At 37.3% G+C, this 59,917-nt stretch overlaps 2 protein-coding genes across 6 annotated transcripts in view; both read right to left on the bottom strand.

Moving 5' to 3' along the window:
* Nucleotides 1-17,372, bottom strand: part of LOC306844731 (activin receptor type-2A-like) — a 19,472-nt gene extending 2,100 nt beyond the window's left edge. Inside the window, exons 1-11 of the mRNA XM_079377088.1 lie at nt 16,451-17,372; nt 7,132-7,339; nt 6,917-7,020; nt 5,918-6,072; nt 3,942-4,085; nt 2,871-3,014; nt 2,513-2,658; nt 1,911-2,025; nt 1,669-1,807; nt 1,454-1,584; nt 1-376 (exon numbers count right to left, since the gene is read on the bottom strand). The exon at nt 1-376 is cut by the window's left edge and continues 2,100 nt beyond it. Coding sequence (XP_079233214.1) covers nt 182-376; nt 1,454-1,584; nt 1,669-1,807; nt 1,911-2,025; nt 2,513-2,658; nt 2,871-3,014; nt 3,942-4,085; nt 5,918-6,072; nt 6,917-7,020; nt 7,132-7,339; nt 16,451-16,505 — 1,536 coding nt within the window. The 5' untranslated portion in view covers nt 16,506-17,372 and the 3' untranslated portion in view covers nt 1-181. The remainder of the gene's footprint in view (nt 377-1,453; nt 1,585-1,668; nt 1,808-1,910; nt 2,026-2,512; nt 2,659-2,870; nt 3,015-3,941; nt 4,086-5,917; nt 6,073-6,916; nt 7,021-7,131; nt 7,340-16,450) is intronic.
* An 18,018-nt stretch (nt 17,373-35,390) lies between these two features.
* Nucleotides 35,391-56,311, bottom strand: LOC306845444 (E3 ubiquitin-protein ligase TRIM39-like). Of its 5 annotated transcripts, none has more exons than XM_079378250.1 (8): nt 44,278-44,417; nt 43,582-43,665; nt 42,677-43,230; nt 42,457-42,552; nt 37,521-37,688; nt 37,288-37,426; nt 37,147-37,182; nt 35,391-36,133 (listed from the first exon to the last, which is right to left on the bottom strand). In XM_079378250.1, exons 2-8 carry the CDS (start codon nt 43,643-43,645, stop codon nt 35,586-35,588), a joined length of 1,605 nt encoding a protein of 534 aa, XP_079234376.1. In that variant the 5' UTR covers nt 43,646-43,665; nt 44,278-44,417; the 3' UTR covers nt 35,391-35,585. The 5 variants fall into 5 exon arrangements, with proteins under 5 accessions (XP_079234376.1, XP_079234379.1, XP_079234377.1 ...); XM_079378253.1 differs by having other exon boundaries at nt 35,392-36,133; nt 37,147-37,173; nt 44,278-44,584; XM_079378251.1 differs by lacking the exons at nt 43,582-43,665; nt 44,278-44,417 and adding exons at nt 55,287-55,370; nt 55,981-56,284 and having other exon boundaries at nt 35,499-36,133.
* Between the last annotated feature and the right edge of the window lie 3,606 nt (nt 56,312-59,917).

Genomic DNA, 59,917 nt, shown 5'->3' with positions numbered 1-59,917 from the left:
CAAAAGTCTTTCCTTTATGCATAAAAGAGGTTTTGGTGCAAACAGAGATGTCCGTGTGTGTTTGATCTCTTGAGTTCCTCTGTGTGTAAGTGCGAGTCGTTGAATTATTCCTGCGCTCGTTTTGCTCGAGTCATTCGTAGTCCGTTATTTTCTCGCACACGCTGCGGCTGAGAGAACGGCATCATAGGCTGGATTCTTTAGGGGGGAAGTCCAGGTTGGTAACCATGGTGACGACGGAGAGGATGTCGTCGGGGGCGATGAGGTTGGTGTTGCGCTGCATTGAGATGATGCGTTCCTCCACGCATCCCGCAGACAGACGCGCCTCGGCCTCGTGGTCCCAGCACTCCTCTATGGTCTCATAGAGCATCGCCAGACCCTACAGATATACAGATTTTAAAAAAACTAAAGAAGTTTCAAAGCTGATGTGGTGTGCATCTCTTTTTCTAAAGCTACATGAACAAAACCTGAACATCGTGCATCTTCAAGCATCTTGAGCTTCAACAAAAGTAGGAAAATCTGATCAACTGGACAAAGTTTGGACTTTTTTAAGTTTGCTTACAAATTAATCATCTAGAAATATGGAACCTGAAATTTGAAATGTACTCAAATATATTCAATATAACCTTGGCTTTATATTTCTCAAAATGCATGACTTATTCTAACAAGTACTACTTTTCTTAACGTGTTAGTGTTGTTACTGTTATTTAAAATAAAGCTGAAATAAAATAGAATTATTAGGTTAAAAACTTCTTAATTCAGGTTACATTTTCAGTTAAGACTTTTTATGCAAAAAAGTACTAAAACTCAGGCTAATAAAGCTAAATAGAAATAAAAGACTTTCTATTTATAAACAGAATTACTAAAACCTAAAAAATAAATCTAATTCAAAATATTAAATAGTAAATAAATAACACTATCAGTTTATATCTCACAATATAATATAATATAGTAGTCAACATTTGAAGTGGATCAAAAAAGTTCATCAAAGTTATTCTGAGAGAAGAACGCATTTTGATTTTAGTTTTTAGGACAACTTTGATGAACGGTTTTGATCCACTTCAGATGTTGACTACTGTATATAAATAATACTGAAATATCACTGATGTGTTACTTCTACATTTATTCCATTTACTGACAAAAACAACTGAAAAACTTTCGATTGTCATAGAAACCCTAAAGGAACCGATTAGAACCATATGACTATGGTCAGACAGGTCATATCTGTATTAATCTGTATTACCGGACACAGCATTGATCGGATTATAAAAAGTGTCTCTATATGAAAGTTACTTCAGATGTGTTCAGAAGATTAAGATTAAATAATCACAGATGAACATGAATTAAAGAGTGTACAGAGTCAATTGAGTTCACTTTAAAATGTTAAAATGCAAAATTTTTGTGAAAATGTAATGCAGTCAATGTCTGTGTGTGTGTGTGTGTGTGTGTGTAGTACCGTATGTTTTAGCCAGTGTTCTCTGAATATCGGCCGTAGTTTCTTATGCACAACGACGTCCTGCATGTCCTCCAGAGACGGATGAACCCCGGCCTCCTCCTCAAACGGCAGACAGAACTTATCCACAGGACCTGAGACACACACACACACGCGGCTCAGCACCGGTTGATCCCGTGATGGTGGACTCTGAGTGTAAGTGAATGAGTGTTTGTTACCGTCGGCGGCTGTGCAGCGAGTGGCCAGTTCCCACAGCACCAGACCCACGGCGTACATGTCGATCCTCAGAAACGCATCACGCTGGAAACTGATCGCTCCCTCCAGCACCTCCGGAGCCATGTAGCGCCGCGTTCCCACCTTTACACAACCAATAAAACCTCAGCAATTAATAATTATCACTTGAGCTCTGTCACAATTAAGCACTGGTCGGTGAAGTTTTCAGCTCATGCAAAAATCATACCTGTCCGTGTGTGTCGCCTGTAGATTTCCCTGCTTCAAACTTCAGTGCCAGGCCAAAGTCAGCAATACATGCGGTTAAATCACGCTTCAGTAACACATTCTTACTCTTGATATCTCTGAGAGAGAGAGAGAGAGACAGAGCGAGAGAGAGAGAGGGGTTAAATAAAGTAGGCTTCAAAGAAAGGATTGAGCTTTGTGAAAAAGTTTAGAGAAAAATAGTGTGAAAAAAAATATATATATATACACACACACCAAAAAGTATACTATAATGAGCAGAGAAAAAAAAAACTTTTATGATGATAATAATAATATTAATGTAACTTAATTGAATCTAAATGTTTTCCAAACCATATAAATTAGACCTTTATACAAGAAACTAAATAGATGGCTGTTGAGGGTCCCTAAAATGAGATAATAAAATAATAAATAATTACATAAATATGCATTTTAGATTAAAATAAATATGCAAAAATAAGTATATAAATAATACATTCAACATTCAAAAAATAATATAAATATTAAAAAACAATATATGTTATATGTACATATATATATATACACAAGGAAGTTTGGGGGTCTTTGCATCTAAAACACATTTGGTACCTGTGTGCAATGGCAGGCTTGTGTCCATCCTTCAGGTTGGGAATGTCCTCGTGTAAATACGCCAATCCCCGCACAAACGTCTGCGCTATCAGACACAGCTCATTCCACGACACAACATTCGCCTTCAGAAAGTCTGTCAGCGAGCCCTGAGTACAAACACACATGCAGATGATCTCAAACATGTGACACAGCGAGGTCATGTGACAATAATGTACCATAATGCTGTTTCAAACATTTACTGCTGCATATTACATATTTTGTAAATATTCAGGATATTACATTGACTGTAGTGAACAGTATGCAGTGTTCTGAATAAAGCCGATGACAAACACTTCTGTGTGTGTGTGTGTGTTTATACCTTCTCATGGTAAGCTGTGATGAGCCAGAGCTCGATATCGACTCCATTTCCTCGTTTTTCTGCTCCGATGAAGTGAAGGATATTTTCATGTTTCATTCCGCTCAAACTATAAATCTCATATTCACTCTGCCATGACTGTTTATTCTGGGAGAAATCACAAACAAATACATGCAAAATTAACAACATTCAAAGTCTTTGTAAATATTTACAACAAGATTTAAATTCAACAATCAATTGTGATGCACATCAGTCCTTTTTTTTTAAACATTAAATTTTGAAGTAGCTGTATTTTCTTGTAAAACATCCAATAATATTTGTTTTATTTACAATTCAGGCATTTTTAAGTGTCTAAATACATTTAGGCACATCAGTTGATTTCTGTATTCATGTGCCAAGGTGAAGGATAGGTGCTTTGTTATGATTATTGTTAATAATTATTTGTTGAACATCGGTGGGTTTTATCACTGCTGTTGCTGTTGTTTTATAAAAGCAACTAGATTTACATTTACACAGTGTTTGCAATGTTAATAGATGCAAAAGACAATCGCAATTCAGTATGTAAATATCACTTTATCGCTGCTGAATGCTGAACATTGCATCACTTTATCAATGTGATTTCTATAAACATTTAAACAGCAAAGTTTACACAAAGACTAAAACTACACTGTAATTATTTTTCAGTGTGTCAAAAGAGATGAAAACTGAAATTAAAACTACATTATGACTTTGTGATGCAAGAAACCATAACTTATATAAGAGGACCACTAGGGAATTAAAAAAAAAGTACAAAAGTGTAAAATATGATTAATTTGATTTGATTTGATTTTTTTTTTGTTACATTTTAAATTACAGTGTATTTTCAAGCTGAATTAATTGCAGAAGCTTAGCTTGGGTTAGAGGTTTATAACAAACACTAACAATTTTTGAAGAATATCAATGCAGAGATTCAGAGCACAATAATAAACCACTCCGTTTTGAGTTATATTATGACAGCATATGTATTGGTCTTTTATGCTAAGGCTGAAGAGGCAAAAATGCACAAACAGTAATGAGATGAAACGTGTCAGATACCTGCACAGGGAAGATTTTGACAGCCACGTGTTCGTTGAGCAGCTGAGCTTTCCAGACGCAGCCGAAGCGTCCGCGAGCCTTCAGCTCCAGCAGCTGCAGCGGCTTCTGACCCAACAACGGCGACGGAGGCGTCAGACCCGGGTCCTACAGACACAAACACAGCCACTGAACACATGATTCACTCACACACATCAACACAAACACACACACAGGGTCTGATGCAGGAGGACATGCAGAAAGAAATAAAGAGCCCATATGCAGACCACAGCGACCGCATCACAAACTCATGACGGGATGAGAACTACAGCATCAGCGGGGCATGATGGGAGAAGTGAGAGTGAATGAAGCTCTTACCTCTATCATGATATGAAAGGCGTGCTAACAAGAGAGGAACAGAGGGGTTTTACTGTTTCTAGCACACGAGCGGTGGGATGTGAGGAAGAACGAGCTCTGAACACTGATGTGTGTCTGTCAGAACATATGATGGACTCTCATATGCCACAATGAGACACTGACATGGACATGGTACGTTACAACCAATCAAATCTCAGCGCTGGTTAATATGGACCAATCACAATGCTTTGACTGACTACACAACATGAAGATTGTTAAAACAATTATTTTATAGAGATTTCTGGGATAGTATGAATCCTTCAGATGAACAGATTGACTCTTTCTGGTGAATAAATGTCTCAAGACAAAAAAAACAACTGAGATTTGAATATTGCTCGATCCCTCTGGAATAAGACAAAGTGGGTAGAAACAAGCTAGTGAAACATATTTCCTTATTTTGTAATTTTGCCTTGTTTTCCAGTGCAAACATCTAAACTTTCAAAACATGATCACCTGAGACAAGGTTAAAACTAAAACCATAAAAACATCTTTATTACTTAAACATTAAAATAAAAAAAAAATATATAAAAAAAACTAAACTTTTTTTTTTTTAACTGGTTGCCAAGGCAACATGTTTCATTTTCATTTAAAGTTGAAGCACTAAAATAACTAAAACGTAATAAACTAAAACTAAATAAAGACAGAAACTTTAACTTTTTAGTAAAATTAAAATTAAACAAAATAAAAATTGATTTCAGAATATTAAAAAAAGGTCAACTTAACACTGACTTGGGATGCAAAATGACAAGATATTAAGACTGGTTTTTAATATCTGCCAGTGGGGTCAGAAAAATAAACTGCGTTCTGACCCCACTGGCAGATATTTGTCTTAAACTGCACTGGAAAACAAGACAAAAAATACAGTGAGAAAAAAAACTTGGCAGTGAAACATTTGCCGCCCAGTGGTACATTAACTGATTGTTGTTATTATGAATAGCACATTATGAATAGTTGGGTAACACTTTATTTTAAGGTGTCATAATACACAGTACTTACCTAATTAAGTACTTAGTAGTAGCCGTTGAAACAAAAGGTACTTACCATGTAACTAAGTTATAGAGCAGCCAGTAAATACAGTTAGTAATTATGTAGATGTAAGAGGCAGCTACTGTTACACATATGTAACAAACCGAGTCTGTTACACAGATACTTGTACACTTAAGTACAATCTTTATACACTTTATTTTAAGTATCTTATATGCCTGTGTACTTACATTTATAATTACGTTGTATAAAGTCTGCAACACATATGTAGCAATCTTTTAGTTACATAAGTAGCTGTGTAACAGACTCAGGCAGCTACTGTTACACATACAGACCGTTACATCTACATCATTACAAACTGTAATTACAGGCTGTTCTATAACTTAGTTACATGGAAAGTACATTTTGTTTCATGTAAGTACAACGGCTACTACTAAGTTAATTAGGTAATTACTCTGTATTATGGACACCTTAAAATAAAGTGTTACTAAGAGTTGTTATAGCACAGATACATATTAATAACACTGTTATGTGAAAGATTCCCAAACGCTGCTGTTCTCCAAAAAACACCTCCAGATATATGAGATGAGGTACAGTACCTGTGACGGCACGAGCAGCGGCGGGTACGACAGCTTCAGATGACGGTACATCCAGAACGAGGTGACCAGAATGACTGCGACAGCCATGACGGGAATCAGAGAGTAGAGCAACGTGGGAAACAAGTCCGGCTTCGGGGGAACGGGGTTAGACGTGGCTGGAGAGAGTAATTAACAAAACATGCTCAAACATTTGGGTCAATAAGATTTTTTTTTTGAAAGACATTAATACTTTTCAATAAATCGATCAAAACTGACAGTAAAGATATTTATAATGTTACAAAAGATTTCTATTTCAAATCAAAGCTGTTCTTTTGAACTTTCTGTTCATCTGTGAATTCTGAAAAATAAAACGCATCATGGTTTTTACAAAAAAATATTCAGCAGCACAACTGTGTTCAACATTGATAATAATCAGAAATGTTTGTTGAGTAAATCAGTATATTATAATGATTTCTGAAGATCATGTGACACTGAAGACTGGAGTAATGATGCTGGAAATACAGCTGCAGATCACAGAAATAAATTACCTTTGAACAGATATTCACATAGAAAACAGCTATTTTAAATTGCAATAATATTTCACAATTTTACTTTTAATTTGATTTCAGATAAATTAAAATAAATGTGTGCCATCACAATTTTCATGCATCTTAAAGTGACAAGCAGTGATTATTTCAGAAATCAAATGATTTTAGGTTCAAATCTACATGAATATATAAGTGAAAGTGTATATTTTAGTTCCTGTATCTGATCATTTTTTAACGCTCTGGTAGTGTCACAATCATGAGACACGCTTCACTGTTGCTAGTCTTCCAGATCCAGATATCTTCACTCGGCATTACAGAGAACACTGTGTCCTGTTCTCCTGAACCGATGCTCTGTTCCTGCTGAGCAGCTGCTTTTTTTGTCCAGAGAAACGTGCTTATCTTATTTTATTTCCAGTCCCAGCAGTCTCACACTGTGTGTTTGTGTCTGAGAGCTCTGAAGTGTGTTACTCACTCTGAATCATCTCTGGACTGAAGTGAAACTTCTCGTTGCACATGTTTCCCTCGCAGCAGCAGAAGAAGACGTCGGGATTCTCCTTACGCTCCACACACTCGCTGCTGCACACACACACACACACACACACACACACACACACACACACACAGATAACGTGTCATCATCTGTTCACTACCAAACACACGAGGCATCCAAGCATGAATCTAGTGTACCTGTCGTAGCAGTTGATGTCATCCAGCCAGCAGCCCTGCTTGACCATCTCGATGGCTCCTGAGCGGTTCTTCCAGGTGGAGAAACAGTGCCGTCGCTTGTCTTTCTCTCCGTAGCATAATTCGATTCCGCTCTGGTTCGTCCCGTCCTTCTCCCAGCTCACATTATAAAACGCACACTCCTGCGTCTCCGAGCGGCCGAGAATCGCACCTGAAGCACACAGAAAGAGACTTCAGACACTGTCTAGTCATCTGTTTAATCAACATAACAGGGTGTTATCCTCATGGCATATCAAACCTTAACAAAACAGTACACTGTAAAAAAGTATCTTTCAAAGTTGTACATAAAACATTTTATTGGAGTACATTTTCAAGAAAATACTGTTTCAGTCTTTCCACTACAAAGCTTAATGTTTAATTCAGTGCAAGGTGACCATACGGGCCATATTTACGGGACGAGTCCTTGCCAAGGATTGCTATATTGCCTAAAATATCCAGGTTTTGGCTGTTTGCACTTTGCAGATCAAACTTTGGTGTCATACAATGTTTGGTGTGCAGTGACGCTTCAAGTCGATTGAACGAACAAACACGTGCATGTATTTGCAACGCTTTGAACTACTTTGGATGTTTTAGGCAATATAAAAATCCTGGCCAGGACGTGTCCCGTAAAAATGGCACAAATGGCCATCTTAATTAGTGTGTGTCTTGTCATTTCTGTGTAATTATTTGTCAAATTTACTAGAGATTTCTAAATTTAATTGAGCTTCTACTCCACTTTTTTTTTTTTTAAGAATGTATCAACTGCATTAAACCTTGAGTAACATTATTAGTGAAAGTTTAGGTATATATAAAAAAAAAAACACTAAAAAGTGAGATCATGATTAATTTTAGCATATTGATAGAGTTCAAACAGTGCAGAGCGGAGCATGTTGAATCTCACATTATGAGAGCATTCAGTAGTTGAATGTTGCTAAACTAACACACAATAATAAGCATATAAACACACAAGACACAAACAGCGGGTCAAATTTTTAAAATTAGTTTTTTGTTTGCATTTGTTACAATGCATTCTGGGATTGCATGCAATCGAGGTGTCTTAAAAGGCAGCATGATCATGCATGTCTTATATTTTGTTTTTTGAAGATCTTCATGCAATGACAGAAGTTTGTGAGGAACAGACTGAATTTTATGATGTTACTCACTGATAAGATATCTAAAAATTGGGTGAATTATTGCCTTTCAACACTGTGAAACATTATTACAATTTCAAATAACTGTTTTCTATGTGAATATACTGTAAAATGTAATTTATTCCTGTGATCAAAGCTGTATTTTCAGCATCATTACTCCAGTCTTCAGTGTCACATGATCTTCAGAAATCATTCTAATATACTGATTTACTGCTCAAGAAACATTTCTGATTATTATTATGTTGAAAACAGTTGTTCTGCTTCAGATTTGTGTCGAAACTGTGATACATTTTATTTTTCAGGATTCACAGTTGAATAGAAAGTTCAAAAGATCAGCATTTATTTGTAATAGAAATCTTTTAGTTGCCGTTACTGTCACTTTTGATCAATTTAATGCATCCTTGATGAATAAAAGTATTAAGTTATCAATCTTACTTACTAACAGTAGTATGTACAGGAATGCCTAAGTGTGTGTGTGTGTATGTGTATGTGTGTGTGTGTGTGTGTGTGTGTGTTTGTCAGGGAAGGGCTTGTATTTCATCCACAACAGCTCATTGAAGGGAAGGAATGCTAGAAAGGCGAGACGTGGAGCAAATCGGACATTTCTGCTGACAGATGTCTTTGACCTCTCTCAATAATTCAACACTCTGAACAGATTTCCATTCACTCCAGCCCACTGAACATTCACCGAATTCCACGCAAGCGTCGCTGAGACACAAACATGAAAAGCCTTCATTGGGCTGCAGGGCAGAGATGCATGATTATGAAATAATTATGAGCTTCCAGAGTAATAGTCAACTTACTTTAATAAATCACAGGATTAAAAGGCCGACAGGCACTGATCTCTCACACGATGTTATCAAGCTTGTTCAGTTTTTAACCAGTGGAAATATTTCTGCGCTGCATCACTTCTTTCCTAAACGTCACTTTCATTCTTCTGGAGTCACGTGTGAGTTTCTGAATGGTGTGTTTGTGCCTGAGGAACCTTCTGATGTCTGCCTTCTCATTAAGAGTCGTTTATCTTCTCTTAATCACCTCAATTAAGATAAAATCATCAGTCTGACATATTCCACTGAAGTCAATGCAACACTTTTATCAGTCCCTTTAATGTTTTCTTTTTGAAATCTGAACATGAACATTAAATCATCTGCATTACCGCACAAGCTGCCTCTGCATATTAAACTGGGAGTATCTGAAAAATACTAACACACACACACACACACACACTCACTCACACACACACACACTCACACACACACTATTACCAACAGAAGGCGATGACGATTAACCACTCACTCACCAACTAACAGCAGTAATTACACACTTGGTGTGGTCTACAATATATCATTAAAGTCAAGTGCAAATATAATCACACTAAGACAGACCTGCTGCAATAAAATACCCAGAAACTCCAGCGTTTCTGACCACAGAAATATCATCATGAGCTCAAACTATGTAAACACACTTTAACAATCAGTGCAACATCAAGATTTTCATCAGGTAGGCTGCAGTAGTTTCATGCAGTTTCTAAGTTTATATGTAAACCTTTAAGAATTAGACTTTAGATTAATTGTGTGTCAAAAACAGACAGTCCTTCAAAGAAATAAACTATGAGCTTTCTGACGGTTTGTTTCATTTAGCATCTTTTATTCTCTTTCTCTCTGCAGATTCAGATCAGTTTCATCAGATCAGATCAAAACATCAAAATCTATCAGCTATCATCAAACTCACAGAAGCCTCAAGACTACATCAGAATTGAGTTTGTGCAGTAAACTGATCTATAATTAATCACCGAATGATATCAATGAACATCAGTAAAAAGATCCTGAATCAAGACCCATTTAACATCATCTGTTTTTCTTGAAATAAAGTTCCTTTTTGATCACTTCCCGTATTTAATACAAATCTGAACTTCAGTTGACATGCATGTCATTTCCAGAACAGAATCACAGAATTTGATCAATTTCCTGAAAAAAGATCTTTTTTTAAAATAAAGAGAAGTCAATATATGTGTGTGTTGTAGGCAGCACTCACACACACACACACACACACACACTCTGGCAAGGCCTTTTTTTGCCACCTAATCTGCTCAAATTTACCCACAATGCTCTTGAGCTATAAGCTGCCAACAGCAATCAATCAAACACCGTCAGCAACAGAAACACGTAAAAGAAACTACAGAGGAGATACACTATATTTACATATATAATATACTGTTTTAATTAAAAATTAAAATAGTATTGGGAATATTTTATGTAAATGTTGCCCAAATTCAATAAATAAATATATATTAATGTAATGTAAAATTAAAGTATAAAAAATTACAATAATTTTTAAAAAGATACAAAATTTCTTCATATTTTTTCATTAAAAATGCAATTTTTTTTTACAAATTAAACTAAAATAATTATTTTTTTTTTTTTAAAGATACAAAATTTATTTTACATATTTTTTTTTTTGGTTTGCATTCTAGAAGTAGATATATTAGTATTAGTGCACTACATTCGTCCTTTGAATGTCATGTGTCTACATCAGAGTCTGTATGTGTGCCGATACCAGCGGCTCCTTTAGTTTGGAAGAAGGAGGGAGATCCGCTCTGAATGAAGCGCTCGTACTCTCAGTAATGAGCTAATGAAGCCGGACACAAGGCCTGCTGGGACAGACGTGTAAATCACAGGAGGAGGCACTCAACTTTACAAGAACTACTGCAGATAGCTCACAGAGAGCCAAATCCAATACACTAAATCAATACCTGAGCATACTGTACAATCAGCAGTAAAACCACACCGATTCACAACCCGGGGATAACTGAGGATACAAATGAGAGCAAAACAGTGGAGAGCAACACTTCATCATCTACAGAGAGCAGCACAGTCAAACAAACTAAAGTCATGCAGAACTGTATCGTAAGTGTGTTCTGCTGAGATAAACGTGTCATCTAAATGACTCAAATACCCCCTAAAATGTTACATATTGATACGCTTTCCAAACACAATTAAGCAAGAGTCCTGTTGGTCCACAGGTTCACATTAAATTGAGCTTTTTACTTTTTTATAAATACTTTTTCTAAGGGGTGTAGCAACCTTATGTTTTTTTAAACATTATTTTATTTGACATTTTATTTTTAGACATTATAAGTGGGAACAGGGCCATTTCTAGTTCCACAGTCAGAAACGACCCTGATTAGAGATGATAATTTTGGTCATAATCATATTTTAAGAGCTTTATTTTGCTTGAACTGAAACATCTAATATCTACATAACATGGGAAACACCTACATTTAATCTAATAAGCATGACTAATTAATATTTGTTTAAATAAGTCAGCATTAGCATTTCTATCACAAATACCCTACTCAACCCCACTCGGTGAACACTTAACATTTAGCAATGCTTTTATCCACAGCGACTTACAAATGAGGAACTTCCAAGAAATTTGTCACAATGCCAAGTTAAAAGCATAAACTAGATTAGCTCACAAAACAGGGAACTTTCCACGCAGTGCATATAAACTCTGTACTTTATTTAGTTTTGTTTATATGGGCAAAAGTAAGTGCACCCTTTTGAGGTTATTTCAAGATTTTGCGTTTGCATTTGTTTAACACATACATTACTTAAAAACAAAGAAAAAAAAACATTTACTGGAATAAAATATATATAAAAACTGTTTCAGCTAGTTGCTAGTACAACATTTCTCATTTTAACTTCATTTAACTTCAATTGGAATAAAAAAAGCACAAAACTATAGACACAAAGCAACAACAACAAAAAAAGACAAAACGCAAAGAAAAAAAATACTGAAACAAATTCAGAAAGAAACACTTTATTTTTTAATATTGTTTATTAAAAAATTAATATTAATACAAATAATATAATGGTATATCAATCATACTAAAATAAAAATAATACTTAAAGCTTTATGTTTCTTGATTTATGAGTAAAATAATATCCGTGATTAATTGAAGAAATCATTTTAAATGACAAATTATTATACCTGAAATATGAATTTTGAAATGACTGCCTGCTTGTTAGAGAAAGTTTGAGGAACTGAGACGCTTACACGGAGGTCATGTATAGAAAACTCGTTTACTTCAGAATAAAAGGAAAAAACAGAGACAGGAGGATGTGACAAGGCATAAACGTTCTCAGCACACTTAGTATGTACTTCTATTCAGAAAACTAAATTATTCTGTACAAAGGTTACAACACTGCTGTAGAAAACGAAAGCTGCTTACAAACAAGTAGAAGTTTACATCACAAATCAGACAACTGCTGTGCTTGTGAAGAAACTTCATTTTTAAAGCACACAATGGTTTCATATCTCACAACTGAGGCATTAATGCGAGTAGTTTATGTTGTAGAACAAAAAAGTGATGTTAATCATAGACCTCTTTTAGAAATAGAATTGTGCAACTCTAAAAACCCAGAGGAAATTCCTGTGGGAAGCCGTGCTGAATTCTTCTGGGTTTGCTGACAAATTTATGTCATGACTGAACAGCTCTATTTTAAGGGTCAGGATGGAAAAAGACCATTAAAAATGAATTTACGACTCTTTTCAGTAAAAGAAACCTTGACTGATAAGTGAACTTAGATTGTGACACTTTTAAGACTTCTGTCTGGTTTACTGCCCCCATATTTACATTCACAAACCAGCATGACTCTCTGATCAGCATCATCTTTTACTCTTTGCTCTGGGTTTCAGTCCACTTCTCAGTTTCTCTCTAACACACACACACACACACACACCCAGACAGACACACACACACACACACACACACACACACACAGACACACACACACACACACACACACACACACGCGCTTGTGAGCTTCTGAATCTCTCTCTCTCTCTCGGTCGGTCTTCTTCAGTTTCTCTGCAGATTCATCAAATGAAATGCTTTCAGAGTCTGTAAGTCCTCCGTCTGCCAGAGGAGTGTTCCCAGAGTTTGGCCTTCCTGCTCCGGATGCGCTGGAGCCAGAGCGGCTGGACGGAGAGCCACATCTGTCTCAAACACAACCACCAACGCCACCCACATGCTGGGAGATCGGCGGAGAGACGGCTGCCCATCTGGAGCTGCAGATAAGCCTCTACACTCACAGGAACAACTAACACTCAACCAGACAGAGGATAAAAGATACTGCGTGTTCCTCCTCATCAACAATCTGTTAAACATCATCACCGCTTGACTGCGAATTTCAAGCACATTTACTCTCAAAGCCTCATTAATGCAACGTGAAAACATTATAACTGCATTTCATTTATGCTGATTGTAATAAATCACTGCATTTTGTACAATATAACAGTAAACAAATAAATAAAAGCAAACATTGAGGAAAATGTGCTGAATTTTCATTAATTATATAAATATTTTTTTGTTGATCAACTATCCAAATCAAATAAATAAGGCAGAGAAAACATGTGATGGAATGATGTGCATAAGTATATATATATATATATATAGCGTAATGTGATTTAAAATGCCTTTAGTTTATGCTGACTGTAATAAAAAAATATATAATTTTACTGTACAGAAGTGAAATTTACATTCAAAAGTTAAACAAACAAGTTTCTTATATATATAAAAAAAAAAAGCGTTTTAAAATTCTAAGACTGAGCTTCATTTTTGTTTTTTACTTTGATCAGCGGTGACCTGCTCTTAGAGGTTTGCTGGTGAGGGATTTGCTCGCGGCTGTAACCTTGGCATAAGTCTGCGTGAGCCCTAGGCTTATACTAAAGAGGATGAGGGCTGCTGCAGACCTTTGGCCTACTTCAGGACTGGTTGAGAGAGAGAGAGAGCGAGAGAGAGAGAGAGAGGGCGAGAGAGAGAGAGAGAGAGAGAGAGAGAGCGAGAGAGCGAGAGAGAGAGAGAGAGAGAGAGAGAGAGAGAGCGAGAGAGAGCGAGAGAGAGCGAGAGAGAGCGAGAGAGAGCGAGAGAGAGCGAGCGAGAGAGAGCGAGAGAGAGCGAGAGAGAGAGGCTGGAGTTCAGTAAACACCTTCACCTGTCACTTCTGATAACTTCTGCTCGTCACAAGAGTTACCAAATTACTGTTTTCAGACAGGTTTCCCTTGTCAGGCTGCTTAAAACAAACGTAAAGTGCCAGAAAGGCAATCTACAAATGAATTAATTATAATGACTGTGATGTCATTTGTCCTAATGAGAGGCCATTTAGAAATGTATACCAGTAATATCTCTATCAGTTTCAGCTGAAAAACACATATCTGACCACTGATTGTATTGGGGGAAAAATTACACACGGAAAAGGGAATTTCTCAAGTTATATGCTACAGTAAAACACACATTGGTGAAACTCTCTAATGCAGCACGTCAGACAGACAAAGCATACTGGTCTTTAATGGCATTAGTGTTATTCTGGCGTCAGACTCTGTAACCTTGAGCCGTGAAGCGTTCTTTCCGGTATAGTGGCTAATCTGAGCAAGCATCTGACCAAATCCAGACCGATGAGACCACGTTACTGCCCGCATCTGTGACCCTACAACTCATCTGCACCAAACTGTGTTCTTCTCTTTGTCTAGACTCTTTATCCATCTATCTGTCTCTACAAACACAACAGCAAACACTAAAGCTCTCCAGAGGTGTTTCAGATGTGCTGATCACAAGAAAAGCTCCTCCCACTTTGTTAAAAAAGCCAATTACAATCAAGATTCCAACAATCCAGCCACAAAATCACTGTTATTTGGAGGAAGATGTTCAGAATAAATAAGCTTTCCAAGCTAATAACAGGACATGTTTACTGTACTTTTAAGCAAATTCATGAAAGAATATTTACAGAAGAGTGAAACACCACTTACAGGATTGATTTGAGCAGATCATTAGAAATGTCTGGCACCTAAAATAATTAATTATTATTACATGATTAAAGAAGCAATGTATGAAAACGCTGCACCTTTAAATGCACAAATCAACCCAAGGACAACTGTTCATTCATCAGATGTCAATGCCGGGCAGATTCTTCATGCATTATAGGACTAATGAATTTAAATTATTACAGCATGTTTACATGAGCATGCACAAGGCATACAGCACCGTTGGAGTGGAGGTCAGTAAAACTTATTCAGCAAGAAAGCATTAAATTCATCAAAAGCAATTCACAATGCTATAAAAGATTTATTTCAAATAAATGCTGTTCTTTCAAACTTTCTATTCATCTGTGAATCCTCAAAAATAAAATGCATTAAGGTTTCCACAAAAATATTTGTCAGCACAACTGTTTTCAACATTGATAATAATTAGGAATGTTTCTTGAGCAGCAAATCAGCATATTATGATTTCTGGAGAATCACGTGTCACTGAAGACTGGATAAAAAAATCAGCTTTGCATTACAAGGATAAATTATATTTTAATGTATACTCACATAGAAAACAGTTATATTAGATTGTAATAATATTTCACAATTTTGCTGTTTTTTACAGTATTTGTGGTCAAATAAATGCAGACTTTGAGTATAAAAAACCTGCAAAAACGATAAAAAAACCTTTTGAATAGAAGTAAATGTAGATGTGTAACCTATCATAGGGAATCTGTTTCAATAGCTAATAATACCACTTCTTTACAACACTCAAATCTTCCTACTGAATATATAAAAATCATTATTGAGTAACCAGAAACACTAAAAATCATATGGTCAGGTCTGGAAACTCTGTCTGTAGCATATACTGAGGCCTTTGTTCTGCACAATCATACTGGACCTCATTCATTATGAGCATTACACAAACATCAGTGGTTACACTTTATTTTAAGGTGTCCTTGTTACAGTGCAAGTATACAGTACTGAGTAATATTAATTAACTACATGCACTTAGTATATAGTTAGGTTTTGGATTAGAGTTACTTGCATGTAATGATGCATAATTAATTGCTATTATAATAGTAAGTACATGTAACCATCAGGACACCTTAAAATATAAGAGTTTCCACATCAGTTACAATCCTGTAACATGTAACGCACGTCAACACAGGGCTGTAACAAGCAGCTCCTTGTGTTACTGGCAAAAGCTTTAAATGAATCCGATACAGCCTGAGCTCCTCACAATCCATGACCGATGCTGGGGTCAACAGGCTGCAGTTTATGACATAAAATCACACTGATATAAAGCAGAAACCTCTACCCACCTGATGAACAGGAGACGAGGAATATGGCCAAGGCCAGTTTGGTGTCTGTCCTCATTTTCAGGGCAGATTCTTGTACTGCAATAAATCCCAGCAACACCCAATCTGATAATCCGCTCCCTCTAAAATTAATGTTTTAATATTGCCAAAAGCATTTATTTGTGAGCAAACAGGTCCGGATCAATGTGTAAGTCTGTAAGAGAGGTTTAGTGTTTGAGAGATTTCACAAATCCTCAGCCTGGAGGTCAGAGATGAAATATCAAACATTAATACAATCATACTGCATTAGAAAGAGCCAGCAGCCTGTCCTGAAACTCATGCACTAATATCGATACAGAAACAGCCATCAGTTTGAGTTCATGGCCATATGCATGAAGAACATTCCTATTGAGTTCAAAAACATCCCGATACGATCTTCTGCTTCTTTTTAAAAATGCTGTGATTAAATCTGATTTATATCATCAGAGGCATGATCTTCATCCCAGAACACACGAATATAAATCCAGCTCAGGGTTTAAATATACTCAGATCCGAAACAGCATCTAAAACAAATCAAATAAACGGTGTTTTATAGCGTCGTATTCCTCCGTGAAATCCTAAAGCGCCTCTGAAGCGTGTTTTTCGTCCGAATGAACCCAGATCAGATCAGATCAGATTAAATCAGATCCATTTCTGTGTTTAAATGCTGGAATAAACCCTCGGAGGCGTCCATATATTCTCTCATGTGTCCTGAACACAACATGGCGAACAGCATTGAGTGTTTTGGTCTTTTCCTCTCCTCCACTCCTCCTCCTTTCATCCACTCCTCCTTCTCTTCTCCAGGCAGCAGATATTTCCAGCTGGAGCGGGTTGAGGGTCAATATTCCTGTAGGGCGCTTCGTGGCCCAAAAACCGCTGTTGCCTTTATACAACATTCAAATCTTCTGACGCTTCTTGTTTTAATGCAAACATATACAAACTTAAAAGTGTAATCTTTTATATAAGTTCTTCGCAAGGATTTATTGGTGCAATGCATATTAAAATTTAAACTCCGCCTTAACTGTAAAATGATTTTTAAAAATAACCACCCAGTAATCACAAACGACTCTGATTGGTCCAACCGTATCCGCGCTGAGATAAGTAACAGCTATCGCGTGACAGCGCTGTCCGCGTCACAGTTTATACATAAATAATGATGATGAAAATCCATAACAGGCAGTGAATTTAAGATACACAGTGAAGAAATAAAACAAGACAAATATTATTTACACCCAGCTAGTCCCCGCTCATTTTAATAACAACTGTTTCGAGCCATTCTACTCGTTTGCTCTATTTCTAAGCTTCCACGCGAAACACCGAACACAGTTATTTGATTGACAGCTCGAATGGAAAGACAGGAGGTCTGCACCAGCACTACAAGCCCCGCCCTCAGCCCGATGACTGGACGTTATGGACGGCTCAGCTGACCAATGGAAGAACGCTTGGAAATAGCTCAAACCAATCAGAGCAAAGAGTGATCAGGTGACCCGGGACTTGTCAGGTGGTAAAACACACACACACACACACACACACACACACACACAGGTATTTAATCTTTTTGTTCTAGTTCAGGTTTATTGGCAGTAGCTACTGTAGTACACCATCGCAAAAGCATAGTAGAGCACGTTTAAACAAGGCAACACTTTACTTATAAATATGATATAAATATAGAGGAGTTTAATGGAAACATTATTCTGCTAACAGTGTTTATTTCACAAATTAATTTCTTTATAAACTTGGTGGACTAATAATTCTGAATAAACATCAAACTGGACATGTGGAGCACATCATGCCTATTATAATGCTATTTATTTGATTTATAAACGCATTATCAATCAAATAAATCATAATTCATGATCATTAAATCATTAATCCAATAACGAATTTATCAATAAATAATTAGATTCCAGTAATGGTTTCAAGACTGAAAAGTAAAATTTTTATCAATAAATATTCAATCATTATTATAGGAAACAAACTTTCTGACTAAATGTATTTTTTTGCTCAGTATAACAAGTGCTGATCAACAGAGAGTAGCCTATATTACACAACAGATATTTCTGCAGTACTGACACAAATTGGGAAAGAGCGATTGCCTTTAAAGGTTAATAATCCTGGCATCATTCAGTTCATAGAAACTGAAGAGAAATGCCTCATTCAGCACAAGGCAAGTGAATGAGGGCTGACTGTGTCAAGCTTAATTAAATAAATAACACGGTTTAAGTATAAAAGTAGTCCTTATAACTCATGCATTACTAGATTTTCAGCTAATAACAACTTGCATTTGAGTCTGTTTCACATAAAGCATCATATGACTTCAGAAGACTTGGAATATAGTCCGTTTTATTGCATGTAAAAGAGCAGGTCAAAAATATGCTGCACAGAAGGAAGAAAGTCATGCAGGTTTAGACATGATGATGACTGAATGAAAGATCATTTTTGGTAATCCTTTAACGATGACGATTAGATCACAACTACAGCTTGGATAAATAAACTCGAATGAACGGTCTACACTTGTTTTAAGTGTATTTCAGGCAGATATTTGGAGTTATTAAGGGCACATAGAAATGCATATGGTATAAATACACTACTGTTGAAACCTTTAGACACACTTGACTGAATTTATGCTTTTTTATGATCATGAATGACTAATAGGAATTTATTTACAAAAATTAATTAATTTCAATTAATAAATAACAATATCATAATTTTAATAATAAATACATTAAAAAAAGTCCTTACAACAATCAAAACATAAGATTTAAAGTAATTTTTTAATAAACGATTTTATGTGTCTGTTTGTCTGTTTTCTTTTAGCTGCTGTAATAAAACTAGGTGCCAGAAGCCGTTTGGCCCTGATGGGAGATATTTCTGGGAGGAATATATATTACCAGCATCACTGAGTGTCCGGCGCTGACAGACAGACAGGACTGGGTTTATTTCTGCTGTGTGTTTGTGTTTAATGGTGCAGGGTTATGAACGGCACTCCTAAAGTCACCGAGGTTAAATAGTTCACAGCTGATTTTGATGGATGGTGTGTGTCGGGCGATGAATCGCAACACACACACACACACACACACACACACACACACACACACACACACACACACACACACACACACACACACACTGATCCACATTTGTCCCTCACAGGAGGTCTGGCGCTCTTAACACTGAGACCACTGGCATGCTGTATTGTCAGTGGAGATTTGTCATGTACTTTTGCTGTGCAGTTATGGGAGTGTTTTCATGAAGGTCATGAATCTATCCATCTCTGCAGGATTAAACGGCTGAGACGTGAATAATGGACCGCATGTAATACTGTACATGTCTGCTGCATGTTTACTGTTCACTCATAAATCTAGCAGACTGCTCAACATTGCTATAAAACTATAACAACACACACACGGAAAACAAGTAGACCGGGTGAAAAGTCCTGAAGATATAAGTTCAGATCAATTTAAGTGGCGAAATATTTTGTTTTCTTACAGCAGAATATATGAAATGACATGATGTTACAAGTCTTGAAGCCATCTGTCCACATTTTTAAAAAAATTTTCAGCTTACAGTGCCTTTTTTTTTTTTTTTGCATTGCAAGATTTAACTCTTTAAAGGTCTCTATTGCTAGGTTTTGTTCGTCTGATGCTCAATGTCTTTCTTGATTTTTTTCACATTTACATTTATTCATTTAGCAGATGCTTTTATCCTGACTTCACACTCTAACAAAATGTTTAGCCTCCGTTTTGTTTAGTTAATGAAACAGTTTGCATTAATCTTTATGAGTTATGACAACTAATTACTAATGAAATTATGTTCAACCAATAAACTACAGTGAGTTAGAGGAACTTAATACAGTTTATTGTTAAATGCAAACTTTAAAGTTGATTGCTCAAAAAAATATATATATATTTTTGTCAATGTTTTTTCTCTTGATTAGCACAGGTTTTGTATTTCTATTAAATCAATAAATTATAATTTTTAACTGGCAGCCATGCATTTTTTGGGGGGTTGTTGTACAGTTCTCCTGAATATCATTTGGGACTGCAGTGTTTGTAAAGAGCACATGTGATGAGATGCTAAACGAAGGTTCAGGAGCGAGTTCATCTAATCCTGTCAATCGTTACGCAAGAGTATATAAACAGCTGCTGACCTCACCACCGTGACAGTACTTCCAGCATCCCTCCATCACCTCATCCGTTCATCACTCACTTCAGTGTCTAGGTGGCTTTTAGTGCTGGAGTCAAACCTTGAGCTCAAGCCTTGCTTCTCTGTTTACCTTCATCATGCTTTAGGTTTATATCAACATGCAAATTTGTGAAACAGTCAGCTCAGGTCAAAAGTGCCATAAGCAATTTGGTCATGAAATAGCATGCAGAAAATGTTTATTACCCATCAGACCCTGACAGTGTTTAGGGAAACCTGTCTGAAAACAGTCATTATTTTTGCAATTATATTTGGTGCTGCTATTGCTAAAGAAATTGCAATGCAGCTTTAAACAAATATTTTCACTGTTTTCAATATCTGACAGATCGAGGATTTTGTTATTAGAGTCAATTAAAATGCCAGGGAGTGGTAATCTAATGATCATAGATCCGGGCATGCTAAAACAGACAGAAAGAGGGCTGAATGGAAACTGTAAAGATGTTTCTCTGTCAGAGCTGATAAGATGGAGTTCACACTTATGTTTTATTCAGTTTTATTAATCTTAAAAATTATGCTCATTTAAGTTTATAATTTCATATTTGGGGTCTTCTTGAATATGCTACATACATGTTGTAAACAGTGAAGCTCAAAGAATATATTTTTGAATACAAAAAATATTTACGTTCAACTTTCATATATACCAAAATATATTTCAAAATGCATTTCATGGTAAAAAATAAAAAAAGCAAAAGCAAATGTGGTTAGCCTACTAGAAATCAAAAATGGATTTATGATTTAATAATGCTATTAACATATTTTTTGGGGGAACAATGTAAAATATGTGCCTTGCTGAATTTAATTCAAAAGTGTTTTATCTTGACATATGTTACAGACAAAGGTTTTCTTCAAATGTGAATATATTTTCTTTGGATTAAAATATATAAGGCTAAATACATTTTTATATATGCTTTTAAAAATATTAAATATTTAAACAGCTAAATTTACAAATATATTTTGAAACATTTTAGCAATATATTTGTGTATTTTGAAATATAGGCTAAAATATTTGAAAATATATTTTTCTTTATAGGTTTGCATGGACTGTGCTTTGCAGCTTTGCAGATGATTTCATGCACAAACAGCTATATTACAAACTTAAGGGAAGGAAAAATAATATGCAAAAAAAGCATAATTTAAATAGACTTTGAAATCAAATAAGCTTGGTTTTGTCCTACATTATGAGATTGGAACAGTATAAATGCAGAGTTTTGAGGTCGTGTGAACTGTGACTGCAGGTTCAGCAGATGTGCTGGTCTGACACAAGCCTGCATCCTCATGTTTGGAGGTCTGTACTGTGGCCATAATTAGCTTCACTCTTTAGATTAATGTGCCAGCTGGGACGAATGCCAACGCCTGCACCAGCCTGGCACACACACACACACACACACACATTCAGATGCTCAGCTGTGACAGAGATGAGCTTTACACCCATAAACGCCTCTAACCACAAACAAATGAAATACACTGACCTTGACAGAAAGAGCAGGAGCGTGTCTCAGCACCACAGATTCATGGGAGATGACGTTTTAAGTGCTTTCTGGCTTGTCTAACTAATGTATCAATTCATGTTGAAGAAAAACACAAATTATGAAAATTGTGAAACCAGCTGATAAAATTCTGGTTAAAAGTCAGAAAACAGTCAAGAGTTCATTAGCTTGTCACACACAGTAATAGACATCTTTCAATTAATATGTTTTGTCCATTGCATGAGTTCTCATGAAGTCATCAGGGTCACTGAGTTTGGTACTGTGTGATGCAAACAGTGAAGGAGTGAGTGATGTTCTCATACTTATGTGCACAATCATCCTCCGGTGTGTGTGTGTGTGTGTGTGTGTTTAAGGGCGTAAGCACAGAAATCAATGAGATAATGGACAGTCACACTGACCTCACTTTGCTTCCCTTCCGCAGAAACATAGTGCTTTCCATAAATAGAGTACACTTTAGTGTTCAATTTCTTATTTTAAAGCATTAGAGGTACAAATCCCAAATGTATTCTATAGTAAAAATGTTAGATAAACTTCTAACAATATATTTACATATCATCATCAAATAATCAAATAACTAAAATAATAAAACATCATCATTTTAAAATATATGCAATATGTATTCTCTGTAGTAAAACTCATTTTAATGACCAAAATCAGTGTTTAGTCGAACCAGTAGTTATTGCACAGCTCCTAACCATATGATTTTACAGTAAACAAAAAAGTTTAAAAAGCATTTTTTTTTTAATCCTTTCTACATTTTTACACAAATTATTGGTATTACTGGCCAAACATTTCAGTTATTATACTTGAAAACTTGATTCAGCATTTTTGAACAAATCTGTAAATGATGACTTAACTCAGTCAGTTGTTTCGTTCTGAATCTGTTTTTTGAATGATTCATTTGGACAAATGATTCAATGACTCTTTCATAAAGATAGTCACTTGTTTTATTCCTGAATGAATCTGTTTTTTGAATGATTCATTTGGACAAATGATTCAATGACTCTTTCATAAAGATGGTATCTTGAATCTTACCTGAATGAAAGCGTGTTTTTGAATGATTTGGTTGGGCAAATGATTCAATGACTCTTTCATAAAGATGCATCTGAAGGCTGCATCTGAAATTGCATACTTCCATACTATATAGTAGATGAAAAACAGTATGTGACAAAAGAAGTATGTCCAAATTCACAGTACAAGCAAAAAGTACCCGGTTGACCTACTACTTCTGATGTGATTCTGAAGTGTGCATACGAGAGGATTCATGAATGACGGTGACGTGACGCAGCTGATGCTCGTAGGTCATGTTATAATGACTACCGGGTGAATATAGTACATTACGGTACAGTACAGTACAGTTACAGTAAGAAGCATGATGATGAATTTAAACATGCCGTTTTCTCTCTCTGTCTCTCTAACGAACATTCAGTCATGACTCTTACAATTGCTTATACTTTGAATAACCTCACTAAGTAATAAAACTCTGCAATGATTCATTCTGCATGTGTTGCTGACATGCACGATTCCTTAAATCATGCAGCTTGTTGAGAAGAGGTGTGTGTTACCAGAATATCATCTCATCAGTCTTGGCGCCAGGCCTGTTTGACTTGGACTAGAAAGTAACCTACTTTAGCAACCATCCAGAACTCCTTAGCAACCAGGGCCATGGTACAAGACTAATATAGTATTTAGATAGTACACAGACATATGTAGCGCTTTACATTGCATGCTGAAACTTATAATTTGGCATAATTCCCGACTGAGCACAGCAATTCAGCCTCAGGTTTAATGGATTGGATACACATTCAGGAAATTAGGAAACGTGTCCTGCAGGCACTGAACTCAATAACGGATATCTTTTACTGTTACTGCATGTTCTGCACTTGCAATCCTTTATGAGGGCTAAAATACAAACATGTAAAACACATTAACACGTCTTCTGACTGAACCCGTTCACTCTCAGAAACCTTTTTTTTCTTGAACACGGATCTAAATTTAATCTGGAACCTGAACCACATTCACACACTTCCAGTTTAATATACAGATCCAGACTTTCATCAAAAAAAGAGAGAAACGGTGAATAGAAATGACACGAACGACCCCAGTGCTGCTAACGGAGCCTGAACTCTCTGTTGGAGTCATTGCACACACATCAATCTCTTTACATTGTAATGTTTGCCTAAAGCTTTGCGTTCAGCATTTGTGGAAGTTTCTGTCATGGGTTCATTGGAAAATTTAATTCCAGTCATTTGTGTGTTTGATGTGGGAGTTTTCTTGCTTTCTTTCTTTTTTTGCTCCACTCCCTCCATCTGAATGCACAGTCAGGTCGATCTGTAGCCACTGGATGTGGGAGTAGTAGGGTGTGTGTGTGTGTGTGTGTGTGTGTGTTCATGATGAAGGGTGTGACAGAGGTCATGGCCTTTCTGTAGATCCATTTTTTTTATTTAAAAGGCCCATATGTGAGAAATTACATTTCTCTTGATCTTTTGAGATTCCATTAGAACTCCATTAGAAGCATTAACTCAAACTAAACTGCAGAAATGTTTAGTAAAATCCATGTTAATGCATCAATAGGTGTTCAGAAACCTGACTATTATTCCTTGAACATTGAAAAAAAAGGTTGCTAGGAAATTGTGAAATGTCACTGTTTCTGGATCTTGATGTTAGAAAGTAGCTCTAAAAACTGCTGGGTTAAAAACAACTCAATTTGGGTCTTTAAACACACACTACTGGTAAATGCAAGACACATGCAGATGTTAATCCAAGTGGTTAAGGTTTGGCTAGTTAAGCATGGATTAGTTAACTTCTACGCTGCAACTACACCAGAAAAAATAAATAAAAATGATTGACATTCAGTCATTGAATTCAAATTGCAGTCTTTACAGACAGTCAGCAGCTGCCGTTAATAAGAATGGAAATGGTAGCAGAGACCTTTCTTCAAGTATTTTTTAACTCCTTTAATCAACAGCCTCAGTGTGGCACAATGCTTCTTGTCTTCATTTTCAATACTAGATCTATTGTTTAATCAAATCTGACAAACTTCTAATTAAATGTTCTTCTCGTGTCTGCTTTTGCTTCTTTCTTTGCATTCAATCCCAGAACTTTTTTCTCTATTTAGAGCCATTTAATAATTTAATTTAAATTGCATCCTTTAGAAACTCAGTTTATCAGTTGAGATAAAAGGGAATCCTTTTGGAGAGCCTTTTCAAGTGTTATAGACTTCCTTGACATTAGCTATGAACATACCATGCTTGACAACCACAATGTAGTATTTGAGTGTTGAGTGTAGTACAATGAGTGTTTGCCTTCATTTTCAATGCTCTTCAATCTAGTAAACTTCTTTTACTGAAATGTTTTTCTCATGAAGTGAGCTTATGCTTTTTTCTTTCCATTAAATGCCACCTGACGTGATTTATTTTGTCATCTAATGCATTCAGACAGCTTTAAAGTGTGACTTAAGTGTCTAAATACTTTTGGAGTCACTGCATAGTGCATAAAAAGTGCAAGAACACAATGTGCTGCTGCTTTGGTCCAGTTCACAAGGTTTCTGAAAGTGAAACTCTCCTTATGTAAGTCAGAACTATATATTGACTATCACACCGAATCACATGAGGAGCTGTTTTAGTTTTTACAGACTTTAAATAATCTGTATAGCATGCATGCAGTGAAAGGGTCACTGGGTGCTTCGGCTGTATTTCACCCCGAGGCCTGTTCATACATTCTCAAATGCAGTTATTTTAATGCAACTGTACTAGAATGACCTCATCCATCCTTCAGCACTCCTAAAATATCATTTTAAATAACATCATCTACCATTAATATTCACATCTACTTCACACAAAGGGTTAGTGGGTTCATATAGGCTTACATTACACACACACACACACACACACGGATTCCTGACATAATCGTGTGCTGACATGATCAGTGCTGTCGAAGGGAGCTGTGAACAGAAACACTCTCACAATCTAATCAACAATCAAAGTGATGGTGGAAAGTCCAGATAGTTATAGATAACCATTCAAATGACTGTATTTTTAGCTTGTGCTTATGCATACATAAAGTTTTATGTGAGATATTCTGCTTGCGCACCAGTTACTTTGATTGATGTACCTGCATGCAAAATCATTTTATGACAGGATGAATCTGTTTGTTGGCACCTCAGGGTGATTGATACTGTCTCCACCGTCCACAAGTGTCCTTCCCACTAACAGCACTTCTGTTATTCAATATCTGTACAGTCTTATTTTAATATCATCAATACAGTATTATAGAATTTATTAATATTTAGTTTTTTTTTAAAATATTTTTGTTTGTTTATTTTTTATTATTTTTTATTTCAGTTTTAGTTTAGTTATTTTCCTTTTAGATTAGTTTTAATTTGACTAATGTAAGTACATCAACTCAAAAATTTAAATGCTGCCTTAAAACAAACAAACAAAAATAAATAAATAAATAAGCGCTTACATAGAATTATAGTATTTATTCATATTTGTAATTAGTTTTAGTTTATTAGTTAGATTAATTAAATAAAATTTAGTTGCATGTTTTTGTCAGTTTATTATTTTTTTAAAATACGTCTATTTTTATTATTTCAGTTTTAATTTAATTATTTTAAGCTTTAGTTTTAGCACTTAACTCAAGTTCAACAAAAAATGTATGAATGAAAATTATTAATATAGTGTTAAATAATATTTTGAATTGTTTATATTTTTATATTTCTCAGTTTTATTTAAAATTGTATTCTTGTTGTTGTGTGTGTTTTATGATTTTTTTTAGTTGTTGTTTTTTTTAAATTTCAGTTTTAGTTATTTATTAGTTATTAGTAATGTAAGTACTTCAACAAACTCAAAAACTCAACAAACTTTGGAAATGTTTTTACATTTTAAAAATATTTTATTGTACTTAAATTAACATTTATTTAAATTAATGCAAATGTTTTTAAATATTTTTAGTTTTAGTTAACAACAATAACACTGTACCTGTGAAACAGTCATGAAATGTACCTGCTTCCTCCACTGCACTACTTCAACACACAACTGTACCATTTAGCTGATGTTTTTTCTTTAAACCAAGTGAGTTACGGTGCACTTACTACAAAGACACCTTGAGCAGCGCTTAATGATTCAAGCCTACAACCTTTCATTCACTGCCCCAGATGTTTAACCACAAGGTTAGCCCATCTTCATTGTTCAAGCCATAAAGCCAATCTGTTTACAGCACTGCACTGCAGTGGGAATGTGTTTTGAGGTCTGAATGATCTCTCAGCTGGTGTAACTGTATCACAGTATCACGATGATTGAGCCGTCAGACGTGTTGATTTGGCTGTGACTTTAGTATGTCTCAGGATCACTGAATATCAAGCAGATGAGATGAACGAGTCAGCTGTCAGCGTGTTTATGAAGATCTACTGCTCTCCGAGGAGGAAAGAAGCATTATGAATGAAAAACAAATGACTGTAGCTGTAACTGATGCAGACACTTAACTTTATAAACAATCAAGAACTGAACATAAAAGCAGGAGTCAACTTTGGATAACGTGACTATCATAACCAGGTAAACAGGTTTGTGTGAAGATCATGGTCAGTCTGAGATGGTATCCTGATAACTGGCGCCAGCGTGGTGATCTCACCATCTCTGGACACGGCTCATTTCTCTCACACACACACACACACACACACACACATACATGTTGGGTTTCCATGTTTTATGGGGACATCCCATAGGCGTAATGGTTTTTATACTGTACAATCTGTATGTGCTATTGCCCTACACCAACCCTACACCTAAACTTAGCCCTCACAGGAAACATGCTGCATTTTTAGATTTTCAAAAAACTTTATGCTGTATGATTTATAAGCTTGTTTCCTCATGGGGACCAAAAAATGTCCCCACAAGATTAAGATTTACTGGTATTACTATCCTTGTGGGGACATTTGGTCCCCAGGACGTGATGAATACCAGGTGCACACACACACACACACACACACACACACACACACACATGTTGGGTTTCCATGTTTTATGGGGACATCCCATAGGCGTAATGGTTTTTATACTGTACAATCTGTATGTGCTATTGCCCTACACCAACCCTACACCTAAACTTAGCCCTCACAGGAAACATGCTGCATTTTTAGATTTTCAAAAAACTTTATGCTGTATGATTTATAAGCTTGTTTCCTCATGGGGACCAAAAAATGTCCCCACAAGATTAAGATTTACTGGTATTACTATCCTTGTGGGGACATTTGGTCCCCAGGACGTGATGAATACCAGGTGCACACACACACACACACACACACACACACACACACACACACACACACACACACAGACAGAGAGTCTCTGCCCTCCACAGTCCAGGCTCGACTCCAAAAATGCAAACTATTTCCCTACATCAGGACAAGCTGTAAAAACCCCGGGATCAGGCAGTTGCCCCGTGGCCTACTGCCATCACTTCTGCTGCCCGGGGCTTTTATTTGCTGCTCAGACCTGTGCTGCGCGCCAGAGACACTTTACAGATTGTCTTCAACTTTATTACAGGTGTTTGCTAAGTTAAGCGTCACTATTAATATTGCTCTAACAGAGAGGCAGTGTTTTGAACAAACCCTGAGTACCAAACTCCCCGCAACATTCATCTGGCTGCAGTTTTCAGTCTGAAGTCATCAGACTAATGATTTTACATTAAAGGAGGGAAACAAGCCATGCATACTGTAGAGAGCAGAATATTAGAGAGGAGGAGACTGTTTCACTTCAGGAAACAGTCTAGAAGACCATAGTAACACCACAGCAACAGCACAAAAACTCCCTAGCACCCAAAATCTGCATAGCAACACCCTGGCAACCGCACACAACAACCTAGGATTGTGGATTTTAAATTACAATTCAACTTCTAAACTGAAATTCAGGAATTTGGATTGAGGTGGCAAACGATGCAGAATTGCAGATAGGTTTGTTTTCTGCAGACTGGTTAATAGGTCAGTGTAGTTAATGTGGTCACTCTGAGCTCAGAGCATGAGAACAGAAGGACGGTCCACAGGAAGAAGCGTCTAATGTTACACACACACGGCAGAAGACGGAGCGAGCAGAGCGTCAGATCATGAGTGATGGAGGTCTGTCCGTGTGGCGCCGCAGTATTGACTCGAGTGGAGTTAAAGAGGAGTGCTGTGACAGTGGAGTGTGAGGTATCAGACGGACTCGCTGAGCTATTGGGTGTCCTGGATTTGGGATTTGGAGCTTAACAGGTTTAAGTGCATCATTGTAACAGACCTGGAATCCCTCCAGATGAATTATCCACAGATGGATGTGACCACAGCCAGCCAACAAACATCATTCTCCAGCTAACAGCTCCCTCTTCATCAATCAGCAGCAGCTCCGCTCCACACCGAGAGCCGTCACGCTCTTTACACTCACAACAAGAAATGTGTCGTGCAACTCACACTTTAGCTAAAGAAACTCCACAGTTTGCACTGGGGAGCAGAAGAAAGAAAACTAGATGTTTAAAAGAAACTCAGCCATGCAAAACTCACAGTAAACTAAAAATTAAAAGAAAATTAGTATTGGGTAATATTACTGATTCAACACCACTGACACACTGGGATGAGAATATACTGAACTGAGATGGATAATGACATTGTGTTTTCTAGAACTGCTTTACAGCTGAAATTGAATTAACATTAACGCTGTTATTTTCGGTTTAATAATGTGAAGCTGATTTGAACAATCTGTATTATATAAAACACTATAGAAATAAATATAATTTGACACTGTAAAAAAAACAAAAATAGTAAAAGTTCTAACAGCTGTCGTCTAACAAATGTAAATAAAGTAGCCAGAACAAAGTGTTTTTTATTTAGAGGAGTCAGTTTATATTGTGTGAACTGAACAAGAACACTCTAAACATGTTTCTATCAAAAGTTGTTTTGTGGATCTTAGATACTCAAGTATTTGTTCAAAACGTGTCTAAATGTTGTCCCAACTTTCCAAACGGAGTCATCTGAACAAAATATTTTACATTGCACAATGTTGTGCAAGTTCCCATCATGCATTGCAGCTTGAAAAAAAGATCATTGCTTTATATTTTACTACTTAATTTATGCTGCTGCTGTGACTCTTAGTTAGATGTCATATGGTTCAGAGTTTGTATTTTTATTGAATTTGCAGTATATGTTAAGTGTACCTCATTGCATCTGATGGATTTAATATATTCCTGGGTGTAAAATCTAGTTTTTTATTTGTTATGCCAGGGCATCGCTAAGCGGTTGCTATCTGGTTCAAAGTGGTTTTATGCATTGCTATGGATTGCTGGGGTGTTCGAAATGGTTGCTGAGTGTTTTCTTATGAGAGATGTACATTATGCCTGTGAGATCTTTTTACCTGTTTTACCATTTGATTGTTTAGAAGGGAGGTAGCTTACCTCTATTCGATAAACTGTGATTAACAGCTTGGATTTTCCAGGTTGCTCCACAATCAAATGTCTGCCAGGCTTCTGTTTGTGGACTATATAAGAAAGCATAATAATGGAAACAAGCAGAAAAGTCAAATTTAGTGCATTGCGGTAATATAATGTGGTGACGCTTTTGCATAAAATCCGGTAACACTATGATAGTCTTCTTTACTAGTAATGTGAAGCTACATTAGTGTACTTCCTATCCAAATTCTGCAGAACAAGAGTCGACCCCAAAACTGTCTGCACGGAACTGAAGATACGATCAAAGTAAGTCTTTCTGTAAGTCTTCACTGGACAGACCATTGAGAGTATCAGTCGGCAATTATTGTGCACACAAACACACACACAAACACATGCATACACAAACACACACACAAACACATGCATACACAAACACACACACAAACACATGCATACACAAACACACACACAAACACATGCATACACAAACACACACACACAAACACATGCATACACAAACACACACACACAAACACATGCATACACAAACACACGCATACACAAACACACACACAAACACATGCATACACAAACACACACACAAACACATGCATACACAAACACACACACAAACACATGCATACACAAACACACACACACAAACACATGCATACACAAACACACAAACACATGCATACACAAACACACGCATACACAAACACATGCATACACAAACACACACACACACACACACACACAAACACATGCATACACAAACACACACACACACAAACACATGCATACACAAACACATGCATACACAAACACACACACACAAACACACGCATACACAAACACATGCATACACAAACACACACACACACACACACACACACACAAACACATGCATACACAAACACACACACAAACACATGCATACACAAACACACACACACACAAACACATGCATACACAAACACACACACACAAACACATGCATACACAAACACACGCATACACAAACACACGCATACACAAACACACACACACACAAACACACACACACACACACAAACAAACACATGCACACACAAACACACACACATGCACACACACAAACAAACACATGCATACACAAACACACACACAAACAAACACATGCATACACAAACACACACACATGCACACACAAACACGCATACACAAACACACACACAAACACATACACACACAAACACATGCATACACAAACACACACACAAAGACATGCATACACAAACACACACACAAACACATGCATACACAAACACATGCATACACAAACACACACACACAAACACACGCATACACAAACACATGCATACACAAACACACACACAAACACATACACACACAAACACATGCATACACAAACACACACACACACAAAGACATGCATACACAAACACACACACAAACATATGCATACACAAACATGGCGTATTTCAGTCGTCTAAAGTGCTTCTATGGTTCCAGACAGGCGCTCTGTATTAAATTACTGCTAATTTGTGTCAGGTTTTGGCTGGGTGAAGTTTATCTCATGTGGATCAAAGATCATTAATTCCTGGTTTATACTCTAAAGTGTTCATTCCCAGAATCCCACAATACATCTGCAGTTCCTCATTCTGGATGAGACTGAATTCATCAAACTCATGACTGGATGCAGAACGGGTCAAGACCTCCTGATTCAGAGCGCTTCTGATATCATCTGCTGTGACGAATCTACTTTTCCTTCGACGGGTCGACACATGGAACTAATGAACTGCGGGCAGCATGTCAAATGGCTGCTGATGTACAGTATGATGTTTTGATAAATGAATATGCATGTAATATAGGAAGCATTTCTATAAAAGCATAAAACAGATGTTCAGAATACTACCCTGACACTTTAACACTATTAATTTGATTATTTACACAATGATAACAAAATAAACAGAGCATTCATTAAGTAATAAAATCATTTTCATATTATTAATCAACATATTTTGAATCAAACTGATTTGTGTCATTTGATCCAAAACGATGTATGCTTTCCAGAGACACAGACCAACTAACAAATCCCAGAATTAAAAAAAAATCCATTGACAATACTTACTGATGATGTTACAGATGATGTGCTGCTGTTTTCCCTCCATAATGATGTCACTTCCTGTTGGCTGATGTTATTAAGTAACTGTTTTTTGCTAAATGAATAGTTCCAGTGTTGCCAATTTAGTGATTTTGAAGCTAGATTTAGCTACTTCCCCACCCCATCTGAGACTTTTTTCAAAAGTTTAGGACAAATATAGCAACTTATTGGACAAACATTATCTATTTTTTTATCTTGCCCACTGATCTATATTCATCTTTATATAGATCAGTGAATTTGCCATTAAGATGTCATCTAGTGACATTTAGCTGCCAGTTTGAGCTACTTTCAGCTGAAAGCAGTTGGCAACACCGAATAGTTCACTAAAATGAAAATGCGCTGAAGATGAAGATCCAAGATGTAGATGAGTTCATTTCTTCATCAGATTTGGAGAAATGTAGCTTTCCATCACTCTCTCATGAATGGATGCTCTGCAGTGAATGGGTGCCGTCAGAATGAGAGTCCAAACAGCTGATAAAAACATTACAATAATCCACACCACTCCAGTCCATCAGTTAAACTCTCGTGAAGTGAAAAGTTGTGTTTGGAGACACATACATTATTAACATGTTTTTAACTTAAAACAGACACTGCTGGCTAAAATGAGTCTCTAATCCATAAAAGCACTCCTTCTAACAAAGTGAAACATGAAGGAAAGTGACACTGAGTGTCATCATAAATTTAATATTTTATCCATTAAATGATGACTGAATGCATCATGTCATGTTCAGTAATGCTGTCTGTCACTGGTTCACTGTGCAGCTAATGCTAACACACTAATGCTGAAGACAGCGCTCGGCTCTCTCTGGTGACATTACATGCTGAACAACACGCTTCCAGATACAGACCTACTTTAATATGGAAAACGTGTCATGCATTTATATGCAATTTAATACTATAAATGAAAGCGAAGACCTACTAAAGACATATAATTATAAAGTGATCAGTATAAAAGTGTTTTGAATAGAATGGCAGTGTTTTTGTATTAAGTCTGAGTCACAGGTCTGTGTTTCACAGGGACGTGCAGAGAGTTCCTCAGCGGCAGCGGCTCAAATGTGGAAAAAGATGGGATACATTACTATTTTATATTTTTGCAAGAAGTCACTTATAGCCATCAAGCCTGCATTTATTTGATCAAATCACATTTTAATATACTTTATTAATTAACAATGTTGAAAACCTGTGATAGTTTTTTCAGGATACTTCGATGAATAAAAAGTTAAATAAGAACTTTTACTTATTTAAAATATAACTTTTGTAACGATATACACTACCGTTCAAAAGCTTGGAGTCAGTATTTTTAATTTTTTTATTCAGCAAGGATTTGTTAAATTGATAGAAACGGTGATAGTAAAGATTGATATTGTTAGAAAACATCTCTACTTTGAATAAATGCTGTTCTTTTTAACTTTTTATTTATCAATGAACCCCAAAAAGTATCACAGGTTCCAATTTAAACATAAAATAAAAAATAAGCAGCACAACTGTTATTAATTGATAATAAATCAGTATATTAGAATGATTTCTGAAGGACCATGCATTGAAGACTGGAGCAATGATGCTGAAGAATCACATAAATAAAGGATATTTTATTAAAATAGTATAAATGTATATTAAAATAGAAAAACATTATTTTAAATTGTAATATTTTCAATATTAGGCTACAGTTTTTTTGATCAAATAATGATGAGCATAAGACACTTTCATAATGCTGCATAATTATCAGAAATGGTAATATATGGCTCTAGAGCCTGTGGTTTCTGAAAACGCTCGCAACCATAGCAACGCCTCAGATTGACAGATATGGAAAAATAAACAGTTTTCTGAGTTTTGAGCGAGTCGTTACTGTTTTGTACAAATTGTCATGTTCATTAGAATTCAAATGCATTTTGTTTTATTGACCACAATATCATTGCTATTTGTTCGAGGGGCACTTTTGAATAATTTTGGAAAAGGACAGGGGCTCGAGTCCCAAAGCCCCCCCTTCTGCACGAGCCTGCTGTTTCATGTTTAATTAATCTACAATAAGACAGAATGTATTTATTGAACATCTTAATTCTGGGATCAATATACTGTATAAGGATCTTAATGAAATTAACTATAAATATTACATTTTCTCAAATGGACAAATAAAATCAGCAGTGAGTCCTAGGCTGGTTAGATAGACTAATTAAGGTATAAGTATAATAGTATTTCATGTGATGGGTTAACGAGTGCCAAGGCTTGCATTCATTAATAAAATTAAGATTGATTTACTTGTTTACTCTCAAGAATAAAAGGATTAGCATATTTACTGCTGATTTGAACACTCATAATAAACCCATGAATATCCTTTAAAACAGTAAATATGATCATTCTGGATTTCATGCTGATATTGAATTTAGCTGCAAGTCATATTACACCATCTGTGTTACATACTTTCTCTTTAAACTTTTAAAGGGTTCAAATTTGTGAATAAAAGTAATTATGTTCTATTTTTATAGTAAAACGTACCTCATTGTGCCGTTGTGTTAACATGTGGCATGGTACTATGGTAAGATCATGTCTTTTGGACACTACTATGAACATAATATCATGCTATTTTTATGTATCTTACAGTACTATGTACATACCGTTGTATATTAATATAGTAATCATACAGTTCTATGATACATATCAAGGTTTTTCCATCTGATTTATTACAGTAATATCACAGAACATGAGAAAATGTAATTATAGCAGAAACATTATAGAAATTAAAAAACAAATGATAAAAAATAGCAGCACAAAATGTTTTCAAAATTGTAATTATAAACATTTATTTTTATAAATCATTGATTATTTTAATATTGTATTTAATTTTAGGAGTATATTATTTATTATAATTGACAGGTGTGATGATCAGTGGGCTTGAGTTTTCACCTCCATCATTAAGGTATGGGCTAAAATATGGATAGAGTTTTTCAGTGAAAGACTGAGCAGTGAAAGAGTAGATATGAGAGCTGGACTCTGCATCATAAAAGCAGACCAGACCCTCCTCATAATCCACAAACACACCGACCCGCTGCGGCTTCACTCTCAGAGACAGAGAGACACGAGGATCAGCACCGGCTTTATATTCATCTCCATTCCTCAGAGCCACAGACCAGTATCCATCACTGGGTCTCAGTGAGATCGGTCCCTTCCTGTGAATGGATTCTCTGGCCACTCCTAAATCCCATTCAGTCTTTCCCTTCACCTGCACCTCAAAATAAAATCTCCCTGAGGAGAATCCCTCCTTTCCCAAGACATTTACACATGGATCAAATCTCTCTGGTTTGTCTGGGAGTTTCTGTCTAATGTCTCCAAGTCTCACTTGTTTTCCATCATCAGACAGAATGAGACGAGGATGAGCTGTATCAGGATCCAGAGTCACATCCACTGAGAAAACACAGAATATCAATCAAACTCACAATACACAGATTCTGTGATCATGATGTTTCTAATATTTAATCCGGCGTGATCTCATGATAATTCTTATGTATTGAGAAACAGACCCAAATCCAAGCCTTTATTCTGCGATCTTCATCTCATCCCGAGCAGCGAGTCCAGCGACCGGAAACAGAGAAGCCCGCGCTGACTGACGCGTCCGTTACGAATTCAGATGTTGCCGCTTCAAACGACAGGTTTTACGGCAGGATAATCGAACGCTCATTGGCTCTCGCCTGCATTCGTCACAGATTGCGACATGCCGTGTTTCTGTTGAGGTGTGTGTTTGAATGATGCGAGCGCGCGCGCAGTGTTGCCAATTTAGCGACTTTTCAGACCCCCAGGGACGCATCATGAAGCAGAGGTGCCCTGGGCACGGACTGATTAAAGGCCCCCTCAGTTGAAATTGCGCTAATATTTTCTTAAATTCAAATAGTAATGGATTCTATCTACACTAAGTGAAAATAGCAGGATTTTCTGATATTTATACTACTTGTCGTAAAATAGTGGCAATTATCTGCACCTCAGTATTGCATTACATTATAAAACAGTATGCAATAATAACGTATTGAGTGTACATTTTTTATAATTTTAATTCAAATTATTAAATGGAAGCCACCTTATTGGTACAATAAAGCCCTCCCGTCACCTACCCTAACCCTCCCCGATACTTTATTATCAACTTTTTGGTTATTTCTTTCATTTGTATTGACAATAAATGCTTTTACGATGTGATATGAGATTTGAAAAGGGAGAAAAAAAAGATTGGCAAAAGGCGGGATCGAACCCAGGTCAATCGCGTTAAAAATGTGCGTTTTGTGCTTGTAAATGTTACGTATTAATATCCAGTATAAACATTAATATCTAGTATAATCATGAGCGCAGGCTGTTTAATCAGATTGTAGCGCAGTAATGAATCTGAGTGTATGAATGTAAACTAGTGTAGTGCAGACAGCACACTGTACCTGCATACTGCTGCATCCACTTCAGCTCTGTAGAGACTAATGACAAGAAAACATCAGCAGATCAGGTTAAGATTAAGGTTATATATAAATAACAGAGTAAATCCTCTTGTTTCTATCTGATCAGTGTATGTATTGATGTACCAGTTTGTGTGAGTTTGTCATCTATAGTGTCCTTCAGTTGGTTCAGAGCTCTCCTCAGAGTCTCCAGACTCTCATGAGTCTTCATACTGATCTCAGGCCAGTTCCTGGTGTTTCTAGAGCTGCACAGGGATGAGTGAATCTACAGCAGGAGAGAGGAGCAATCCTTCAGCATGGGGAGTGTTATGGTGTCATATACTGCATTATCATTGATCAGAGAGATCATGTTGACTGACCTGTAGGAGGTGGAGGTGATCTTCAGTGTGTGAGAGCTGCTCCAGCTCAGTGTTTCTCATCTTTAGCTCAGTGATCTCCTGCTCCAGCTCTTCAATCAGCTCTTGCTCCTGTTTCTCTGCTGCTTTCTGCTGCTCCTCCATCATCTCCAGCAGTTCAGTGTAAAATCCCTGTTGCAAGAATCAGTGTTATTATTGCTCATACATCAGTGTTTTTAAGGGGATTTAAAATACCTCAACAGAAGAATAAACTTCATCCTGCACCGATTGCTCTGATTGATTCTCAAATCATGTGTTTAGTTGAGGAGAGTTGTTATATTACTGTACTATAAGGTGACCAGACGTGCCTCTTCCCGGGGACATGTTCTGCTCAGGATTTCTAAATTGCCTAAAATAAGCAGGTGTTGGTTTTTTGCACTAAACTGATCGATCTTTGTATGACATCAAAGTACTGTGAGAGCGATTCGAAAGCATGGAGCCGTCTGCTCTGCTCTCTGTAGCTCTCGCAGTACTTTGATGTCAGACAAAACAAAGAAACCTTTTCCATCTCAAAATGTGCACCTCTGGATTGGTCAGTCCAGCAGGGTTAGGTGTAAGAGAGGGAGGTTAAAAGATCAAGATCAAGATCAAGTCTGCTTTATTGTCAATTCTTCCACATGTACGGCGCATACATACAGATAATTGAAATTGTGTTACTCTCAGACTCTTGGTGCATACAGTTAAAATTAAACACGTTCAAATACAGATAATACAGTTTAAACATATGTACATACAACTATACAGCTATACAAATGAGGACATTGTACAAAAATAAAGAAATAGATAAAGTGGCATAAGGCACAAGGCAGAATAGATAGAGTGCAAACCAGTTAAATAAAACAAAACTGTGCAGATATATGTGTAGTGCAAGAAGAGCTTGGCAGTAGGGAGAACAGTCCTTATATCAGACTATCCGAAGAGGTAGTTTGCAGTCAATGCTGGATGAGGTAGTGATCAGTCCAATGTTGCACAAGTGACAGGTGCTGGTCACAGTTTTTAAGTTGGTGAAGGGGGGGGGGGGGGGGGGGGCTCAGAGTTCAGTGTTGCATGGGGTAAAAGAGGGGAGGGGGGGCAAGGACGGGAGGGAGTTCAGCTTCCTGACAGCCTGATGTATGAAGCTGTCCTTCAGTCTGCTGGTCCTCACCTGGAGAGTCCGCAGTCTCCTCCCTGATGGCAGCAGACTGAAGAAGCTGTGTGTCGGGTGGGTGGGATCACCTGCAATGCGGAGGGCTTTGTGGGTGAGACGGGTGCTGTAAATGTCCTGGAGGGAGGGGAGAGAGACACCAACGATCTTCTCAGCTGCTCTCACTATGCGCTGAAGTGACTTGTGGCAGGATGCGTTGCAAGCGCCATACCACACAGTGATGCAGCTAGTTAGGATGCTTTCGATGGTGCCTCTGTAGGGGGAAGTCGTGGCCTAATGGTTAGAGAGTCGGACTTGTAATCCGAAGGTTGCGGGTTCGAGTCTCCGGCCGGCAGGAATTGTAGGTGGGGGGAGTGAATGTCCAGCGCTCTCTCCACCCTCAATACCACGACTGAGGTGCCCTTGAGCAAGGCACCGAACCCCCAACTGCTCCCCGGGCGCCGCAGCATAAATGGCTGCCCACTGCTCCGGGTGTGTGTTCACTGCTGTGTGTGTGTGTGTGTGTGTGTTCACTGCTGTGTGTGTGCACGTTTGTATGGGTTAAATGCAGAGCACGAATTCCGAGTATGGGTCACCGAGATGGGGGCAGGGGCTCTGGCTCTTCTCAGTTTGCAGAGGAAGTACTACAGTGTTTTAGTCCAGGTGAGGTCCTCTGTGATGTGCACACCCAGGAACTTGGTGCTGCTCACTCTCTCCACAGTCGCACCGTTGATGGTCAGAGGGGGCATGCTGAGTGTGTCAACAACAATCTCCTTCGTCTTCTCCACATTCAGAGAGAGATTGTTGTCACTGCACCACCCGGCCAGGCGGCTCACCTCGCTGCTGTAGTTTGTCTCATCTCTGTTGCTAATGAGACCCACCACAGTTGTGTCATCCGCAAACTTAATGAACAGGTTGGAGTTGTGTGACGGTGTGCAGTCGTGGGTCAGCACAGTGAAGAGGAGGGGTCTCAGCACACATCCTTGGGGGGCCCCAGTGTTCAGTGTGATGGTGCTGGATGTGTTACTGCCAACCCGTACTGCTTGAGGTCTCCCGGTCAGGAAGTCCAACAGCCAGTTGCACAGAAAGGTGTTGAGCCCCAGCTGGACCAGTTTGTGAGTGAGCTGTTGAGGGATGATTGTGTTGAATGCTGAAATGAAGTCTATGAACAGCATCCTGACATATGAGTCTTTTTTGTCCAGATGTGTGAGGGCTGGGTGGAGGGCAGTGGCGATGGCATCATCGGTCGAGCGGTTGGACCTATATGCAAACTGGACTGGGGTCAAGGGAGGGGGGGGGACAGACTTGATGTGGTGCATGACTAGCCGTTCGAAGCACTTCATGAGAATAGGAGTGAGTGCTATTGGACGGTAGTCATTGAAACAGGATGGAGATGACTTCTTCGGGACTGGAATGATGGTGGTAGCTTTGAAGCATGTGGGGACAACGGCCTGATTTAGCGAGATGTTGAAGATGTCTGTGAAGACATCAGTGAGTTCCACTGCACAGTCTCTCAGTACACGCCCAGGAATGTTGTCAGGACCCGGAGCTTTACGTGCGTTGATCCTGCTGAGGGATCTCCTCACACTGTCCGGGGACAGCGTCATCACCTGGTCGCCGGGAGGAGGTGGAGTCTTCTGTGCAGTGGTGCTGTTTTGTGCCTCAAAGCGAGCAAAGAAGGTATTCAGCTCGTTCAGCAGGGGGATGGTGCTGTCACAGGTCTGTGGTGGGGGCTTGTAGTCCGTGATGGTCTGTATCCCCTGCCACAGGCTCCGAGTGTCTCTGCTGTCGCTGAAACGATGGGCTATCCTCCTGGAGTACTGTCTCTTGGCCTCTCTGATGCCGTGGGAAAGGTTGGCCCTAGCTGTCTTCAGGCCCTCCTCATCTCCAGCTCTAAAGGCAGCGTTCCGAGCCTTCAGAAGTATGTAAACCTCCCCTGTCATCCACGGCTTCTGGTTGGCCCTGACAATGATGGACTTTGTGACCGTTACATCATCAATGCACTTGGAGATGTAGGCAGTAACAGTCTCTGAGTACTCTTGGAGGTCTGTAGTGTTGTTGTGTGTTGCAGCCTGTTTAAACATATTCCAGTCAGTGGTGTCAAAACAGTCTTGAAGTGCCTCTGACGACCCTTCCGGCCACACTTGAATCTGTTTGTGTATTGGTTTGATGACTTTAACGAGCGGTCTGTATGCAGGCATTAGCATGACAGTGATGTGGTCTGAGGCTCCGAGGTGGGGGAGGGGGAGGGCCTTGTAGGCTCCTCTCTGCGTGGTGTAAACAAAGTCCAAAGTATTTTTTCCCCTTGTTGGAAAGTCTATGTGTTGATGTATTTTTGGGAACACAATCTTTAAGTCTGCGTGGTTGAAATCCCCAGCCAAGATGAGAAAAGCATCTGGATGGGTTGTCTGCTGCTCACTGGTGTGCTGGTACAGATCATTTAGTGCCTCACTCCTGTTGTTGTTGTTGGAGCTGGGAGGGATGTATACAGCAACGAGCAGTATAGCTGTATATTCTCTCGGTAGATAGAACGGCCGGCACTTAATAATCATAAACTCCACCAAGCGTGAGCAGTGTTTGCAGACCACAACAGCGTCGCGGCACCATGCATCATTGATGTAAACACAAAGCCCGCCGCTGCGGATCTTACCTCCCTCGACGAGAGCTCTGTCAGCTCGATAGCATGTTAGCTGGTCGAGCTGTATGGCGCAGTCCGGTACGCTGTTGTTAAGCCATGTTTCCGTAAACACAAACACACAACAGTCTCTTACAGTCCTCTGAAGTAGTCGGATGTAGTCCAGTTTATTGGTCCAGTAGTCCATTTATCTCTACCCAAACCCATCCCCATCCCATCCCAAAACCAAACCCATCACGGCTCAATACCTTTGAGACAGACGCTCTCCAAGATTCATTCCTTTCTCCTCTGTGCATCTGCGTTCGTCATGCACTCTCTCCCCGGATCTTACGTTACACCTTTCGCTACGCCTGCGTCATACACTCGACCGCCTTGTTATGAACGCGGCTGCTTGAGAGACCGGAAGCTGCACATTTCAGTTTATACAGTTTCAATAATCTATATTTTTCTTAAACTAACGCATCGTTTCTCTTCAGTGTGGAGTAGTTTTGTGATGATGAATACGTTTTTTTCAGATTCAGAAACAGGGGCACTATTCACTGCAATTATACAGATTGGAACAGACAGGACAATGTTGAATATAACTCCGACTGTGTTCATCTGAAGAGGAATGGCAGACATGATGCCCTGAGGGTGAGTAAATCTTTGGTTAATTTTCATTTTTGGGTGAACTATCCCTTTAAATCTGTGGATATTCGGAAGAACCCGCTGAGATCTTCCAGCTCACTCCTAATGAACTCATGAAGAATCTTTATTCTCTACACGCATCTGGACTCTTGTTCAGCAACAAAGCCAGCGCAAGTAACCATTTATCAACTATTTAAATGTGTTTCTAATTTTTGACCCCTTTTATTAAGGTGATTTTGATTGATTTTGATCTAGTGGTTCACAGATTTTTAATACTGCCAGTTTTTTGTTCTCTCTCTTTTTTACTCCATTGTGTATGTTTGTGTTTTGCTTAGTTTAGTTATCATTTATTATAGTGTTTGCTGCTCACAGATCAGAGTCACTAAAACGCTGATCTTGCTACATTACTGCTAGTACTGTATACAGTAGGAAAGCTATTCTTTCTTGGCCAGGAAGATGCTGCTGGTCTGTATATCAGGAGTCTAACATATTTAACTTTAATTAAATTAACTCACTTTTCTGACTTCTGCTGAGTGTTTGATTTCTTGAATCTTCTTGATTCTGTTCTGGATCATCTGCTGCATGTCTTTCTGTGTCTTCATCAGTTCAGTCTATAGAGAGAACAACACAGACACATTTATCATAACACAGATTTACTGTCTTCTCAGGAAACTCAGGAAATTTGAATCTTCATGATATAAGCTTTGTAAAAGCAGTTTAGTCAGTAACTTCTACCTTCTTCTGTTGACTCTCCTCTTCTATAGGAACAGTGTTGTGGTTCTTGTGGTCTTTAACGATGCAGACTAAACACACACACGTCTGATCATCTCTACAGAACAGCTCCAGAGGTCTCTCATGTTTCTGACATGTATAGTCCTCCAGATTACTCACAGGATCCATCAGTTTGTGTTTCTTCAAACCTGCCACTCTCAAATGAGGCTCCAGATGAGTTTCACAGTAAGAGCTCTGACACACCAGACACGACTTCAGGGCTTTCAGCTTTCTTTCCTCACAGACGTCACACAGAACTTCAGTTGTTTTCTCAGGAGTTTTATTTTTACAGTGATCTACGAGCTCTCGGAGTGTGGTATTAATCTTGAGATCAGGTCTTTGCTTGAATGTTTCTTTACAGTATGGACAGCTGCAGGTCTGGCTGTTGTCCCAGCACTTATTCAGACAGGTCTTGCAGAAGTTGTGTCCACATGGAGTCGTGACCGGATCAGTGAACACCTCCAGACATATCGAGCACTGAATCTCCTCAGTCAGTGAACTAATGGAGGATGACATTACTGGAAAGAGACATTAATTATTAGTGTGACCTCCTTCAATACTGTTTATAAAGAATCACATGATGCACCTCATGAAGCTGGATGAATGTAAAGAGTGTCTAGAGACAAAGATTGGCGACTTTTAAGAAATTCATATATACAGTCAGCAGGTCATTATTGTAAGATGAACCCAAGCTGATCAGAACCTACATGTGAAGCTCATTACAGAACCACTTACCAAAATAAATAAATACATGTACAAGAATTATACTTGTTAAGCTGAAATTATTTGATCTGATTTACATTTCTTAACTGTACATATTCAATATTATAAAAGAAAAGTCAAAGTGTTTTTCTTGGTTATTAACTTACATGGAGGTAATCTCTCGATACTCTCTCTCCTGGTTTTTCTTGCTGTTTGTGAAGATTCTGCCATTCTTCTTTCCCTCTTAAAGCCTTTTAAAGAAAAAATATAGTTTTCCTTTTTTAGACTCGACTAAATTGGACCATGACAGCTAAATCAATATTTATATTAAATCGGTTAAAGTGTGAGAGTTGATAGTGATGGAAACACAATCATTCATTTGAAACAAAGCGAGTGACTCATTAACTTACTGAACTATGACCTGCTGTTTAAAGTACAAAGAACAAGTCATATTTTCCAGCAAACGTAAATATATATCTCTTTATAGAAAATTAGGCACATCTCTCCACAAAATGGTCAAGAGTCATCCTCATCCTGTTTAATGTTAAAGTGATTTTCAGCTGCAATGAAGCAGGTTTGAGTTCAGTTTGTCTGCAGGTCATTTACTTCCTGTTTCTTTAGTCTTTATGTAATGTGGCAAAATGACAAAAACACCAAACTTTGATTTACAACCAATCAAATTACATACTTTTAATACAATAATGATAGCATTTCAGTGCATTAATCAACTAAAGCAGCTGAGTATTTGACGCTTAAACCTGCTTCTGTTCAACTCATTCCAGTCTGATATAAACCCTACTAAACCAGACCCCTGCCATCAGAAACCTGTTCAGCACAATCTCTCTTATATTTCTATCACTTACCTCTGAGTATCAGATGTGTTCACAAGGGTCTTTAATCGACTCAATATTCTGTTGTTTATAGTTTGATCTTTTCAGGCGTCCATATTGTTGCAGATTAAGTTTCACTTTCATTTTCTCCGAGTCTCTCACTGAACTACAGTGATGTCAGAGCTCCTCCTGTAGTTGTGTGTTGGTTCATGTGTGTCTGTTTGTCAGCTCACCAAGAAGACATTTTAGCAGAATTCATTATTAGGCAACATTTATGAAGAGTTTCCACAATCTAGCAAAAAATGGCTCTATTGTCATCACTGAACCCAGCTCTGGTGGCGCTGCTGTGCATCACATGCTGAATAATACTCTTCTACAGAGAGGGAGCAGGCAGATCTACGGCCTGCTGTTCCTGATGCGTCTAGTAGGGGAGGCTGTACAGTATGAGCATCAGAACAGACTAAGTCTAGAAGCGACACGAATACAACGTATGTAAAATAATCGCTAAAATTATTATTGTTCAGCAATCGTGCAACTTTGCAATATTTAAAGTTAAATTATTTGCTAAGAGTTGATCTCAATTAGTTTTAATATGTTAATAGATAGGTCTAAAATGTACTTAGTGAGGGTCAGGTAAATAGTAACATATGCACGTAAAGTTATGCTATTTGTTTTCTTTGTTTAAAGAAAGAGCTTAGACTTTTGTGTGTTTGCTAGCTATTTTGATTGTTATCTCTTGCAGATTGGAAACTCATCTATGAAGAGGTTTGAGCACATGTATAAATCTTTTTCACATTATTTTATATCAGCTGTAGTTTATCTTCTGTAGTTCTTAATTTCATATTTGAATGGCAAGTGGTAGTCTGCTTAATTTGTCCTTTTACTCTCACAGAGCAAAGACATGGACACTGACAACATTAGATTAGATTAGATTAGATTCAACTTTATTGTCATTTATGCAGAGTACATAACATACAACATGCTTGTTATTGCCACAATCCTCTAGCCTGCTCTCCAGTGAGTATTGAATACATAGATCATACTATTTCACATCTACCATAAGTCAGAAGTCAAATAAAAGGTATTCTTTATTGGTGTTATGTGTGTTTTTTAGGATAATGCTTTGATGAAGGATGCCCTTGTGTTCCTGCATGAACACAGATCATTATCTGTTCTGTGTAAGATTTTACATGCTGTAGCTCATAAGAATAGAGTAATTATTAAACATTGTGGAGGGGTTGTTCTTTTATGCTGGTTTTACCCTGGCTTTACACTTTTTCTAAGCATCCTGCCAAGTCACCTGTGCCGATATACACTGAAGATCAGGAGCAGACTGATGCAATCCACTCTCACCTGACTTCAGTTCTGGACAGCACACCCACACTGACCAGATCAAATTCATCATGAATGGACTTTTTTCCAGAGGTTGGTCTCATCTGTCCATCCTGGAGGCTGAGGAGAAATTTCTGCGAGGACCTGTCATTTACATAAGGTACTGTAAGGATACTATAAAGGAAAATGTGGTCAAACATGAAAATGTGGCCATTATTCACAAATAACCATTTCTTTCTACAACTATCCAACTTTAGTTTTTTTTACCAGTGAGTGGAGCATTTTGACAGGAGGACTGAACAATAATTAAAGAGAGTCATCAACGGGACTCATCCTAGTTCATGTTTTTAATAAATGTTGTTAATAAATAAGATTGTAAAAAAGTTGTCTTTTTCTTCTGAGATGGCTAGATGGCCCTTGGAATTTTAGAAAGGGGTGAATTGTGTTTGTCTTTATAAAACGCTTCGTAGGACACTGTTCTGTTGCTGTATGACAACCAATAGTGAATACTAAAGCATAAATAAATATTACATATTTCATTGGTGCATATGATTACTGTAAGTCTGATGGGCTGAATATGGTTAATATCTGAATGTAACTTTATATATAAATTCACAAAAACATATATATATATCACTCAATCTCCTGTATGAAAATCTGAATATATACAGTAGATCATGTACCATTACATTGAGTTCTTTTTCATATCAATGTCTTCATTCAATGAGCCACTTACGTTAAACTTTTCTTTATAATGGTTTTCTATGGGAGGAAAATGCATAATGTGAAACTTTGAGGGTTGCTTTCATATTCTGGGCACATCTGCTTACTTGTATATCTAGTTGGAAACATTAATAAGGTGTATACTGAGTTTTGTCTTTTAATATTACCTTCTTAATTTATTAACCACGTTAATTATTTGTAAAACTCGTAAGGGTTCTTATGGTAACACTTATTTGGTTTTAATATGATTCAAATGAGAACAGATGCTCTGGAGAGACAACCATCAAAAGAGAAAGGTTTTGCAGGTGATATGAGTCTCCATGTGTTCATTGTGTCTCGAGGCCATTTAGAAAGCTGTCTAAAAACTTTCACCAAAAGAGGAGACCCTTAAATGTACCTTTTTTAGATGTTTAAGCCTTTATTTTGGGTAAGTGTCACTACTTACTGTAAAATTAAGAGATTAATGTTTAGACTTTTGCATATTATAACCTGGAACATGGATGTGTGAAATAATTACATTAGATCCAAAACATAGTTTTAGCAACATAACGCAGATGCTACAGAACACAGTTAGCTGACTAGCTGGATAAGATCGTATGCTACGCTAATATATTACTCCACAGACATTACTGGCTTGTACGTTTACATCCATAATATTATAAATATACAGTTTATTGCTGGTCTGTGGTTTTATACCGCTGTTATTTTGAAAGATTTCATATTATTGTAAGGTGAGCTTAAAGGGTGCACTACTATAAAAATCACAGCTTCAGTGTGACATCAATAAGAAAAAGTATCATTTCATACATATTGTTAATAATAGTTGTTCATATTAAAATATGTACAAACTTAATACATGACCTAGACTATTTATTTAAGCTCTTCTACATTGAACGTCTTTGTAAATACTTCAGAAACACACTTTAAATATTAACTGATGGTTGTCACTTTAAGTTCATCGAGTTTCTATGGATTCTGTCGACTCAGATCTGCAGACTGGCTCTGATCTTTGGTAACTAGCATCAGCTTCTCCAGCCTGTAAATCTGTGGAGAATCAGGACAGAAATCATGTATTCCAGTCTTAAGAGACTATAGAGAAGTTTACATCCATTTAATAAGAGGCTTCATAACGAGGCTAGTTTCTGTGTTCATCCCCATGAATTAAATGTGTTATTGGTTTGTTTTATCTGATTTGTGAATGTGTTACTTAGCTGAACGTGGACTAATATAGATGTTGATATGTGCTTAGATGACACTTCGGCTCCGTTCACAGTAGCTCCACAGAAACTGTTATCATTTACATGTGGAGCGTCTCAAACTCATCTCTGCATGTTGTTGTGAGTTTGGCTTTATTAACGTTCATCTGGGAACACAACGTGCGCCATTTCATCAGATTTTCATCAGAAGGTAAATCATTTATAAATCTACACAAACAGGAGAATACATCACGATTCCCAAATAAAAGCTCAAACCCTCACTCTAAGTTTACACGTTTTGATGTCCACATATTCATTTAATTACATAATAAAGGGAGACGCTATTATAACATACACAAATCAATCACGGTGGAAACATTTAAAGGGAAGTGTAGAAAAGAGGAAGTGATTCTTGCAAAGTTAAGACTTGGACACACAGGGTTAAAGTCAACTTTGTATTTAATGACAAAATGCGTTTCTGATAAATATGACTTTTTATAAGAAACACAGGGTTAGATGAGAAAATATAGGTAGGTTATAATTCAAAAGGAAAGGAAATAAAGAGGAAGAAAAGGAAAGCGAGAATGAAGGGAGGAAAAGGGGAAGATAGGGGAAAGTGAAAGAACAGAAATTAAGAATATATGTTATTTTTTTTATCTAAAGTATATAAAGCCCTGATGTGACACACTCCTGTACAGCAGGTGGCGGTATGCACCCGTAAATGCTGGTTTGCAATTCACCATTAAACTAAAAGAAGAAGAAGAAGGTTCCCCCCAAAGTTTGTGTCGTTGGTTTGTTCCACCGATATACTGTAATGCATTCTAGTAAAGAAGCCCAGCACAAGAGTGTCTTTATGTTAACGAGCAGATGAACAAGAGAAACAACATGCTGTGTGAAACAACTTTCTGTAACATCATAAGAAGTGTCCAGTAGAGGCTGTATTCTCTCTCAGTGACTGCTGTTATCAGTGGAAAACGTTTCATGTATGCAATTTAATACTATAAATGAAAGCGAAGACCTACTAAAGACATATAATTATAAAGTGATCAGTATAAAAGTGTTTTGAATAGAATGGCAGTGTTTTTGTATTAAGTCTGAGTCACAGGTCTGTGTTTCACAGGGACGTGCAGAGAGTTCCTCAGCGGCAGCGGCTCAAATGTGGAAAAAGATTGGATACATTACTATTTTATATTTTTGCAAGAAGTCACTTATAGCCATCAAGCCTGCATTTATTTGATCAAATCACATTTTAATATACTTTATTAATTTACTTTGCATTTTATGCAATGTTGAATTATTAACAATGTTGAAAACCTGTGATAGTTTTTTCAGGATACTGCGATGAATAAAAAGTTAAATAAGAACTTTTACTTATTTAAAATATAACTTTTGTAACGATATACACTACCGTTCAAAAGCTTGGAGTCAGTATTTTTAATTTTTTTATTCAGCAAGGATTTGTTAAATTGATAGAAACGGTGATAGTAAAGATTGATATTGTTAGAAAACATCTCTACTTTGAATAAATGCTGTTCTTTTTAACTTTTTATTTATCAATGAGCCCCAAAAAGTATCACAGGTTCCAATTTAAACATAAAATAAAAAATAAGCAGCACAACTGTTATTAATTGATAATAAATCAGTATATTAGAATGATTTCTGAAGGACCATGCATTGAAGACTGGAGCAATGATGCTGAAGAATCACATAAATAAATTATATTTTATTAAAATAGTATAAATGTATATTAAAATAGAAAAACATTCTTTTAAATTGTAATATTTTCAATATTAGGCTACAGTTTTTTTGATCAAATAATGATGAGCATAAGACACTTTCATAATGCTGCATAATTATCAGAAATGGTAATATATGGCTCTAGAGCCTGTGGTTTCTGAAAACGCTCGCAACCATAGCAACGCCTCAGATTGACAGATATGGAAAAATAAACAGTTTTCTGAGTTTTGAGCGAGTCGTTACTGTTTTGTACAAATTGTCATGTTCATTAGAATTCAAATGCATTTTGTTTTATTGACCACAATATCATTGCTATTTGTTCGAGGGGCACTTTTGAATAATTTTGGAAAAGGACAGGGGCTCGAGTCCCAAAGCCCCCCCTTCTGCACGAGCCTGCTGTTTCATGTTTAATTAATCTACAATAAGACAGAATGTATTTATTGAACATCTTAATTCTGGGATCAATATACTGTATAAGGATCTTAATGAAATTAACTATAAATATTACATTTTCTCAAATGGACAAATAAAATCAGCAGCGAGTCCTAGGCTGGTTAGATAGACTAATTAAGGTATAAGTATAATAGTATTTCATGTGATGGGTTAACGAGTGCCAAGGCTTGCATTCATTAATTAAGATTGATTTACTTGTTTACTCTCAAGAATAAAAGGATTAGCATATTTACTGCTGATTTGAACACTCATAATAAACCCATGAATGTCCTTTAAAACAGTAAATATGATCATTCTGGATTTCATGCTGATATTGAATTTAGCTGCAAGTCATATTACACCATCTGTGTTACAGACATACTTTCTCTTTAAACTTTTAAAGGGTTCAAATTTGTGAATAAAAGTAATTCTGTTCTGTTTTTATAGTAAAACGTACCTCATTGTGCCGTTGTGTTAACATGTGGCATGGTACTATGGTAAGATCATGTCTTTTGGACACTACTATGAGCATAATATCATGCTATTTTTATGTATCTTACAGTACTATGTACATACCGTTGTATATGAATATAGTAATCATACAGTTCTATGATACATATCAAGGTTTTGCCGTCTGATTTATTACAGTAATATCACAGAACATGAGAAAATGTAATTATAGCAGAAACAAACATTATAGAAATTGAAAAACAAATGATAAAAAATAGCAGCACAAAATGTTTTCAAAATTGTAATTATAAACATTTATTTTTATAAATCATTGATTATTTTAATACTATATTTCGTTTTAGGAGTATATTATTTATTATAATTGACAGATGTGATGATCAGTGGGCTTGAGTTTTCACCTCCATCATTAGTGCATGGGCTAAAATATGGATAGAGTTTTTCAGTGAAAGACTGGGCAGTGAAAGAGTAGATATGAGAGCTGGACTCTGCATCATAAAAGCAGACCAGACCCTCCTCATAATCCACAAACACACCGACCCGCTGCGGCTTCACTCTCAGAGACAGAGAGACAGGAGGATCAGCACAGGCTTTATATTCATCTCCATTCCTCAGCCACACGGTCCACTGACCATTACTGGGACTCGCTGTGATCTGTCCCTTCCTGTGAATGGATTCTCTGGCCACTCCTAAATCCCATTCAGTCTTTCCCTTCACCTGCACCTCAAAATAAAATCTCCCTGAGCAGAATCCCTCCTTTCCCAAGACACAGGCACAGTAATCAAATCTCTCTGGATTGTCTGGGAGTTTCTGTCTAATGTCTCCATCTCTCACTTGTTTTCCATCATCAGACAGAATGAGATCAGGATGAGCTGTATCAGGATCCAGAGTCACATCCACTGAGAAAACACAGAATATCAATCAAACTCACAATACACAGATTCTGTGATGATGATGTTTCTAATATTTAATCCAGCGTGATCTCATGATAATTCTTATGTATTGAGAAACAGACCCAAATCCAAGCCTTTATTCTGCGATCTTCATCTCATCCCGAGCAGCGAGTCCAGCGACCGGAAACAGAGAAGCCCGCGCTGACTGACGCGTCCGTTACGAATTCAGATGTTGCCGCTTCAAACGACAGGTTTTACGGCAGGATAATCGAACGCTCATTGGCTCTCACCTGCATTCGTCACAGATTGCGACATGCCGTGTTTCTGGTGAGGTGTGTGTTTGAATGATGCGAGCGCGCGCGCAGTGTTGCCAATTTAGCGACTTTTCAGACCCCCAGGGACGCATCATGAAGCAGAGGTGCCCTGGGCACGGACTGATTAAAGGCCCCCTCAGTTGAAATTGCGCTAATATTTTCTTAAATTCAAATTGTAATGGATTCTATCTACACTAAGTGAAAATAGCAGGATTTTCTGATATTTATACTACTTGTCGCAAAATAGTGGCAATTATCTGCACCTCAGTATTGCATTACATTATAAAACAGTATGCAATAATAACGTATTGAGTGTACATTTTTAATAATTTTAATTCAAATTATTAAATGGAAGCCACCTTATTGGTACAATAAAGCCCTCCCGACACCTACCCTAACCCTCCCCGATACTTTATTCTCAACTTTTTGGTTATTTCTTTCATTTGTATCGACAATAAATGCTTTTACGATGTGATATGAGATTTGAAAAGGGAGAAAAAAAGATTGGCAAAAGGCGGGATCGAACCCAGGTCAATCGCGTTAAAAATGTGCGTTTTGTGCTTGTAAATGTTAGGTATTAATATCTAGTATAATCATGAGAGCAGGCTGTTTAATCAGATTGTAGAGCAGTAATGAAGCTGTGAGTGTATGAATGTAAACTAGTGTAGTGCAGACAGCACACTGTACCTGCATACTGCTGCATCCACTTCAGCTCTGTAGAGACTAATGACAAGAAAACATCAGCAGATCAGGTTATATATAAATAACAGAGTAAATCCTCTTGTTTCTATCTGATCAGTGTATGTATTGATGTACCAGTTTGTGTGAGTTTGTCATCTATAGTGTCCTTCAGTTGGTTCAGAGCTCTCCTCAGAGTCTCCAGACTCTCATGAGTCTTCATACTGATCTCAGGCCAGTTCCTGGTGTTTCTAGAGCTGCACAGGGATGAGTGAATCTACAGCAGGAGAGAGGAGCAATCCTTCAGCATGGGGAGTGTTATGGTGTCATATACTGCATTATCATTGATCAGAGAGATCATGTTGACTGACCTGTAGGAGGTGGAGGTGATCTTCAGTGTGTGAGGGCTGCTCCAGCTCAGTGTTTCTCATCTTTAGCTCAGTGATCTCCTGCTCCAGCTCTTCAATCAGCTCTTGCTCCTGTTTCTCTGCTGCTTTCTGCTGCTCCTCCATCATCTCCAGCAGTTCAGTGTAAAATCCCTGTTGCAAGAATCAGTGTTATTATTGCTCATACATCGGTGTTTTTAAGGGGATTTAAAATACCTCAACAGAAGAAGAAACTTCATCCTGCACCGATTGCTCTGATTGATTCTCAAATCATGTGTTTAGTTGAGGAGAGTTGTTATATTACTGTACTATAAGGTGACCAGACGTGCCTCTTCTCGGGGACATGTTCTGCTCAGGATTTCTAAATTGCCTAAAATAAGCAGGTGCTGGTTTTTTGCACTAAACTGATCGATTTTTGTATGACATCAAAGTACTGTGAGAGCGATTCGAAAGCATGGAGCCGTCTGCTCTGCTCTCTGTAGCTCTCGCAGTACTTTGATGTCAAACAAAACAAAGAAACCTTTTCCATCTCAAAATGTGCACCTCTGGATTGGTCAGTCCAGCAGGGTTAGGTGTAAGAGAGGGAGGTTAAAAGATCTCTACCCAAACCCATCAGGACTCAATACCTTTGAGACAGACGCTCTCCAAGATTCATTCCTTTCTCCTCTGTGCATCTGCGTTCGTCATGCACTCTCTCCCCGGATCTTACGTTACACCTTTCGCTACGCCTGCGTCATACACTCGACCGCCTTGTTATGAACGCGGCTGCTTGAGAGACCGGAAGCTGCACATTTCAGTTTATACAGTTTCAAGAATCTATATTTTTCTTAAACTAACGCATCGTTTGGGTAGTGATGGCGCAGTGGATAAGACACATGCCTTTGGTGTGAGAGACCCGGGTTCGAATCCACTGTGAGACACCAATGTGTCCCTGAGCAAGACACTTAACTCCTAGTTGCTCCAGAGGCGTGCGACCTCTGACATATTACATATAGCAATTGTAAGTCGCTTTGGATAAAAGCGTCAGCTAAATGAATAAATGTAAATGTTTCTCTTCAGAAGGTCTTTATTAACTCCCCGGAGCCGTGTGGAGTAGTTTTGTGATGATGAATACGTTTTTTTCAGATTCAGAAACAGGGGCACTATTCACTGCAATTATACAGATTGGAACAGACAGGACAATGTGGAATATAACTCCGACTGTGTTCATCTGAAGAGGAATGGCAGACATGCCTAGGATGCCCTGAGGGTGAGTAAATCTTTGGTTAATTTTCATTTTTGGGTGAACTATCCCTTTAAATCTGTGGATATTCGGAAGAACCCGCTGAGGTCTTCCAGCTCACTCCTAATGAACTCATGAAGAATCTTTATTCTCTACACGCATCTGGACTCTTGTTCAGCAACAAAGCCAGCGCAAGTAACCATTTATCAACTATTTAAATGTGTTTCTAATTTTTGACCCCTTTTATTAAGGTGATTTTGATTGGTTTTGATCAAATGGTTCACAGATTTTTAATACTGCCAGTTTTTTGTTCTCTCTCTTTTTTACTCCATTGTGTATGTATGTGTTTTGCTTAGTTTAGTTATCATTTATTATAGTGTTTGCTGCTCACAGATCAGAGTCACTAAAACACTGATCTTGCTACATTACTGCTAGTACTGTATACAGTAGGAAAGCTATTCTTTCTTGGCCAGGAAGATGCTGCTGGTCTGTATATCAGGAGTCTAACATATTTAACTTTAATTAAATTAACTCACTTTTCTGACTTCTGCTGAGTGTTTGATTTCTTGAATCTTCTTGATTCTGTTCTGGATCGTCTTCTGCACGTCTTTCTGTGTCTTCATCAGTTCAGTCTATAGAGAGAACAACACAGACACATTTATCATAACACAGATTTACTGTCTTCTCAGGAAACTCAGGAAATTTGAATCTTCATGATATAAGCTTTGTAAAAGCAGTTTAGTCAGTAACTTCTACCTTCTTCTCTTGACTCTCCTCTTCTATAGGAACAGTGTTGTGGTTCTCGTGGTCTTTAATGGTACAGATCGAACACACACACGTCTGATCATCTCTACAGAACAGCTCCAGAGGTCTCTCATGTTTCTGACATATATAGTCCTCCAGATTACTCACAGGATCCATCAGTTTGTGTTTCTTCAAACCTGCCACTCTCAAATGAGGCTCCAGATGAGTTTCACAGTAAGAGCTCTGACACACCAGACACGACTTCAGGGCTTTCAGCTTTCTTTCCTCACAGACGTCACACAGAACTTCAGTTGTTTTCTCAGGAGTTTTCTTTTTACAGTGATCTACGAGCTCTCGGAGTGTGGTATTAATCTTGAGATCAGGTCTGTGCTTGAATGTTTCTTTACAGTATGGACAGCTGCAGGTCTGGCTGTTGTTCCAGCACTTATTCAGACAGGTCTTGCAGAAGTTGTGTCCACATGGAGTAGAGACTGGATCAGTGAACACCTCCAGACATATCGAGCACTGAAGCTCCTCAGACAGTGAACTAATGGAGGATGACATTGCTGGAAAGAGACATTAATTATTAGTGTGACCTCCTTCAGTACTGTTTATAAAGAATCACATGATGCACCTCATGAAGCCGGATGAATGTAAAGAGTGTCTAGAGACAAAGATTGGCGACTTTTAAGAAATTCATATATACAGTCAGCAGGTCATTATTGTAAGATGAACCCAAGCTGATCAGAACCTACATGTGAAGCTCATTACAGAACCACTTACCAAAATAAATAAATACATGTACAAGAATTATACTTGTTAAGCTGAAATTATTTGATCTGATTTACATTTCTTAACTGTACATATTCAATATTATAAAAGAAAAGTCAAAGTGTTTTTCTTGGTTATTAACTTACATGGAGGTAAACTGTCGATACTCCCTCTCCTGGTTTTTCTTGCTGTTTGTGAAGATTCTGCCATTATTCTTTCCCTCTTAAAGCCTTTTAAAGAAAAATGATAGTTTTCCTTTTTTAGACTCGACTAAATTGGACCATGACAGCTAAATCAATATTTATATTAAGTTGGTTAAAGTGTGAGAGTTGATAGTGATGGAAACACAATCATTCATTTGAAACAAAGCGAGTGACTCGTTAACTTACTGAACTATGACCTGCTGTTTAAAGTACAAAGAACAAGTCATATTTTCCAGCAAACATAAATATATATCTCTTTATAGAAAATTAGGCACATCTCTCCACAAAATGGTCGAGTCATCCTCATCCTGTTTAATGTTAAAGTGATTTTCAGCTGCAATGAAGCAGGTTTGTGTTCAGTTTGTCTGCAGGTCATTTACTTCCTGTTTCTTTAGTCTTTATGTAATGTGGCAAAATGACAAAAACACCAAACTTTGATTTACAACCAATCAAATTACATACTTTTAATACAATAATGATAGCATTTCAGTGCATTAATCAACTAAAGCAGCTGAGTATTTGACGCTTAAACCTGCTTCTGTTCAACTCATTCCAGTCTGATATAAACCCTACTAAACCAGACCCCTGCCATCAGAAACCTGTTCAGCACAATCTCTCTTATATTTCTATCACTTACCTCTGAGTATCAGATGTGTTCACAAGGGTCTTTAAACAGATAAATATTCTGTTGTTTATAGTTTGATCTTTTCAGGCGTCCATATTGTTGCAGATTAAGTTTCACTTTCATTTTCTCCGAGTCTCTCACTGAACTACAGTGATGTCAGAGCTCCTCCTGTAGTTGTGTGTTGGTTCATGTGTGTCTGTTTGTCAGCTCATCAAGAAGACATTTTAGCAGAATTCATTATTAGGCAACATTTATGAAGAGTTTCCACAATCTAGCAAAAAATGGCTGTTTTGTCATCACTGAACCCAGCTCTGGTGGCGCTGCTGTGCATCACATGCTGAATAATACTCTTCTACAGAGAGGGAGCAGGCAGATCTACGGCCTGCTGTTCCTGATGCGTCTAGTAGGGGAGGCTGTACAGTATGAGCATCAGAACAGACTAAGTCTAGAAGCGACACGAATACAACGTATGTAAAATAATCGCTAAAATTATTATTGTTCAGCAATCGTGCAACTTTGCAATATTTAAAGTTAAATTATTTGCTAAGAGTTGATCTCAATTAGTTTTAATATGTTAATAGATAGGTCTAAAATGTACTTAGTGAGGGTCAGGTAAATAGTAACATTTGCACGTAACGTTATGCTATTTGTTTTCTTTGTTTAAAGAAAGAGCTTAGACTTTTGTGTGTTTGCTAGCTATTTTGATTGTTAGATTGGAAATGCCTGCATGAAACTCGTCTATGAAGAGCTTTGAGCACATGTATAAATCTTTTTCACATTATTTTATATCAGCTGTAGTTTATCTTCTGTAGTTCTTAATTTCATATTTGAATGGCAAGTGGTAGTCTGCTTAATTTGTCCTTTTACTCTCACAGAGCAAAGACATGGACACTGACAACATGCTTGTTATTGCCACAATCCTCTAGCCTGCTCTCCAGTGAGTATTGAATACATAAATCATACTATTTCACATCTACCATAAGTCAGAAGTCAAATAAAAGGTATTCTTTATTGGTGTTATGTGTGTTTTTTAGGATAATGCTTTGATGAAGGATGCCCTTGTGTTCCTGCATGAACACAGATCATTATCTGTTCTGTGTAAGATTTTACATGCTGTAGCTCATAAGAATAGAGTAATTATTAAACATTGTGGAGGGGTTGTTCTTTTATGCTGGTTTTACCCTGGCTTTACACTTTTTCTAAGCATTCTGCCAAGTCACCTGTGCCGATATACACTGAAGATCAGGAGCAGACTGATGCAATCCACTCTCACCTGACTTCAGTTCTGGACAGCACACCCACACTGACCAGATCAAATTCATCATGAATGGACTTTTTTCCAGAGGTTGGTCTCATCTGTCCATCCTGGAGGCTGAGGAGAAATTTCTGCGAGGACCTGTCATTTACATAAGGTACTGTAAGGATACTATAAAGGAAAATGTGGTCAAACATGACATCCTGCCATTATTCACAAATAACCATTTCTTTCTACAACTATCCAACTTTAGTTTTTTTTACCAGTGAGTGGAGCATTTTGACAGGAGGACTGAACAACAATTAAAGAGAGTCATCAACGGGACTCATCCTAGTTCATGTTTTTAATAAATGTTGTTAATAAATAAGATTGTAAAAAAGTTGTCTTTTTCTTCTGAGATGGCTAGATGGCCCTTGGAATTTTAGAAAGGGGTGAATTGTGTTTGTCTTTATAAAACGCTTCGTAGGACACTGTTCTGTTGCTGTATGACAACCAATAGTGAATACTAAAGCATAAATAAATATTACATATTTCATTGGTGCATATGATTACACTGTAAGTCTGATGGGCTGAATATGGTTAATATCTGAATGTAACTTTATATATAAATTCACAAAAACATATATATATATCACTCAATCTCCTGTATGAAAATCTGAATATATACAGTAGATCATGTACCATTACATTGAGTTCTTTTTCATATCAATGTCTTCATTCAATAAGCCACTTACATTAAACTTTTCTTTATAATGGTTTTCTATGGGAGGAAAATGCATAATGTGAAAACTTTGAGGGTTGCTTTCATATTCTGGGCACATCTGCTTACTTGTATATCTAGTTGGAAACATTAATAAGGCGTATACTGAGTTTTGTCTTTTAATATTACCTTCTTCATTTATTAACCACGTTAATTATTTGTATAACTCGTAAGGGTTCTTATGGTAACACTTATTTGGTTTTAATATGATTCAAATGAGAACAGATGCTCTGGAGAGACAACAGCAAGACAATCATCAAAAGAGAATGGTTTTGCAGGTGATGTTATTATTATTATGATTATTATTTAGACATTTAGCGACTTACAAATGAGGACAACAGAAGCAATCAATTGTAGTTTTAAAACAACTAAAAACAGATCCAAAACTAAAAGCTAAAACTTTACAAATACTACCTATACACATAAATTAAGTAAAAATTACAAATGCATACAACAAATCTTTAAAACTTATAATTTAAATGAAAAAAAACTAAAACAATTAAAAATATTAAAGAACAAACGGTATAATAAATTCAGACAGTATTTAACTAAAATTAAAATAGATAACAAATACAGATCAGGACAGTATAGTTTATCAGTAATCCTAAGAAATAACACTGAGCCAAACACACAACTTACTAACACATAGTGAGAAATGCTTATAAAAACTGAAACAGAAGAGAAACAAGTGCTGGCAGGAAAGAGGAGAAATAAAACGCGATACTTATATCGTCTGCCGGTGTCCCTGCCCGGTGGAGTCGATGGCCTTCACACGACAACTGCCCGGTAAACTACGCTTTTTTATACCCATCTAACAAAATACTAATTGAATTTAGCTGGACACACTTTCCTTATTTTCCCACAACAAATGGCCAAGCAAGCGCCGACACTGACAAGATACGCGAGACAGAACGAGCCCAAACAGATATCAGCACATCTGATGGCCACAGATAATTGCTCTCTCCTTGTCTATCCTGACTGATTGGTCTCTAGTCTTGGGTTTTTAGGGTCCTGTTTTAATGTGTTTCTGTATTTTTCATCTTTATGATATTTTGGAAGCGCAGAATTCAATAATCTTGTGGATGGACCACAGCAAGTCCTTTTGCAGTTGTCTCCATCAAAATGCTATGCAGACATAATGGAAATGACTTTCAGATTGTAGAGCTCGGACAAAGTTGTAAGTAAACTTATTTACTTTATAAGTGCACATATTTATTGGAGTCTGTAAGCTTTAAGATTGTAAGGCATCCCTTTGTTTTTACCACAGGTTCTGAGCAGGAATTCATCAAAGGACATGACTGTTGGAATTAAACCGAGCATCATCAATCTGCAGCGACGTGGTCCAGGTAATAGAAGAAGAAATCTGGGATTGTGTACTGTGTTAGACCAGTTCTCAAACTTCTTATACCTCTTCAAGTACCACCATAATGACCAACATTAAAATACAGAGCGTAGTAGGCCTAACTATTCAGCTACAGCTCTGCACGGTTCAAAAACAAGGCAGTTTTATTCCTAAAAAAAACTAAATAATTATTAAATTAAAATGTGTTACGCCTAAAAGTTACATAAAAACTGTACCATACTCAAATGTAAAAAACAAAAAAAACCTCAAAAATGAAATTGAAATGTATTGTGTTTTAACATTAATTTATATTTAATTTAGTGATTCCTCTGCGTACCGGGAATGTGTGTTTTATTTCGGCTCCCATGGTAATCATAGACTGTATAAAAAGATGGACGACGCGTCTCCGCTTCCTTCCTCTGGGTAAACGTACCTATTAAACACACTTCCATTTTTGAGCTCAGATTATAAAAAGAAAAAATAATTATCCTACTTGATGTCTTAACCGATGGATATGTTTGTTAGTGTATACCTCCTGTAATTTCAAGTCAATCAGATCATCACAGGCTGAGATATGAGTCTCCATGTGTTC

Source organism: Barbus barbus (assembly GCF_936440315.1).
Source record: "Barbus barbus genome assembly, chromosome: 25".
Classification (NCBI taxonomy): Eukaryota; Metazoa; Chordata; class Actinopteri; order Cypriniformes; family Cyprinidae; genus Barbus; species Barbus barbus.
The sequence above is the reverse complement of the archived record's forward strand: the minus strand, read 5'-3'. Positions and strand labels throughout refer to the sequence as shown.

Coding starts and splice junctions, on each gene's coding strand:
- LOC306845444 (XM_079378252.1), bottom strand. CDS start 55,350: ATGGCAGAATCTTCACAAACAGCAAGAAAAACCAGGAGAGGGAGTATC. Junction 52,295..52,388: donor ATCACCTCCACCTCCTACAG/GTCAGTCAACAT, acceptor CTCCTGCTGTAG/ATTCACTCATCCCTGTGCAG. Junction 51,032..52,026: donor GTGGATGCAGCAGTATGCAG/GTACAGTGTGCT, acceptor GTGTTTTCTCAG/TGGATGTGACTCTGGATCCT.